This window comes from Puma concolor, chromosome D3 (assembly GCF_028749965.1).
Source record: "Puma concolor isolate L17-30 chromosome D3, mPumCon1.1.hap2, whole genome shotgun sequence".
NCBI classification, from domain to species: domain Eukaryota; kingdom Metazoa; phylum Chordata; class Mammalia; order Carnivora; family Felidae; genus Puma; species Puma concolor.
In genome coordinates, this window is record NC_141678.1 from 17,236,855 (window position 1) to 17,302,605 (window position 65,751).

General features: G+C 47.9%; 1 long non-coding RNA gene across 1 annotated transcript; it reads left to right on the forward strand.

The window, feature by feature from the left end:
- The first annotated feature begins 35,212 nt into the window (after positions 1-35,212).
- Positions 35,213-38,288, forward strand: LOC147575347 (uncharacterized). Its single transcript, XR_015242704.1, has 2 exons — positions 35,213-35,345; positions 36,419-38,288. It is a non-coding gene; the product is annotated as an uncharacterized LOC147575347 (long non-coding RNA).
- The last annotated feature ends 27,463 nt before the right edge of the window (positions 38,289-65,751 follow it).

The window sequence follows — 65,751 nt, forward strand, 5'->3', positions numbered from 1 at the left end:
TGGTTAGTGTACTTTTCTTGTGGTCTCCTTGGCATGTGGTGTTGTAAATCAGGAAACCCTCGCAGAGATGGACAGGTCCCTGAGTCAGCAGTTTGGGGAACGCTCTCTCTTCTCTGCCTTTCTCGGACTGCCATTCATTAAGTGATCCTCGAGAGAACCAGATTCCTTTTCGACCAAGAAAACGCCTTTGGTTTCCTTCTATGTCCAATTCAAAAGTACTGGAAAACGTTGTCTGTTTCTTTACCATGTTGTCAGAGACGTTGGACTCAATGGAGAAAGGTCAAGAACAAGATAGAGAATGAAAAGGATGATTCAAGTTCACCCTGTAGGAAATTCATGTTCATCCTGTGAAAGTTGGTAGTTGGGTGTGCCTGGGTGGCTCAGTCAGTGAAGCGTCCGACTTCGGCTCAGTCATGATCTTGCGGTTCGTGAGATCGAGCCCCACGTTGGGCTCTGCAGTGACAACTTGGAGCCTGCCTAGAATCCTCCCTCTTCCTTTCTCTCTGCCCCTCGTCCACTTAGGCTCTCTCTCTCTCTCTCTCAAAATAAACTAAAAAAAGTCGTATGCCCAAAATAACTTGTTATGTGAACAGACAACTCTGTGAAGTGGGTCCACTATTCCCATTTTACAGATCATGAAACAGAGACTTAGAGAAATGAGAAGGCTTTCCCAGCATCATGCAGAAAGGAAATAGAAAAACCAGATATGGCAGAGAACAAGGCCTCACTTCCATAGAGTCGCATCGGACATCCCTATGTCAATGCCACGCATCATCACCATCCTTGTAAAATCCCAACCTCTCCCTGCATGTCTGGGTCCATTCTTCTCTCCAAAGCACTTTTTGTCTTCAACACACTATCTTGCTATATAATTTACTTATTTATTATGCATGTATTTTATTGCCTGCTTCCCTCCTCCTTGTCTCTAAGCGAGGGAATTGTATTTATTTTGTTAGCTGCTGTATTCACTGGTCTGAGCACAGTGCCTGACACGCAGAAAGTGCTCAGCAAATATTTGCTGAATAAATGCATGAGGTCCGCCTGACTCAAAAGCATCCTGTACATATCACACTGCTAATCCTAAACAATTTATGATCCGACCTATCATTTATGAATGCCTCCCACCTTCTAGGCATCTTTTTTTTTTTAATTTTAATGTATTTATTTTTAAGAGAGACAGCACAAAGAGGTGAAGGGCAGTGAGAGTGGGGGACAGAGGATCTGAAACGGGCTCTTCACTGGGGCAAGTCTGATGCGGGGCTTGAACTCACAAACCATGAGATCATGACCTGAGCCAAAGTCAGATGTTCAACTGCCTGAGCCACCCAGGCGCCCCTACATTCTAGCCATCTTGAAGGCAACATAAATATATCGCTAATGATTTTTATAGTAACCTTTCACGGAAGGGATGAATATCCGGGCTTTGCGATTGAGGAGACTGACAGCAGGGGCAGATGGGGAGACAGATGTAGGTCAGCTGGACACCAAGACCTGCTCTCCTTCCCCAGCCAGTGCACTGCAGGAGGCGTGCTTCATTTACAGAGAAAAGGAATATGGCTCAGTACGCACAAATGTATTTAAGCAAGTAAAAGTGAATGGATGTACCACTATCACTGACGTCATCTGGACTGTATTCATTTTCTGGGCCTGCCATCACAGAGTGTCACAAAGGGGTGGCTTAAACAACAGAAATTTATTGCTGTACATTTCTGGAGGCTAGAAGTCTGGGATCAAGGTATCGGAAAGATGGTTCCTTCGGAGGAAAATCTGTCCCGGGCCTCTCTCCATGGCTCAGATGGCGGTCTTCCCCCGATATCTCTTCACACCGCCTTCTCTCTACGTGTGTTTGTCTTCAGTTTTCCCCTTTCTGTAAAGACGCCAGTTACAATGGATGCGGGACCCACCCTACTCCAGTCTGACATCATCTGGACCAATTCCATCTGCAATGACCCTATTTCCAAATAAGATCATGTTCTGAGATCTTGGGGACTAGGACTTCAACGTATGAATTTGGGGGGAGGGCACAACGTAACCCATAATATGAAGATTATGAAACATACATAAACACGTGTATGAATTTGAGGTTTTAAAGGTATAAGATAAATAGAAATATGTATTCTAATGTTTTCTTCCTAAACCTGCAGTAGGTTGTGCTTTGAAAAACAGCTTTATTGAGATACAAGTCATACACCATACAATTCCCCCATGCAAGATGTACAATTCAGGGGTGCGTGGATGGCTCAGTCGGTTGAGTGTCCGACTCTTCATTTCAGCTCAGGTCTTGATCTCAGAGTCGTGAGTTCGAGCTCCACGTTGGGCTTCGCACTGGGCATGGAGCCTACTTAAAAATAAATAGATAAAAATAAAATGTACAATTCAATGGTTTTTAGGACATTCACAGGGTGGTACAACTATCACCACAATTTTAGATTGTTGCTATTGCCCCCAAAGGAAACCCCATACCATTAGCCGTGGTTCCTCATTTTCCCTCGACCCCCCTAGGCAATCACTAATGTATCTTCTGTCCCTGTAGATTTACCCATTCTGGGTATTTTATATAAATGGGATCGTATAGTCTGTGGGCTCTTGTGACTGGCTTCTTCCAACTTCACATCATGTGAAACAACACGTTTCACACTGTGGCATCTACCCACGCTGTGCTCCTTCTTATTGCCGAATAAAATATGACTGCACGAATAGACCACTTTCGTTTATCTGTTTATCCGTTGGTGGGCGTTTGGGTCGTTTCCACTTAAGGTTATTGCAGATAGTGCTGCCATGAACATTTGTTCCCAAGGTTTTGCGTGAGCGTATGTTTTAAATTCCTCTTGGCCAAGTAACGAAGAGTGGAAGTGACGAGTCCAATGATAAGTCTACGTTTGGCCTTTTGGGGGAACTGGCCAACTATTTTCCAAAGTGGCTGCCCCAATGAGGTACAAGGGTTCTGACACACTCCCAGCTTCTCCAGCTCTTGTTATTATCTTGTGTTTTTAAATTCTAGCCATTCTAAGGTGTGAAGTGGCATCTCACTATGGTTTTGATTTGCATTTCGTTAATGACTAACGCTGTTGAGCGTCTTTCTGTGTGCTTGTTGCCCATTTGCCTATCTTCTTGGGAAGAATGTCTGTCTGGATCCCTTGCCCACTTTTAATTGGCTCATTTGTCTGTTCACTATGGGATCGTAAGGGTTCTTCACATGTTCAGGACACTAGTCTCTTATCAGACATATGATGGCAGATCTTTTTCTCCCCTTCTGTGAGCTCTCTTCTCAGCTTCTTGATGGCATCCTTCAAAGGAAAGAATTTGCCATTTTGATAAAGTCGAATTTATCTGCCTTTTCCTTTTGTTGCTTCTGCTTTTGGCGTAAGATCGAAGAAGGCTTTGCCTAATCCAGTGTCCTAAAGATTTACTCCTATGGTTTCTTCTCAAAATGTCATAGTTTTAGCCCTTTGATCTAGTCTGTTATACTTTCGGAGTAAATCTCTGTGTGTGGCATAAGGAAGGGACCCAACTTCATTCTCCTGTTTGTGAAAATCCAGGTATGTGAGCAGTATACTAAATAGCCAACGGTATTTGTTGAGAAGGCTGGTCTTTTCCCATCAAACGATCTTGGCACCCTTGTCAAAAATCAGTTGACCAAAAATGGAAGGGGTTTGGGTTCAGTTTTGTTCCATTGGCTTCTACGTCTAGCCTCTGCTACCATCACGCTGCCTCGATTACTGTAGCTTTGTAGTAAGTTTTGAAATAAGAAAGTGAAGGTCCTCCAGCTTTGTTCTTTTTAAAGAACGTTTTGGCTATTCTGGGTTCCTCGCATTTCCGTATGAAGTTTAGTATGGGCTTGCCAATTTCTGTAAGGAAAAAAAAAATCCAGCTGGGATTTTGATAGGTATCGCATTGAATTTGTAAATCACTTTGAGAAGAATTGCCACTTAAAAACCTTAAATCAACACGAAACATCTTCCTATTTATTGAGGCCCTTTTTAATTTCTTTCTACGACGTGTTGTGGTGAATGCATTGTCTTTTGCATCCCGGGGTGGAGACGCCCCACTCTGGTGATCTCTGGTGCAGGAACTTGGGCACATTTATGAGGCCAATCTGGTTATTCGCTGTAGGATATTTTCCTTGGCCTCCTCCTACCAGACAGCAGCTGAGATCACTGTGACTCTTGTCAGTAGGAGGGTGAGCGGGGCCCTCTGCTAAGTGTGCCATATTATTTATCTGTCACTAGTGACAATAATGAGGAGGAAGAAGAGTGCTGTGCTAAGGGTCTTCTATCCACTACCTTATTTTATCTTCAAAACATCCCTCTAAGGGAAGAATTATCACCCTTGTTTTGTAGACAGACATGTTGAGGCTCAGAGAGGCTCACCTAGAACAAGAGACAAAGCGCATGTTTCAACCCAAGTATCTCTGACACCAAACGTTGGCCACTTCCCGGCCCACTCCACCCACATCGTCTCTCAGGTGGGCTCAGAATTTTGCCAGTAGGTTGTTCTCACATTGCCATTCACGTTGGCTACCGGTCTTGGCAGTTCACGAGTACAGTAGTTACTTATACGTGGACCCTGATCTGCTACAGTCCCCTCATCAGATTATGGAAACTGGCTTCATTCTCAGCAGCTGCTTACGATTATCATCCTTGGGCCAAAATTTCTATTTGAGAATCAGACCTTTGCTCAGCTCAAACAAACAAACAAACAAACACCCTCATCAGACCTGATGAGAGGACTCTATTGTATATTCATTCCATGGTTGGAGCCCACTGAAACATACTGAAATAGAATTCCCAGAGTTAGAGGGGTTGTGGGAGTTCAGGAATCGGAGTTTTAATAAGAACCTAGGTGATTTGTATGATTAGGCTGATCTGGGGAATAGAGCAATAGAATCCATCCATCCATCCATCCATTTCCTCAATCTGTAAAATGGGGATAATGCCAGCACCCACTTTATACGATTGTAGTAAGGATCACATGAGCATATAAGTAGGAAGTTCTTAAAACAGTACCTGCCACATCCCAAGAGCTGATTAAGACTTATACCTGGGCACCCCCTATGGACCTGGCTCTTTTCTGGTTATCAGGAATAAACTGATAACCTGGTGTTGACCATCTAGTTGGAATGAACACAGATTTTGGCATCAGACAAAACTGGATTCAACTTCTGCCCTTGCCACGCACACTTAGTTGTGGGCATGAACAAACTACTGAACTTGTCTGGGTCCGTTTGCTCAAATCTGAAGTGGGGATAATAGATTATTATTTTTATTTTTATTTTTATTTTTGAGACAGAGAGAGACAGAGCATGAGCAGGGGAGGGGCAGAGAGGGGGGAGACACAGAATCCAAAGCGGCCTCCAGGGCTCTGAGCTGTCAGCACAGAGCCTGACGCAGGGCTCGAACTCGCGGAGAGTGAGATAATGACCTGAGCCGAAGTCGGACGCTCAACCGGCGCCACCCAGGCGCCCCAATAAATTATTAAATAACAAAAAAGTGGGGCACCTGGGTGCTTCAGTTGGTTGAGTGTCTGACTCTTGATTTTGGCTCAGGTCATGATCTCACAGTTCATGGGATCAAGCCCCGTGTCAGGCTTTACACTGACGGCATGGAGCCTGCTTGGGATTCTCTCTCTCTCTCTCTCTCTCTCTCTCTCTCTCTCTCTCTCTTTCTCTCTCTGCCCTTCCCCTGCATTCTCCCTTTCAAAATAAATACATAAACTAAAAAAATAAATAAATAACAAAAAAGTTACAGCGTTTTGTTATTTTTATCAAATAGAGGAGATTCAGCATCAGGCAGGCAAAGCAACTTGCCTAAGGTCACAGAGCTAAAAAATAGAGCTGGGACTTGATCCCATGTCTGTTGGACGTAATGTCTACCCGCCGCGTTCCGCAGAGAGAGGTGGCTATAAAACTTACAGGGAATTGGTAGGAAGGATGATGAACCCAGGGAAGGCTTCACCCAACTGGTGCACACGTACACACAGAAGTACATTACGCTGAGGCCGTGTGGAAACTCCCCTGTGACAAAAAGATGGCCTGACGTCCCTGGTTCCCACTCCATGCAGAGTCAGCCTTCTCAAGTCTCCGGGCAACATGGAAATTTGGAGAGCCCTTGGAGAGATTCAATTTCTATAATCTCGCCAGGCACAAGGAGAATTTGGGAGACATGAAAGGTAGCGGTTATTTATTTCATGAATAGATAACAGCAAGCCATTTAAAGGGAGCAGTGGCAGGAAGATGAAAATGCTATTAATACAGTTGGAAGCTCATTTCTTTCGGAGCGGCCAGCAGCGGCCAGGGAGGACAAAAACGAGAAAATATTGCAGTGGGCGCTCCTGACAACACAAATTATTCGGGAGACATTAAAGTGCATTGTTCACGATCATAAACATTTTTTTTTTTTTACGTTTATGAGATCTGTTCAAAGGCATCTTGACGGATGAAACCCAATAGCATTTTACATGTGTGCGTGCACACGCACACGCTCACATTTCTTTTGTTCTCGTATCCTTTGTAAATCATTTCTTTGAGCTGATGTACTCAACAGCGGCTAGGCCGGGCCTACGTAATGCAAAGTGAAGCCCATGCCCTCGTTCCCCGGGGAACTGTGCTGTTCTCGATGTCGGCTGTGCTGCAGATGGGGCTCTGGGAAGCTGGGAGCTGACGTGAGGCAGAATGATGGGGGCCAGGGAAGCGCTTCGGTTCTGGGAGGAGAGCAACCAAGAGGGGCACGGGGAGGAAGGAGAAAGTTGTAGCAGGGTTTCCCAGTGTGCAACGGGAACTCTCTGTGCCCACCCAGAGAGGGGTCCAAGGGAAGAGGATTCGGACAATCCTTGCACTTCTGACTGCCATGGGGCATTCACGGTGTATGGGATCCTGTTCAAGACTGTGTTGGTTCTTTTTATTTTTTTTTTAATTTTTAAGTTATTTATTTATTTTTGAGAGAGAGAGAGAGAGAGAGAGAGAGAGAGATAGTGGGAGACACAGAATCCGAAGCAGGCTTCAGGCTCTGAGCCATCAGCACAGAGCCTGACCCAGGGCTCAAACCCATGAATCATGAGATCACGACCTTTGAACCCATGAATGGTGAGATCATGACCTGAGCTGAAGTTGGACGTTCAACTGAGCCACTCAGGCGCCCCATGGCTGTGTTGATTCTTGAGGTAAGGCAACCCTCTCAACATGGCTTACTTCTGCTCACTTCCTGGTTTCTGACCATAGTGGGGCACATGCAAAACTCCAGTGCCTCAGAGAATCCTTTCAGAAATACGACTTGTAAGTGACAAAAATGAGCAAAGCTGTTAATCACTGTCACTAAGCCACGATATCACCTATACACGTGATTGTTAGCTCAATTATTTTAAATGAAATGACTTGTCCGTTGAGTTAATAACTAACCAAATTAGACAACCTACTAGTCTGAGAAAATATTTTCCCACTTGAATTGGTTTATTATTTGGTTTAAGACTTGTGGACACAACCAATTTAACTCTTAGGGAAAAATTCAGTTTTGAATCCATGACCCCTTTTGTAGACTGCTGAAGAACACCAACTCGGGAGTCAAACGCACCAGAGTTCAATCCTGGCACCTTCACTTTCTAGAAGTGTGACTTTAAGAAAGTTATCAAACCTCTCTAAGTTTCCATTTCCGCATGTGTAGTATAGAAGGGGAACAGTATTACTTGGACCTATTGTATTGGCTTGTGCGGATTAGCTGATGCGATGCAGAAAAAAGGGTAGCAGAGGGCTGGCGTGTAGGGAGTTCTTAATAAGTGTTGTTTATCATTGTCATCATCGCCATCACCATCATCAGGAGGAAGAGGAGGAGTTAACAGGCGAGCTGTAAATCTTCCAGCCTCAGGGATGCCTGAAGGAAGCTGGACTCTTAGATGCGACATCAACAGAAGGAGTGTATCCACTAGAGATAAACGATCGTCTTGCTGGGGTGGCTACCTGCTTGATCGCTGACCCGACAATGTACCCAAGCACACTGTACTTGGTTGTTGGGTTTATCACATGACCTGTGGTTTATGGAGTGCAGCAGCTGGAGGGTGACAGTGTGGCGTGCTCCCTTCCAGGCCCCATGTCACTAACAAGGCATTCAAACTGAGGGATCCAAGTCCCTGAAGCTTCCCTATGCTGATGTGACCCACAGTGCTCATCCTTGAGACCAAAATGGTGATTGGGAAGTTGGACCTTGGCTCTGAGTGTCCAAGGCCTTTACGGTGCTGTTAGCCTAACGTGTTGCTCTGCTTCTTATTCTGTATCCCTTCTCAAGGCAAAGTAAACCTTGTGCCTGGTGAGCCTACCATGCGTCTTGTGAATTTCAGTGACAACCTGAATCCGGAAGCCACCCCAGTGGTTAAAAATATCTGGACTTGGTTTGGCATCACGCCATCTATTCACTGGGTAGCTTCAGGCAAGTTACTGAACCTCATTGAGCCTTGGGTTCCTCTTCTGCAGAACGGGGACGCAATCAAACACTTCACAGAGTTGCGACTCATTAAATGAGATGATAATATGCCAAATGCCTACAACAGTGCCTGGCCCCAAACTGAATGATGATTATGTGAGACGACCAGTATAATGCCCTATATGGGGTTTAGTCAAGGGGATTTTCCACAGACTTCTCTTCTGTCATCAGGACATATCCCCACTGGAGTGTATCTGGGTTAGGAACTAAACCCCCAGTTAGTTATAAAGTTGTCCCATATTTAGCTCTCTCTAGACTCTCATTAGGGTGTCTTAATCTGCAGATAGAGCATGTCATGAGTCCAGAGACTGTCTAGTTCATGTCTAATTCCCTTCCCTATCACGGGGGCATGTGTGAGAGAGTTGAGGTGATTAAACCTGGACAATACGATGTTGTCGTGTGGCGATGACCAGGCTGAGTGTGGATTCTCTCTTGTGTTCAGCAAGGAGCCAGGGAAGGCTTTTGAGCAGGGAGACAGTAACAGGGGAATTTGAGCTCTTCCTTTGTACCCCCAAACTGCTAAATCCTCACAATGACCCTCTGAGGTTTAGAATCCTTGTGCCAGTCAGATTGAAGGGCAGAATGACTGGAGTATATTGAGGCTTGATACAGGTCAATTCAAGGAGCACAACGAAAATGGAATTGACAAGCTCCCAGCACGTAGCACATTATCTGTCATTTTACCGGCCAGCCAAACACCTCCTTAGTCCAGTAAAATGTTCAACCACATCAGTCTCATCCCTTATGTCCCAACAGCCAAAGTGGTCATGGCTTGTAGACGAAGAGCCTTATCAGGTTTAAAGGGGACGGCATGACTCATTCGCAGCTGGGTGGTAATGTCCCCTGAGAGGACATTCTAAGACGCGTCTGTGGCGAGGGCTCCGCACAGCGTGATGCATGAAGTAGCCGACTTGGGGCACTTTACTCCTAGCTAGAAGCTGTGCTTTCCTAACTTTTTCAGATGGCCCTTTCTCTTCAGTGAAAACCTCTTCTGGGACTATTCTGAGTCTTCTAGTTGGCCATTGACTATGTTCTTTCTTTTTTTTTTTTAATTTTTAAAAATTTATTGGAGAGAGAGAGAGAGAGAGAGAGAGAGAGAGAGAGACAGAGAAGGAGCAGGGAAGGGGCAGAGAGAGAGGGAGAGAGAGAATTCCAAGCAAGCTCTACACTGTCAGCACAGCGCCCAATGCAGGGCTCAAACTCACAAATCATGAGATCGTGACCTGAGCCAAAATCAAGAGTCGGACACTCAACCGACTGAGCCCCCCAGGTGCCCCTAGACCATGTTATTTCTTGACCATGATTCCAGCTGAACATGCTGCCACTCTTCTCCCACTTCAATCAGAAACCAATGTTGCCCTAGCAGCTCTCCTGGTCCCATCCTGTCAGTCCCCAAGCTTGCTGGAACGAATTCGCCAAGAGATCGTACATCCCTGCTGTCTCAGGGATGTACCACCACCACCCAGAGTGCCATGGTGTTCACACAAGGTCTGTGCAATGGCATCCTGACCGGTGTCCCTGCCCCTAGATTTGCCTCTTCATCCTGCATCCTGTTCTCCGCAGCGGAGCCAGAAAGCCGCTCAGAAGATTCAAATCTGATACGCCATTCTCTTGCTTCCTCACCCAAACCCTATGTCCTGGCATTCAGTGCTTGTCGCAAGCCGGCCCCTCCCGGACAACCCATCCTTGGGCTGCTATTGTCGCTTGCCCCACCCACACCGCACCTTTGTGCAAAGTGCCAGGCTCTCGCAGGCTCTTCCAGAGAATGGAGTCCTCAGCCTGGCCCTGCAAAGCCCCGGGAGGTGACCCCACTCCTCCTGCCTCCCCTCCTCTTGCACGTGCCCCGTCAGCACGTGGGGCTGGTGCACATGGACCGTATTTCCCTGGGAGGTACCTCTAGGGCCGTATCTGCGGCTCCTGTGGAGATTGATGAACTTTGCAACGATGAGGTTTCCGGGGGCATTTATTGACGTATAAATCAAAATCCAATTTATGTGAAGGAAAATCCCAGCTGGTTTACATGGCAGGATTATGAAACAGTTTTTGCCTTGTGCGCAGCCTCTCAGATGATGTACAGTGATTTTACCCTCCACAAAGGAAACTTGGCTTTTAAACTTCTTCCGGCATTTTCCCGGGGTGAGCCCCAACGCTGTGTTCAGTTTGAACACTTCCAATATGTATGGCATTCTGAGGTTGCTGACTTATAACACTGGTCTAGCTGGGGAGCAAAAGGGGACTGCAATTTATTGAGCGCCTACTGTGTGCCAGGCACATCCCTACAATATTCTATTTTAAGCCTCATGACAGTGGGCAGGGAACTTGAGCTCATATCGATGGCCTTGATCTCCACCACGTGACTGCCGTTCCATTCCCTAACGAGGGTATATTCGTTATGTGTTACTGCATAATAAATTATCACGCGCTTAGCTTACAGCGACTCACATTTATTACCTCACCATTTCTGTGGGTCAAGAGTTTAGATGCAGCTTAACGGAGTCCTTTGCTCAGGGCTGCTCGGGGCTTACAAGGCTGCAATTAAAGTGCTGGCCAGGGGTGTGGTCTCATCCGGGGCTCAACCAGGGAAGGATCTGCTTCTGAGCTCGTTTGGTGGTTGGCGTCTCCCCTTTACTCGTGGACGGGAGGACCGAGGACCTGAGTTTCTGGTCGCCTATTGTCCAGATATCGCCTTCAGTTCCTTGGTACACGGGCCTTCCGAACACTGCTACTTACTTCTTCCAACCCCGGGAGAGACAGAGAGTCTTTGAGCAAGACAGATGGTACAATCTAATGTAGCATTAAGCACAGAAGGGACACCATCCCACTATCTTTGTGGTAGTTATTGGTTAGAAGCCAGTCCCTTCTGATCCTGCCCGTACCCAAGTGGAAGAAGTCACACAGAGCGTGAGTCATCGGGAGGTGGGGTTCATGGGGGCCCTGCAGGGTTAAGACCCTCAAGGTCACTCGGCTAATTGTTGATGAAGTTGGGATCATACTGGAGAGGCCACACTCTTCGTATTATGCTGTCCGGTCAGCTGATTCCACAGTCTGCCAAATCCAAAGCAAAGCTTTTCCTGGGAGATTTATCCTGACTGCTAAATCTGGGTCGTTTGTTTGTATCTGGAGCTGCTGTGGGTCATTAGTACCCAAATCATCAAAACTGGACTAGAAGGAGGCAGTTCTTCAAAGGACAACTTTGAAGATGTTGGTACCCAAAATGAGGAGGGCATGCTTGTCCGCTTCTGCTGGACACAGGCCTCCACAGGCTGTTCTCTGATGGAGAACACGTTTTCTCGGGTGGAGTCCAGGTGATCCACTGTGGCCTTTGGGGAACCCACGTGGCTGCTCAGGGATAAATGCCACCACAGGTCTCTCTGTGTGTGGTCACCCTTCATAAAAGAGACCTTCGCCATCTGGCTCATTTAACAGAATATTGCTGCTGTGTTTTAATTTTTCTACCAACACTCACAGCCTCCAATTTGCCGTTTGGAGATCTACCAGTTCCTCAGTTCTGAACAAGACTTTTGTGTTAACTCCTACATGCCTGTCATATGCGGTTGTATGGGTTGTGCACGACGTAAGGGATACCTGGCCGAGAGGGTGAGTGGATCATACACGAAGTCAACATCCTGAGCTCTCTTTTCCAGTGGCAGTAAACACACACACACTCACACTTCCCCTTTTAGGAACAGCAGCCCTGTTTGCTTTGTTTTGTGTTAGGCGCCTTCACCCTTCGGCCTTCATACCACTCATTAAACGAGAGAACGCTGTTTCTGCCCGAGGGAAGAGACACTTTGTTCCACTTCACGTACAGAGACCCATTGAGGCTTGCAGCGGCCTTGGTGACTATTTTCAGGAGAGAGAACCTTCTGCCGGGCTGGGGTCGTGACATACTGTGCCCAAGCTGACTTTGACAACAAGCAGCTCAGAGTTTTAAACACCAGCTGGGACAGCCGCCCAATCCCAGTGGAAATTCCACTTTCAGCCTGCTGCCCCTGAACTCCAAAGTCCGAATGTGGCGACATTTGCTAAGGAATGAACGGCTTCGGCTGCCACGCGCCTTTAAATAAACCTTAAAATCGACAGCCAGGGTTCGGCTCAATGCTGCTTTTCAGTCATAAAGACTCCGCTAGGGGAGTGAGTACTGAAAAGCCACGTTCAAAACTATGCAATCAACACCAGCTGTGGTGCAATTAAACCCAACCGATCACAGGTGTTCACACGGGGTACATGCACACACGCTTCTTTTAAAGTGCGGAGTTTGGAAAACACAGCGAGACGACGTCCACAGACCGTTCACCCCAGAACCCCCTGAAATCCTTAATAAAAATGTAGCCTCTCTATCCCCACCCTAGACCTACGAATCCAGGTATTTGGGGAGCAGGAGCCCAAGCATCGGACTCTAGCAAGCACCCGAGGCTGTTTTAATGCACGATGCCCTTGAAGACCACTGCCAAAGCGTCCGTATTTTTTTTTTTTTTTCAGCAAAGTCCGGCTGATTCTAATGGGCAATCGCACGCGATCCGTGATGAATGCGGGGGCGGGCTTCAACCTGTTACGGTCACAAGCCCATCTACCAAAGGAGCTTCTCCAGGGCAGATACCCTGTCTGATTCGGGTTTTTTCTCCCATGTTCACTAAATGTTGAATGAAAGGAGGAATGAGTGATTTCAATAACGACGTGGCAGCCAGCGTCTTTTTTGTTCAAGGAGACCAGGGGCGGCATTAAAGACGTCTACAAACTCTCCATCATGCCTCCCTGGACAGGTGGGCTGTAATCCTCCTTCCCTTGAGTCTGGACCGGTCGCCTTACTTGCTCGGCTCATAGAATATGGGGGAAGGGATGCTGTGTGGCTTCTCATCTCCTGAGAAGTTCCTGTCCGGGTCTCTTGGAATGCTTACTCTTAGACCTGCTGTGCTCCCAGCTGGCTTCCAGCACTAGCTCCGGCTACCTTGGACAGTCCAGCGTACATGAGGCTGCACGTGACTGCAGCCCCCGAGTGACCGGCTGGCACCAGGTGAAGCAGAGGAACTGTCCAGGTAACCTACAGGACAGTGAGAGATAATACAGGGTTTTAAGCCACTGCATTCGGGGGTGATTATTACACATCACTGGATCACAAGCCAACCACCGGGATGTTAGTCCTCTGAGATCTTTAGAGGATGGGGGAGTTTCTTGCCCTCATTGGTGGAGAGCTGCCCTTGGAGGGAGGCGAGGAGGTGTTTATTCCCTGGCGCTTCCTGTCCTACAGGGAGACAGAGCAGGCTCCACGGGCGGAGGGAGACTTTACACGAGGAACCCGATCAGCGGGTGGTTGGAAATCAGTCGTCTGGGTGCACAGAAGCGGTGCGCGGTGACGGCATCCGGTGGGTATCTCCTGTCTCGAGGTCTCCTGTCTCGGGAAGCAGCTACTCAGTTCTGGATAATTGTAGCCATGAAAGAATATGGCTACGGAGATACCAACTCTTGTTGCCTCCCAAGAAAAATCAGAAGGTGGCTCTTCATGGAGAGTTCCATGATTTTTTTAAAGTGGGCAACGAACTCAGATTAAAACACAAGTTCTGTGAAGCCAAATCACTCAGGCCCAACAAAAACATGTGTGCGGGTGGATGCTTTCTTGGTCGGTACAAGTCGGAGCGGAGAGAGCACGGAGCCCCACATCATGGGAAGATGTGGCAAGACAGCAGGACGTGGGGCGTAGACTTGACCTTAAATGACAGATTTACATGAGGGTGGCTTTCAGAAAAGGGAAGCCACATAGGTGAAGGCCCAGGAGGGCACAGTTTGTGGGATGGAGGGGGGAGTGACTAGTTTCATAGTAAAGGCTAATTAATACGAGGGAAACCAACATTAATCTTACACTAGAAACAAGCAGAGAATGTGCTCATTGGCCACATTAAATGCATATATAATTTCACTTCTTCACTCTTAGGCATCTGATGGCAGGAAATAGAATGCTTATGTCTTGGTAAGAAATACGCACTGAAGATTATAATCTCACAAAGGAAAGAAACCATGTTTATTGACTGGGATCCTGTTGACTCTTGTATTGACTGGGCTGATCATTTAAATGTGATGCTTTATCTCAATTGGTATCAGTAAGTAAGCAAAATATGTTACAAAGTTGCCATCGTTTTGAATTTCTCATATCCTGCGACTCCTAGCAAGGGATCATGTAAAGACTATATAGCCCTCACTCAAGCAAAATGGTTTCACCTCAGCTAATCCACTGGCTGAGTGACCTTCAGCAAGGTCATTAACCTCTCTGTGCTTCTGCATTTTCATTTGAAATCGGGAGATGGTGATAGAACCTGCTTTAACCTGTGGCTGAGGGGAGTTAAGTGAGATAAGACTTGTAAATCCCTTAGCACAGCCCCCCGGGACAAGCCCGTGATAAACACCAACACTTGGCAAATCTCACCCCTGATGACGAAAGTCTAATGAGAACCACCAATTCGTGAGTTGGTTCCATGTTTGTGCCTGATACAGACGTTCATTACTGCCCGTCTTGTATTGCACTTCCCGGAAGGTCATGTCTTTTGCAAGTGGAAACTGGTTCTTGCAATTCTCTCTGTAAGCTTCCACTCAAGTCTGATTCATTCTCAGAGGGGTTGCTCAAAGTCTTTCTTCATTCTTTCATTCAATTGACTGCTTACTGTAAGTCAGGCCTGAAGGAGGCACGGAGATGAAAGAAACAGCCCCTGGGGCACCTGCGTGACTCAGTCAGTTGAGTTAAGTGTCCGCCTCTTGGCTTTGTCTCAGGTCATGATCTCACGATCGTGGGGTCAACCACACACTGGGCTCTGCACTGACATTGTGGAGGCTGCTTGGGATTCTCTCTCTCTCTCTCTCTCTCTCTCTCTCTCCCTCCCTCTCCCTCCCTCTCCCTCCCTCTCCCTCCCTCTCCCTCCCTCTCCCTCCCTCTCCCTCCCTCTCTCTCCCTCCCTCTCTCCCCGTCCCTCCCCACCCACACTCTCTCTTTCTCTCAAAATAAATAAATAAACTAAAAAAAAGAAAGAACTATCCCCAGACACACAGAGCTCACAGTCTAGTGGCAGGGCGAGGGGAGAGGAACACAGGCACGGTCGCCTCAGTGAAGTCACAGAAGTGGACAGCAAGCTGCAGGGCCGCAGAGGAAACGCTGCCCAGCCTGGGGATCAGGAAAGGAAACCGACATCTAGGGTAAGTCCTAAAAAGAAGGGAGGAAGTAGCTGGGAAATGGAATAGGGAATGGGGAGCCATTGAAGGTTAAGAGGGAAGGGTGGTCAGAATGGTGTTTCGGAAAGATCACACTTGCTGCTCTTCAGAGCGTGAGTTGGGGGTTATGAGATTAGTTAAGAGACTGGTTTAAGAGGCTGATATGGTCTTTCAAGTCTAAACTAAGGTGGTGACAAGAAGGGAATAGATCGACATATAGTTAAGAGACATTAACAACAGGACATGGAGAACGAGTGGAGAGGAGGAGGTGAGATGTGAAGACTGATTCTAGGTTTAGGAACCAGGCAGATGGTGGATGGAGCCATCTTATGGGGCAGGGAGTGTGTGGATAGAGACATTTAACTATTAGTTGGCTTTTAACCAGGCCACATACCTCTTTAGATTAAATTCAAGTTCAATTGATATTATCAGCCCTTCTCTCTTTTTTTTAAGTGTATTTATTATTTATTTTGAGAGAGTGAGAGTGAGCAGGGAGGGGCAGAGAGAGAGGGAGAGACAGAATCCCAAGCAGGCTTTGCACCATCAGGGCGGGGCCCGATGTGGGGCTTAAACTCATGAACCATGAGATCATGACCTGAGCCAAAGTCAGATGCTTAACTGACTGAGACACCCAGGTGCCCACTTGTCAGCCATTCTTACTGAAGCTTGAATCAGAGTGATAATTATTCCAAAGAGGCAAGTTGCACAAATTCTCACAACAGCATCCTCTTAAAGATGCCCAGTTTTCTGCATGGCCTTCAAACTCAACCCAACAAGATTTATTCATCACTTACTCTGTGTCACATGTGGTACCCATTTTGTTCCTGCCCTCATAGGACTTACATTCTATCTTAGGGTTCCAGTATCTTCTAAAGTGCTAAATCCTCCTGTCCTCTAGGAGTGCTTGGACAAGAATAGGAGTGTATCAGCTAGCTATTGCTGTATAACAAAATGCCCTAAAAACCCAGTGGCTTCAAATTGCAAATATTTATTTAGCTTAAAATTCCGCCATTGGCAACTTAGGCTGGTTCAGCTGGGTGGTCCTTCTCATCTCAGCTGAATAGGCTCCTCCCCTTGACGGGAGCCCCAGCAGAGTTTCATTGCGAAGGGCAGGGGCACAGGGAGGCAGCGTTGGCAGTCTCCTCCAAGGGCTCAAGCACTTCCAATTCTTCGAGGTGTAAAAGTAACCACAAAAGAGAGCTCCATTCAGATGACGGCAACAGCTGTATTTCTTCTCTCTCAGCCAAACAGGAGACTTACTGAGACCTGTCCTTTCCAACAAGAGGGGGTTCGCTCTGTCGCTTTTGGCTGCTGGGTCAGTCCACTTTTTCCGTTTAAATTTTCTGATTGCAGCCATTCTGTTCTTTTTCGCCCCCCAGGACAACAGCCTGGGGTTCTCTGCACAGATGTCACAGAGAGGAAATGTCAGCGGAGTTCACGGTGACCCTGGAGGCAGGTGCTCCCCTCCTCACTGTCCATCTCCTCCTCGTGGTCGCCTTTGGCAGGGCTGGTCTGCACTATTAATAAACCTTCCCTTCAGCATTTTCTCTCGAGGAAACAGTATCAGATAGTCTCGATCTACCGCCCCAGCCTTACTCCCACCAGGCTGGAGAGAAGGTCTCCTGACACGGAGATAAGAAATCCCAGACACCACCGCCATGTAGGGGAAGCTTGAGGTTCCATTTTCCTTATGAAAGGTCAAATTGCTTCTTTTTTGCAGTGCGGGGAAAGAAAAGAGCCAACATAATGTGCTTTCTAAATGCCAATGATCTTGACGTCCCTGATAAGGAGAAGTCAATGAAGGAAGAGAATGGCTTAGGAGGAGAGCTGACTTCTAAGTGCCAGCAGGAGATGTGAAGCATTTTTAATCACTCATGTTAAAGGCCGTATTTAATCCCATCCTGGGTTAGAGTAACGCATTTATTGCAGCTTAAAACTCCTGCCTTGTTGCACGGACTACAATCAATTGTAATAGTTTCCCTCAAGAGGCTTGGGGGCCAAAACAGGCCAGTCACAAAGTAGTCCGATCACCTTTGCATTCATTATTCTTTTATTCTTTCATTGCATGTGTCTTGAGTAGCCACTATGTACCAGAGACTATGCTGGGCGTAAGGGATGTGGGAGAGGTAAACAGCACAATAATTCTGTTCTTGAGGAACTCATAGCTTAATTGGAGAGCCATACAAATCACCCCATAACAGCTACAAAGAGTGATGGGTGCTCCTTCGGGACAGGCAGGGTGTCACAGAAGCATCTCCATGGGAGGGTCTAAGGAACATCATTGCCCCACGGGCCCATCACTCCTTCTCCAAACATTCCATGGATTCTAACACCCATGTGCCTTGGAAGATGCCACCTGGGATCTTATTCTCATCCCGTAGTGCCTGGAAAACTCTTAGGTACCTTTCAAGACTCAGACCAAATGCCTTCTCTTCTGCAAAGTTTCTTTCTGATCTACTGAGTAGGACTTGTCCTCTCTACATCATGCCCCCAAGAACCTTGTTTATATGTCCAGTTTGGTCTTTATCTCAAAGGACTATTTTATGGTACTCCTTTGTTTGTTTGATTCCTTTGTATACGTTTCTGTTTCCTTCACCAGATCATGGGCTTCTTTGGAGCAGAGTCCAGATGTTAGTAACCTTTCCATCGTCTGTGCCTGGCCCACAAAAGCAGCTCAGCAAATGTCCACTGTCTGGATAAAAGACGATGTGTTACGACAGGGGCCACAGGTCCCTGGATACCACCAAGATAGTTGTGCTTTCTAATTCACGGGCATGATGGAATAGATTATAAGACCCAGTGAGGGTGAAAGGAAAATCATCATTTTAGCCTCCTCTCTGCTATGGGGACAGCGTCACCTGCCTTGTCTAAACTTAGGGAGACAGGGCAGACTAGAGCTCGTGTCTTGGTGCCATGGCCCACATCCAGGAGCAGATGAAACATTGCCATCTGAAGACAGTGTGGGGATCCTCGATCTCCGATCCCTTGGCTTGTGCAGTGGTAGATATGTACTTTATGGGTAGAGTTCTCAGAATGCACTAGAATAACCTATGAGCCCCACCTTCAGAATGTTTCCAGAATCCTACCACTTCTTACCACGTCTGCTGTCACCACCCTGGCCCACCACTTCTTGCCGGAAGGACTGTAATAGCCCCATAAGTGAATCTGTGCTTCTATCCATGCTCCAGCCTCTACCTCTCTGCCCTCCAGGCTAATCTAGACCAGAAGTCAGAGTGATCTCATGAAAATGTAATTCAGGTCACATTCCTCCTCTGTCAAAACTTCCCATGCTTTCCATCTCAACCAAAGGAAAAAGCAAAGTCTTTATGATGGATCTCAAGGCCCTATAGGACTGACCTTCTCCTCACCTCCTGAAGCATCTCTGACCTTCCCTTCTCTCTTTCACTGTGTTCTAACCGCATGGCCTTTGTGCTCTTCTTGCGTTACGCCAAACGAGTTCCTGCCTCAGGGCCTTTGCACTTACTATGCCCTCTGCAAGGATAAGCCTTCCCTAGATGTCCACGTGGCTTATCTCCTCAGCGCCTCAGGTCTTTGCTCAAATGTCATCTTATCAAAAAAGCCTTCTGCAATCACCCCATGTAGAGTAGTAAGACCACAACTCCAGAAATTTCCTGTCCTCTCACTCTGCCTGGTTTTTCTCCACAACACTTACCACCACAGACATGTATATTCTAAATGTGTTCTTGTCTATCTCCCTGCTGCTGGGTGTAAGGCTTGTGAGAACAGCACCTTGGGCTGCATCTGTCCCTTCTTGTATCTCTAGTGTCTGACAGAGCACCTAGAATGCAGGAGGCACTCGGCATTTGATGAATAAGTAAACGCAGGGCCTCTCAAACAGCTTTGTGAAGCAGATATTGGGATTATTATCCCATTTCTTAGATCAGACGGTGGAGGCTCTGAGCAGGGAGAGGCTTGTTGAAGCTCTGCCTAGCTTAGCTCTTGTACCAGGCTGCTGGAACTGTAGAAAACAGTTCTTTCACATGGCTGGAGCAAACAGAGGAATTTACAGGGAGGCACTGCACACCTTCTAGAGGCCAGAGCCTCCAGAAGGACGGGAAGAAGGAAATGGAAGCTGTCACGACCTGCAGGGAAGAGCTGTCACTAGGGTGTGCAGGTCCCAGGGCAAATATTTCTCTCAGGTCTCCTGTCTATACGAACAACGTGAGTCGATCCAAATCGGCATGTTGGCAAATAAAAATAAAAACAAAAGTAAAAATAAAAACAAATAAATCAGTGTGTTGACATATTTTTGTGCACTGATTGCACACAGTGCCATTAAAGAAATACCATGCCGGCCAGAGCGAACCATCAGCTCATCATGCTCCAGGGCTGAGGACAACCGCGATCTTTGGGACATCTGGTCAACCAAGTACATGTGGCGAAGGATCCCTGCAGGGGAGGAGCAGAGACTGGGGCTTATAATAGGTGCTGGTCCGGGTTTAGGGTGCTCTGCTTGGATGGTGCTGCCAGCCCCAGCACGTTCCGGGCTCTAGAGAGGGAACTTGGAAGGTTTCCAGGAAAGCAAGAGGGCATTCCAAAGTACAACTTCTCCTGAATTGTGGGGCCCAGCTACTCCAGGTCCAAGGGAGGTCTCTCTGTTTCTCTGACTCTACCTTGGCCCAAGCTTCCTAGGCCAGCTCTGTTCTCTATTTCGTTGTTCTTTCTCTTAGTCTGTCTGCCGACTGGCTTCCCAGAAGAGGACGTCCCTTCTCTCCAGCGCAGCCATGGTTGCCCAGCTCACACCCTTGCCAATGTGCAGCACAGAGTGACCAGCAGCCCTCAGTCCTAATTCCAACCTTCTGGAAGGACAGCCTTTTCAGCTCAACTGTCAGGTGTACATGCCTGGCCCAATCAGCAGGGGCAGGGGGAGGGGCGTAGGGAGCAGAGTAACAGCACAAATCTGGCTACAGTTCTCAGAGCAGAGGGAAGACAGGTGGGGCAAGTGACCTCCAAGTGTTTGCTACAGCTTGTCACGAAAAGCACCCTGATATTTCGCCCTGGGTATTCCAACCTCCAAAGCCTGTAATCTAGAACAGCAATGGTGTGACCGAACACCACCCTCCTTGGACCCACTTGCGCGGCTGACGGGGCCACAGGATCCTGGAGTCAGCAGCAAGACTCTATGAAGTGAGACCCACACGCTGGATTTCAAAACTTTTCAGCTTATTCCTTGTGAATTGGGAGGCAGACGTTCACAAGGTGGGAGCATTCTGCCTGCAGACAAGCTGACATGAACAGCAGGCTACCCTTCGAATGCCCAGGTGCTGAGTGCATGCACACGCACTTTCGTAAAAACTGGCAAATTACACGAAACCGAAAGCAGGTTAATTGGGTTATTTGATCCCTGGGCCTATTCAGAGCATCTTCTTGCAGCCTCTGACTGGGCAGGGCTTGGGACGGCTTGGAACTGAGCCTCCAGATGCTGTCATTAGCCCAGAGTCCCACTTCATCAGTTTTGCTTCAGTCTCTACGGGCCACCTGATGCTCAGTCAGGATGTGCTGGTACAGCATAGTCGGAGTCCCAGGGTCAACAGGGAGTGGCTGAGGGAGCTGGTGGAGAAGGGATGACCTGGGAGGAGGTGAGAGCAGATTTTAATCTTCTGAAAGGCCGTCTGGTGGAAAGGGGTGATGGTTACAAGAGAGCAGGCTGAATCTGGCATGAGAAATGTTTTCAAAAGCAGAGATTCCAATACCAATGGGATTAGGCTCTGTTATAAAGTGGTGAGCTCCTTGACACTTCAGAGTATGGCATCAGAATGGCACAGGAGATCTGTAAGGATGTGTTCATCGATATAGGAGATTAAACAGTCATAATAACAAAACAACCATGAGTGCATTGGTATGGACTCTCCAATAGTCATGCTTAGTTCCTGTTACTGCTAGCAGACTGTAGCCCTGTGTGTCTGCCTGTAATAGCCTTTTTCTTTCGCTCTTCCTTTTGTACCTTCTCTACTATCTTTCAAAATCTGATTAAGATGTCCTGGGCCAGTTTGGATGAGGTCTCTGGGATCCCAATGCTAGTGGCAAAAATATCGGTGCCTGGTGGTTGTTTAGGACCATGGAGAGCAACATACATTTTCACCTCCCTTGGCTACTGTGATTAGACCACATCATCAGGTTACATTCCTTTATGGCCCTTCCGAGGTTGTCGGGAGCCACGTGGAAACAAATTGTTGAGCCATCTGTTATAATTGATGCACTTGGATTCCTATATAACCATTCATTCATTTATTCTGTCATCTGGCTTCAGAGAGAAAGAGAAGAAAGGATAGAAAACAGTTGTCTGATGACTCAAGATTCTTACAAGGCCCAGTTGTTTTCTCTACAACAAAAGGGATCCAAAAGATTCCCCTTTATCCGTTCAATCAATCTCCTTTTGCTTGAGTCAGTCTAAGGAGGTGTCCATTCCTTGCAACTAAATGATTCCTAACTAAGACAGCATCATTGGATTAGGAACCCTCATCCAATAAATGACAAGTCTTGTCTTTCTGCCCTGTAGAGTTTTGGGCATGGAAGCCTCCAATATCCAGATGCTGATGGTGTGGATTAAGAAGAGACCTTGGAGCAGGCCCTCATGAGACGTGCATCCTGGTCACAGGCAGAAAGGGGCTTACTCCATGTGGACAGAGGCAGCCCCTATCATTTTGGGAAGGCAGTCAAGCGGCACCAATAAATTAGACCCCAGTGATGCTTGCTTTACTGAAGCACTCAGTTTAATGAGTCTTTCTCTGACACACAAAATGTACTTGCTCCATCAGCAAATGTGACCTATTTGGTGTGAATAATTCAGTGTTTTGCAGGGGTTCTGACTTCCAGTGAGAATGCAGCACTGTCAAAGATTGTTAACTAATCCTATGGAGCAGAACTGAGCTCCGATTCACCTCTGAGTGAGAAAACACTTGGGAAAACAGTAAAAAGAGAATAAAAAGGAAAAACACTTCCCCTCCACTAACAACAGAAACCACTCTCCCCAGACTCCTTCAACACACACATCAGCGTGCAGATCTTCTCTCTTCCAAACCTTAAACCTAGTCTCGGGGGATTTTAGTACAAAGAAGTTTCTGAAGATGTGTTTCTAAATGAGGAATTCTAAATGGAAAAGTCCAGCTCTGGATAAATGTGCTGGTTGTCTCTGCCCAGAGGAAGTAGGAGATCTGAAATGTTGAGGAAGTCCTGACCACTCACAGCTCAAAGAAGGTTTTTCCCCGCTTCTTTCTGCCCAGCTGAGTGATCTTGGGCAAGTCACTTCCCCCCCTCTGGCACAGCTGTAAAACCAAAGCCTTAGATTAGAAATCAGAAATCCTTAACCAAGTATTCTGGGTGGTCCATGTGTGGTCAGTGGAATCTCTGAAATACTGTGCTAAATTCTTTTTAGATGTGCACTTTAGGGAAGGGAAGGGGCTCTATGGCTTTCATCAGATTCTCGAAAGTGTCCATGACCTCCGAAGCTGGAAAACTCCTGGAATGGACAATTGCTAGGTCTCAGTTTGATCCTAAATCGAGCCGTGGTTCTAGTGTCTTCCGTGAGTCTGGAGAGTTGTGTATCTACCTGGACTGCTCTTGATGGGAGCCTACGGGAACCACAAGTGCTCTCACCTCCCAAGCTTCAAAGCCAAAGTAGGGGGGCCAACCACTGGATGCAGGAAGCGTGTGTTTGTGTGCAGGCTTCTATCAGGGAGAGAAGATATTCCTTCATTTATTCATTCCATAAATATTCATTGGGTCCTCCTGTGTGCTAAGCCCTCTGCTACCCACTGCCCTTCTGGAGCTCACAGTCTAGAAATGGGAAAACAATCACGAAGACCTCTGGTTCCAAAGTATGACAAAGGCTCTGAATGGCCACTAAGAGTTTTGGTGAGAGATTATAAGGAGTAACCTGCTTTTCATTCATGTCACATTCCAGACATCCAACGAGCGGTGGACTCCAAAAATAGATCAGGATCTCTCCATCCCCATTGCCACCTCCTTAGTCCAAGTCCCCATCAGCTCACGCCTGAACCTCCACAACCCTCTTCTCTTCGCTTACGTTCTTGCTCATTGACCGAAATGAGGAGACCCACGGGGGGGAGGGTGGGGGGGAGTCGAACCCAGTGCTATGCATAAGGATATAAAAGCAAACAGCACACTTCCTTCACTGGAAAAGCCCTCAGGATCTCAGCGAAGGGAGTGGGATGCTGAAGGGGTGCTTCAGGTATTCAAGGCAAAGTGGTGGGAGAAGCCTTCACCTTCTCAAGATGAGAACTTTGAGGGGCACCTGGGTGGCGCAGTCGGTTAAGCGTCCGACTTCAGCCAGGTCACGATCTCGCGGTCCGTGAGTTCGAGCCCCGCGTCAGGCTCTGGGCTGATGGCTCAGAGCCTGGAGCCTGTTTCCGATTCTGTGTCTCCCTCTCTCTCTGCCCCTCCCCCGTTCATGCTCTGTCTCTCTCTGTCCCAAAAATAAATAAACGTTCAAAAAAAAGAAAATTTTAAAGATGAGAACTTTGAGGAACAATGTTCACTTGAATGGGTAACTTGATAGCATTGGCAAAAAAAAAAAAAAATCGCTCATTTGGCATCGCACCTGGTGTTGCACAAAACAAAACATAATAGAGCCAGCTCACTTCTAGCTGAGCCTGTTGATTCTCAGCCCACAACAGGATTCGAAACAGTCTAAATAAAGCAAGCAAGCAAATCCAAACCCACAAGCCAGGCAAATTAGGGGGTGATTACATCCTTTTGTGTTTCAGAAGCCCTCTTTGATTTATAAAGGACCGCCTTAAAATAGCGTTTCTGGAGTGTTTACAGATCTGTAACTTGCTTGCTGGAAGGGCTGCAGCTGGGGAGGGAAACCGAAAACAAAAGTTGCAGAATTCCTGGTCCATGGAAGGCCATTCTAGGGGATGTGTGACCTGACTTCAAGCCCAGCACGTGGAGGGATCTACCCCTGAGGTAAAGAGCCGCACACCTACAGGCATCTATGCTGGGATCAGGGCAGGGTCTGAGCTCTTGTCTGAGAACGTGCACATGAAAGCATTTGTACACACGTGGCACTTAATAAGTGGTCGATAAATGTCAGCCATCACCATCATTCCCTAGGTTCTAACAACTCTCTAACACCAGCCAGATGTCCTACGGTTCAATGCAATTCTGACGCCACCCTGAGTTAGTGCATACCCCACGGGTGAAGGGGTTCAGTCCCACAAGACTGCCTCTATTTCAGACACGAACCACAACCCCCAGGCATCTCCTAGCCACCCATGCTTCGACGACACATTTGGGGGCTCCCACGACTACCTTTCATGTTTGGTGATTCATGAAGACGGTTTCTAGAATTCACATAATGCATCATACTTCCAGTTAGTTTTACAACAAGGGGTGCAACTCAAGAACAATCAAATAGAAGAGATGTGTAAGGTGAGGTAGGTGGGGCGGGGGGGGGGGCACAGAGCTTCCTTGCTCTCTCCCCCTGGAATCAGGGTTTGTCACCCTCCAAACACATCGATGTGTGCTCCAACCTGGAAGCTCCCCCAAGCTTTGGCGCCCAAGAGCTCTCGTCAAGGTTTCATTATGTGGGCATGATGAATTAAATCACTAATTTAACTTAAACCATGTGGTTGAACCCAATCTCCAGCCCCTGTCCCCTCTCCAGAGGTGGGGTGTGGGCCTGAAAGGTCCAATCACTTGGATGTTTCCTCTGTCAACCAGCTCTCCACCTCGTTGCACCCCCCTCCCACTCCCGCCAGAAGGGCTCGTTATCAATAACAAAAGATACTGTTATCACTCAGGAAATTTCAAGGGTTTTTGAAGCACTGAGCCAGGAACCTGGAGCAAAGCAAATATATTCCTTATGATATCCCCTTCCGCCTACCATACTGTCTCCTGAAATAAAAGGCTGAAAGAAGGTCTTAAGAGGTCAAATTATCCATCCCCCTGCCTCCAAGTGAGCTTGTATTTTAATCATTGGAGACAGCTAATTATCATTTTCAGAAAAAAAAAAAAGCTAAGGAAATATCAGAGGCCAGTAGAGCCCCCAGTCAGTACACTGTAGTCATGCATTTCCAGATTCCCAGGGCTACCTGGCAATCCCTATGCGCTCTCCATGGGGACTGGCCAGCTTCCTCCTCCAGCTCTTCCCATTTGCTTTTATTAAGCCTCTCCAGTCTCCCCCATAGCCTGAAAGAGGACTGGCCACCCAGAGTTAACTCTTTGGAAAGATCCAAGATGGGACTGTGGTGGTTCCTAAGTTCTACCGTATTAGGACCCACTGTACCACTGTACCTGATTTTGACTGTTCCTAAGATACTTCATGCCCATAGAGGTCTGTGTTTGGAAGGGTTTCCTGTACTTCATTTTCTTTCCCTGCAATTACACTGAAGTTACACAGTCAGTAGTGCGTGTAATCATAGACGGTACAACTCACGGACTCCTCTTAACATTCTCAAAGTCCCTTTCTGGTTAGGCCCTCACAAAGCTGACCCTGCCCTCTCTTTTTCTTTGAAAAATCTTCTTATATTGTCTTTTTCATTCATTCATTCATTTCTGCCTTTCCCTGGATTGTTCTTTCTATATTGTCTAAGTGGTGAACTCTTCCTCAGCCTTCAAGGTCCAATTTAAATGTCACCTCCTCTGTGAAACCTTCCCTGATTGCCTTCGAGTCTCTCCTCCATGCTCTCTTCCATGCTTCTGTAGATGGCCAGACATTTATCACCATCTGTTGTGATTATTTAATTACACATCTGATCAATTCTCCTGGACTGAAAATCCTTGGAAGGTAGGGGCTGTGGCTGGATCCTCTCTGATTCCAGAATTCTCATCATGACGCCTGGCACCGAGTAGTCACTCAAGAAACATTTATTGAGTGACTGTGTAGATGAAACCCAACCTGCAACAAACATTGCCTATTCCGTCTGTAGAAGACTGTCAATCTTCCCTCACCAACCACTTCTCCCTTCTTTCTTGCTAATAGAACCCCGGTTTGATCTAGATATTGGGCACTCATGGCCGCTCTCCCAACTCCAGGGGGACGCACGCTGGTTATTTCAATACAATCACGGTAATTTCACAACTCTGGCTGGTGATCGGTTTAAGTGTGTACATGTGGGCAACGTTGGCCCATGAGATTTAAGGTAAGTGTGCTGGGTGTGAAAGTTGTGAGGAAAGGGGTTCTTTCTTGATAAAGTTGTTGCACTAGAGAAATACCTCATGGGAGGCCGACGTCTCAAGCAGAAGCAGCCATCCTGAGGCCACATGGATGGTGGCAGTGTAGAAGGAGAGAAGTTTCTGGGGCCAAGGGTAGCATTGTTGTGCTTCGGGGCCAACTGGCCCACGCCCATCGCCCATACAGGGATTTGTGTCCTGAATTTGGTTTCTTCCAGAACAGGGAGGTTTAGGTGTCTGTGGGAGGCGGTTGGCAAAGGGATTGCTGACAGCTTCCTAAGACCTAGAAAATCATCCACTTACTTTACAGAAGCCAGTGACCTTCGTGAATGGTTCCCTGGAGAGATAGCACACACTTTCCTTTAGAGATTAGCTCTAATGGGACAACAGCCCCCACCCTGGCGTGTGTGTTAAAAATCGTATTCGTTAGAGAGAACGATCAGGATTACCAGTGTCCTCTACATGTGGTTTAGTAGACTTCCCGGTGCAAGTAAAGAACACAGTTCTCAGTGCCTTGCCATGGGATTAGTTCGACCGATGAAGCGTAAGCTGAAACGACATGTGTGTCTTCTGTCGTAAGGGATTTAGGGGCAGGCATGCCACTTCTGTGCCTTCTCTTCCTCTGCTGCCTCAACCTTCAGAGCCACGTATCCTAAATGGAAATAGTCACAAGATGGAGTCAGGGCTTTAGTTTAGAAAAAAAAAAAGGTTTTTGTGGCACGCTGCTGAGTTAGGGCTTATTTTGTTACCCTAGAGCTTGTCATGACTACTTCACAGAGTAATATATTTGGAAGATATAAACAGAGAAGGACAGAAAAAAAAATCTATAGTCCAGTCGGCCTCTGGCCATGGGACCTCTGGCAGCCGTGGTACTTTGTGGAATGTTCTTGAAGATTCCATCTCTTAATCCAGCCTCTCAGTGAACTACCAGGAATGAACTGGACTCTTTTGAATCGGTTACTGTCACCTGACTTGAAGCAGACAGGTAGCCAGAGTCTCCAGAAGGGACACAGGGGAGGCTGGGAGCAATGCATAGGGAGACACTTTACCCCACACAGTCTTATTATTGACAGCTGCCTTCCTCATGGAGAACGTCAGGAAAACTGGAAATCCCTATCAGTGAGGGGTTCTGTTATTTTCTGCATCGTGCAATGTCTCCAAAGGTTCCCTATCTTTTTCCATTAAAGGCAATTTTTATTTTTCAATGAGGCCAGTAGTATCTTTCCATCGCTGACATATTACCCCTCAAAGAGAATTCTATTTGTGACTTTTGTTTCTAGTATTATATCTTTTTCTCGTAATTCAGTTTCCACAATTAAATATCAAGCCACAGTATTTATCTTACATGTATAAACATAGAATTTTCATTGCCCATGCAATCACAACAAAAGTCTGCCTTTTTACTTCCAACGTTATGAACATCTTTCCGTGCCATTAAACATCCTTCTACACTATCCATTTTAATGCCTGCCTAGAATCCCAACATCTGGATCTATCCTCATTTATTTGACAAATCTCTTGCTGTTGGACATTTAGAATGTTTCCAATTTTTTAGCACCAAAAAAAATCCTCATAGCTAATCTTTGCTCATACCCATTATTATTTCTCTAGAATAAATCCCTAAAAGTGAATCTCTCCAAAGTGTGTACAAAAAATGCAAGGCTTCTGAACCATACCGGTAACTTGCCTTTTCTGGAAAGACTGTATCCGCTTACACAGGTGTGAGGGTCCCTTCCTCACTCCTCTGCCTCACATCCTTGAAGTCAGCAGGCAGAGACCAAACACGAGACCACCCAGTGCTTACCACATAAATCTCCTTCATGCAGCCTTTGTGTCTCATGATTAATGATCTGTAGCTGCTGCTGACTCTATTTCTTCCCTTTATTTTGTTGAACATATCCTCAAATAACCTCAAAGAGACTTTTAAATAGACTTGTTCATATAGTTTCTATGGTGTGAATTCCTTGATCAGTTGTATCTTCTGACTCTCACGGGGGCTTGGCTTCCTATGTGCTTTACAATTTTTCACTGCGAACTCATCTTCAGTGGGAATTTTTTCTTTGGGATTCCCAGGGGCCAAGATTGGGGAAGCTCATGGCACAGCCTTGATATTTAAATTTCTCCCCATGACTCTTTTACCCCCTGTGGTCTGGGGTGGCCAACTTGCCTGCCAGCCATGTGCTTAAGCCAGTGGGCAGAGCTTTCTAGTATCCCTTTCACGGATGGAAAGCCCTTTATGTTTCCCTGCTTTGGGCTTTACTAGCTCCTATCCTGTGGATGCAACTCTGCTCTCCAGGCATTGGTATTATGCCTTTCTAGGTATATGTAGTTCTGATACCACATGGACCGTATGGCTCATTTCGTTTGCTCATCCTTTCTGACGCCTGGGATTCTCTTTTCCTTTATGTTTATTTTTGATCCAAGCTATGTATTTGAAGCTTTTGATGTTATATTTTATCCAGCATTCCTATGTGCTCGGAGTGTGGAGAGGGTTCTGATGTCAACTCAGCCACTATGTTGGCTGGCAGTCTCTGAGCTCTTCCTACACCCTTAGGGCTGATTTGACGCTCTTTGATGATGGCCAGAAGCTGGACAGCAGTTGAAGCAACAATCACTGCACCTGTTAAGAAGTCAACACAGGTAGAATACGTGAGGCTACATGGATTCACGTACCCATGGCTTATTTGCCAGAGTCACAGCCATGTTCTTGGGGGAAGAAAAGAAGCATGCCCCACGCCAAGAAATCCTGAGGTTCCTGGTTCAGTGCATCCCTTTTTATCCATAACCCTATAAAACAACAACAACAACAACAACAACAACAACAACAAGTACTATTACAACTGCCGTAAACACATTGCACGGATTAACCCATTTAATCGTGAGATAGAAATTATTGTTACCCCTATTTTACAAACGAACAGACTGGAATGGAGGGGCATCACATAGCTATGAAATGGGAGGGATGGCATTTGAACCCCAGATCTCAGAGTCCTGACCTCTATGACACAGGTTTGATCTTTCCCTTGTCTTCTGCATAACATCCTCCCCAATTCCCCTCAAAACCCTTTCTCTTGGGATGTCCTTGGCATTCAGTCTATTCTTTACCATTAAGACTTTTCATCTAATTCTCCCAATAGAATACATTCTATTTCTAGCAACAAGAGATAACTTACCCAACCACAAGATTATACCTTTCCTCTCCTCCTACCCCCTCTCTTTCTCTCTCCCTCACGTAGAACTACTGACGAGATACATTTACCAATTAACTCAATGCCTCTCCCCTTTGTAATACATTAATTCCCCTTCCTGAGCAGTATCACCATCAACCTCTCTGCAGCAGCTCAGTGAACCCCAGAAAGCTAATTATCAAGCAGAATTTCCAGGTATACTATGTCCTGGCTACCCTTGCCATGCGTTCTACAAAAAAGTACAGACGCCATGCTTCTCAACCATGTCTGTGCAGTGGAATTGCAAGGGGAGGTTTAAAAAGATACAGATGCCTTGGCACCATCCCTCGAGATTCTGGCTTAATTGCTCTTCATGTGGCCCGGGCATTTGGAGTTCGAAAATCTTTCCAGGTGGTTGTCATGGGCAGCCAGGGCTGAGAAAATTAAGGTGAATCAAGTTATCCCCCGGGACTATGTCGCGATCGCTCTGTAGTTGGATTTGGGCAGACAGCTCACCCTTTTGCCTTACCCTTATGACCTTAGGACTTGAGGGTGCATAGAATCATCTGGAGGACTTATTAAAATACAGATTTCTGGGTCCCAGTGCCCAGAGTTTCTGGTTTAGTAGTCCTGGGGTGGAGCTGGAGACTTTGCATTTCTAACAAGTTCCAGTTGATGATGATGCTGCTGATCCAGGGAGCATCCTTTGAGACTCTGGTCTTAGGGAGCTATTCTTGCTCTACCCCCCTCTAGGTACCGTTCACTGCCATGGCTCAAGATGTCATGCCTGCCTGTTCCGGTTTTCCCAATTTGTCCTTCGAGGTCTGATTCAAGTCTTCCCTTGATCGGGTCTTCCTGATGGACCAGCCAGGTGACAACTCTTTCCTCTCCCACATGCTGGGGCTCCTTCTCTGTGACACCCATAGTGGTTGATAGTCACAGGTCATAGACCATAGAGCCGAAAAGATCCTCAGCATCCAACAGTTTAGAACCTTACCTTTAAGCTGAAGATTTCTTTTTCATTCACATGAAATCCTACCCCAAGTGGCAACATTAATTTTATTTTATTTATTGTTTTTTATTTATTTTTAACGTTGATTCATTTTTGAGAGACAGAGAGAGACAGAGCATGAGCAGGGAAGGGGCAGAGAGAGAGGGAGACACAGGATCCGAAGCTGGCTCCAGGCTCCAAGCTGTCATCACAGAGCCCGATGCAGGGCTCGAAGTCACAAACTGCGAGATCATGACCTAAGCCGGAGTCAGACGCTCAACCGACTGAGACACCCAGGCGCCCCCCCCAAGTGGCAATATTTAAGATACATAGATGGGGTGGGGCTAGGAGACTGGGAACACCACCTTATGTACCTCTTTTTCTCCTTTGGGGTCTTGAGGCATTTTGTGGAGGCATATGGGACCTGGGGAGCATAATTTGGAAACCGCCCATAGTCCAAGCCTTCACTTCGTGGGTGAGGAGACTGAGGCTCAGAGGGGGTAAATGACGTGCCCATTCATTCATTCCATATTGTTGGTCACCGACTCTGTGTCGGGCATGGTGGTAAGTCGTGCAGGTGGTGAACAGGGTGGACGAGCCCCAGCCCCCACGAGCTTTCTTCTAGCTGGGGAGACAGACGGTGAGTAAGTAAACACACAGACAAAACGATCATAGACTGTGATAAGAACTAACGGGGGATCCCACCATCTGCTAGAGTCACACAAGTTCCAAAAGAGTCTTTGTGAAATGACCTTCATTCTGAGTCCTGAAGGATGAGAGAAAACCAACTCTGAGCCTTGTTTGTGGGTCACAGTGAAAAGTCTGGATTCTCCTCTCTGCGGGATGGAAAAACCAGCGAAGGGGTTTAAGCAGGGAAATGACCAGACCCGGATCTTGTTCCTCCTGTGATTTGTCTCCTTTGAGACACAGGTGGGTCACAGTCTTTGTATTTTTCATGGCATTCATGCAGAGTAAGTACCGAAAATATGTGCACTGATGGCTGACGGCCTAAAGTTAACAAGGGTTTAAAGTCATCCCCTGCGTAGCTTCCCACCTTCCAGACCAGTTATCTCTTAACCAGTTTTGGGTTCGAATCCTTTCACGTGTCTGGTCCAAGCTGTGGAGCTTTCCTTAGAAAATAATCCCATGCACACTTGTGCACCGTGTCTTACATACTAAGATTCACGAGTGCCCCAAAGGCCATCTCAGGACCTAGCCCTCTGCTGTACAGATTATGTGATGATACCTCTCCTTTAAGGACCCCCGATGTGGCTGCGTATCATTGCTATCCGGATTTAGAATCAGATTATCTTCATGCTTTTAAGCCCCAATTTGCCTGCCTATAAGATGGATTAGTGCATATGTCACAGGGGACTTTTAAGAATGAAATGAGATAATGCGGAAAGGTGGCTGGTCCACAGACGCCCAGTAGACATTAATTACTTTCTCTTCCTCCTTTGCAAGAAAGACAGTAGCTTTTTGTGAGGCAGGATCCTACAGTTGTTAAGAACCTGGCTCTGGGGGCACGTAGACAAGAACTTAATCCTATTCTGCCTCCTCGTAGGTTTTCCTATCCATAGAGTGGGGATAAATATGTAAAAACCCTTAATAAAGTGCCTGGCATCTGGCAAAGACTTTGATAATCAGTTTCTGAACATTTTGACCGTGACAATGGTACTGATAGTGTCTGCTCCACGCAGCTCCATGCCTCCTTGGCTTAGGAATAGCCGGATGTACAGGGTGGATCGAAAACACAGACTTGATTCTAAGGAGGTTAGAATTCAGGGAGCTCTGTTAATCTACGGAGAACCGTTCTAGAGTGCTGTCCCGTGGGAACCACCTTGGCTAAAGACAATCCGATGCTTGTGAGATCCATGCCCCTCGGACATCTCTGCCGACTTTCTGAACCCCGGCAAATCAGCGTGGAGGATGACAGTTATTGGAGATGAGATGGAACTCAGGCACTGGAGACAGAGCCGCTTTCCTCTGGGAACCCTGGATAACATGAAAACACCGCAACCCCAAGAGAGAACATAAAGACCAATGAAATGAGGCCAATGCATAATGCAGGAGCTCACTTTCTCCCCAACTTAATTCTATTTTGTTAAGTAATGACGGAATAAAAATTCAGGATGGTGGAAGATGAGATTTGCAGCTCTATTTGATCAAATGCCTATGGCTGTCGCTTTCAGCCAAACGGGTCGCTTCATAAACAGATGAATAAATCAGACATCAGCGGGAAGTGAAAAGTCATGGCCAAGGATAAAACGAGACAGAAAATCATTCCTATTCCGTGACGCTCATTTGGGGCATCTCACCCAGGCTGCGGTGGGAGCCCCAAAGTGGCTGATGGAAGATTATTATGGAGTGGGGATTGAACCCTGGATGTGGAGGACGCAAGCCGTTCTTAGGATGTGCCATCTGCCTGAGCCAAGGTCATCCCAGGAAACTCTGAAAAGCCAGCAACTGACCCTCCACCATTAATGCCCCATCTGTGGGATTAACTGGGCTGCGTGGGTAATAATTTATGGGGCATCATTAACCTAATGATATTGGTTCTCTATAAACTGCTTAGTCTGTCTCAGGGAAAATGGATTTCATAAATCTAGGTGGAAAATTCTGGGTGACTCATGAAGGCTCGTCAGTGGGGCGGGATGGGTCACCAGACAGGAACACTCTATACTCTTGGTTTGGTTGAAGGGCCCTGAAGATCGCTCCTTCATTTTCTTTGATCTGCCAGCCCACACAGTCATTCCAATTGAAGGAGGAAGTGCCCACGGTTGAAAAGTGCAGGCTGGGAAAAAGGTTGTTGATTCTTCCTCGCCTTGAGTTTTAGATCCCACCTATGACCTGCTCTGAAGATTCTGGAAAAGGGAAAAAGATAGCATTCCCAGTGTGGGAAATTCCTGGGCTGCAAAGATCGTATCTTTCCTCATCCAAAAAAGAATCAAGGTCCTTTACACAAGTCAGCTTCTGCATCTGCTACGTGCCAGGTTGTAAGACTCACTACTTTGGAACAGAGGTGCCCGGGAAGCCTCTAAGATTAAGAGACTGAATGGTGAGATGGAACCAGCATACAAGAGCTGGAAGGAAGGGCACTTAGGGGTAGAAAGGGTAGCACGGCAAGTGCAAAGGCCCTGAGGTCAGAGCAAGTTTGACCCGTTTGGGGAACAGAGGGAATTTATTACTGCAATTGCAGGGGGCAGGTCTATTTATTCCCTTTTGAGAGCTGAGAAAACTGAGGCCCAAGGAGATTGGACAGATAATTCCCATCCACCCTAGAAGATGGGATTTGTAGGAAGTGTTGATGGATGCCAATCTGCGCGTGTACCCAGTAGGTCAGGGGTCAGCAAACGACGGCCCGTGGGTTAATCAGGCCTTCACCTATTTTGGTAAATAAAGTTTTATCAGCACACAGCCGTTCACTGACATTTTGTCTACGGCTGTTTCATGCTCTACTGGCAGAGCTGAGCAGTCCTAACGGAAACCTTGTGGCCCAGAAAGCCTCAGGTGTTTTCTATCTGATCCTTTACAGACAAAGTTCGCACAACCCCTGTGCGAGACAATGATGTCTCTCTTCTCTGTCTCTTCCTTTGCCTTTCATGGAGGCAGGTGACAAGTGACACAGCTTGGGAATATGTGTCATCCAGTTCAGTGTGTGGATCAAAAAAGGAGGAGGAGGAGGAGGAGGAGGAGGAGGAGGAGGAGGAGGGAGAGGCGAAGGAGGAAAGCCGAGAATTTCTTCCACAAGCGAGCCCACGGCGTTGTCTGAGGGAAAGAATGTCCCTTTCAAGTGAGCAGAAGGTATTGATGTCCATGGAGAAAGCATGTGATTTTTGGCCCCCTGGGATTCTCTCTGTCACAGACAATAGAGGGGCGGCTACTTCAGATTATGAAAACTTGACATACTGGGAAAAACAGGTGTTTCGCGAGCCATCGTTCAGAGAAGTCAACAGGACAGTGAACTCACACATCCCGGCAATCTTTTTACTTGTTAACAGCAGCAAAGAGCCATCAGCGTGTACCCGCAAAGCAGCTCAGCCTGTCAGCCCCAGACTGACCACGTTCTTCCCTCTTAACTCGTGTCATCGGCAACCCTTTTCCTCTTCCTCGTAAAAACCTCCTGCCTCCACCCTCCAAGTGGGAGCACAGCCTGGGGATCTACCCGAATCGAATCGGTGCTCGCCGAATTAAAATAGATGCTCATTTGCTTCTTGTTTTCAGGTTGACGAGATCATACCGGAGGAGCAACAGCCCTCGGGGAAAGAAAGCCAGAGGGTGCCTCCATCCACGGTAGCCAAGCCTGAGGGTCCCAGCGAGCTGGGGGACACGCGTCCCATCCTGGCGTTTCCCCAGCGATTGCCAGGGGTTGGTTCACATTGCAGACCAGCCCACCTCTCCCCTTCCCGAGCCTGGGTGATGGCGAAGTGGTGACGTTTTTCCCCAGATGTGTGGGCGCAAGAAGGTGTCCTTCCTGTGGCGAAGCCTTCACAGGGGCTTCTTCCCGTGTCTTCTGCTGGTGTTAGAGTGTCACGTGGGGGAAGGGGGAAGTCACAGAATTCAGAGGAAACCCTCCTGGGTTTCAACCCTGACTCTGACCATGGGAGAGCCGTCAGATTCGAGCAAGCCACTCACTCTTCTGAGTGTCAGTTTCTTCATCGACGGGGCAGAGATGACAGCACCTGTCTCGTTGAGTGTTATTAAGATGCAAAAACAAACAAACAAAACACGAGTTTTGCTCCTGAAATCCCCAGTTGCTACTTGAAATCCCTACTCTCGATTTTGAAATGGGGGATAAGGACTATATTTCCCGATCTCCCTGATAGCTGGACATGACCATGTGAGTCTGTTACGGCCAATGAGATATAAGAGGCACTGGTGCCTTAAATTCCTAGAAAAAAACTTCTTCTTTTTTTGAATCATGTCCACAGTTAATATTTTAAAATCAGGCTATGAAACAGTGGACACCATATGATCCCATTTTTGCAATAAAAAAATGTTTTAACGTAAAATATATAAGCAATGAAAAGGATAAAGATCAAAGAGGTGGTTCTTATGGTCTATGGATGAGAGATGAAGTTTTCTTTTATTCTTAGTGCCCAATGATATTTTCAATTTTTTTCTATGATGAATACACATTTCTTTTCAAAAGGACCTAAAAATCTAAAACGCTATTTTACAAATTAAATGACAAAATCCCCAAGTAAATACTTGTTTGTAAAAATGACTATTCACAGAAGGCTTAAAGAACACACCAAGTCCTTGAAGTGCAATACAAAAAAAACCAAAAAAACAAAAACAAGACCAGTCTAATACCCTGCTTTGCTGTCTATTCCCCAACCTTATCCTGTACCCTTTCCCTCTCACCCACATGTCATAAGCGACCGAAGCCCCTCAGTGTCTGGAATGGAAAGCATCTTCTTTTTCCTTCTTCCTGGAAGGTGGAAGGTGGGCGTGATGACTGGAGCTGGAGCAACCATTTTGAGCCACAAAGAGGAAGCCTCGTGTTAAAGTATGAGAACAACAAGCTAGAAAGAACCTGGGCCCCTGGACTCCTTCACAGCAGTTTCTGACTCGGTGAGCGAGAAAGACGCTCCCGTTGTGTTTGTTTAAGCCATCTTTAAATTTTGAGTTTTCTCTTTCTCAGGGTAGAATGAATCCTGATATACTAGTGGTGTGGCCTTGAGCAAATTTGCTCAATCTCCCTGGGTCTCAGGAACCTCCTCAACAAAATAGGTTTAAAAATCCCAAACCCTTAGAAATGTGAGGATTCAAGAACACAACGCGGTAGTTCTCTGCTGCCTCTGATACATTTTGTGATGACGCCCTAGAAATACAGGTCTTCAGGACCCATGCTGAAGCATTTGAATCACCAGGTCTGACACGGGGTCCCGACGATGTCCATTTTTGTCAAGTCTCCCAAGTGACGTGATACTCAGCCAGCTTTGGGAAGCATGTTGCTGAGAGATTCATCTCCTTTCCCTGCTTTCGAAGTCAGAGTTAAGAGATGTGGCGTGCACACATCATACAAGGGGGCTCACCCACTTGGAGGGGGCCTTACTAAGCCTCCAGCCCGCCCCCCGACCCCTGTACTGCAAATGCCCATCAGCCCTCACCCTCCCCGGAGGAAGGACTGATCTGCTGGTTAACGACAGTGTGAGCCATCAGCAGCCACCAGCTGCTCAGTCCCATCTGAACCGCTCGCTCTGAATTTCTGTTTAAAATGCAGCAGCGTCCGTGGATTATGGCTTGCTGGTTTACATGCTCATGATGGATCTTTTAATCTAATTAAGGGAAGGCAAAGATTTTCCCCTGGTGCTATCAGCTGCAGAGAGCTCTGATTTTTAAGCATAGCATACTAACTGAGAGCACTTATAGGTGCAGGAAAATCTGGGCCCTGATGCTAGCTGTGTGTCCCTGAACAAATCACTTAACTTCTCTGAAGAGCTAGCTTTCACCTCCACGAGCCAGTCTTTGGGCCAAGCCCTTTGCACGCATAGACCCGCCCCACCAACAGCCCATGAGGCAGGTGTCTTCATGATTCCCATTTTACAGATGGGGAAACGGAGGCTCAGAGGGGCTACCTAAATAGCCCAGACCACACAGGGAGTCAATGGTGTGACTATGATAGAACAACACTATCTGGCTGATGGACCAGGCAGAGAGTGAAATCGTCGAGTGTCTCTGGAGAGTTTAGCACGGCTGTGACCCACTAGGTTTAACATTCCCCGTTGTAACAATTAGCTACTATTGTTACTGTCATGATTATGAGGTTGTCACCGATGGAGGTGGCATGGGAGCCAGGGAGCACGGAATCATCCAGGAAAAGCAGTGCTCCCGTCCAGGTGGAGGAGCGCGGGAGAGAGAACAAGATCGACGGAGGGCTGCTGTCGTCCCACAGAGCTGCCTGTCCTGGTCCAGATAGGAGCTGATGGCTCGGGAGATGGTTGTCTCATTGGACACTGTGTCTTAACTATGATGTATTTCAGAGCACATTGCAGACACCGGGATCAAACACCTCAGCGTTTCTGTAAAGCTGCAGAGTCACTTGGGCCACTGAAACTCGTCCTGGAAGTTCCATGTGTGTGGTTCAGATGGACACAGCATCCCCGAAATGGAAACAGAGGTGGGATCTGGGCCCTTGACTCCCAGAACTGTCTTCTCATCTGAGCGGATACACAGGAGCTTGGGGCTCTGAAAAGTAGAGTTTGAAAGTCATTACTCTTACGGAAGAGGAAACTGAGGCTTGGTTGGGAGTAAGGTCACGTATCCCAAGTCATTCATTCATTAATAAAAGACTGTTAAGCCTGACTCTAGGATTCTTCCATGGCCTCCGTTGGTAAAGTGAGAAATGCAATGGGATTTTCTTTGGGAAAATGGATATATTATATGGGGAGGGGGGTGCTCACAGATCTCCAAATCCATTCATGATTATCTACAGGACAGGGTGGACTGAGACTGGACCCATTAGCCAGGTGACCTCCCCAAGATGCTGGGGGGGGTGTCCCTTGACCTGGAGGTTTCTCAGACTGTTGGGTGACATTATGCCACCTGTGGAAGAAAATGTGAGCTAGGAGAGGCACGGGAAGACAAGAGAGGACAGTAGAGGGAGGGAGATCAGAGATAATACGAGAGGAGAGACGAGAATGAGAGAGACTGGCTGGAGTGGACAGACGCTTGGGGAGACCGTTGAGGACGAAGTATAATTTTCCCTCTACCCTTTGAGGTTCTCGGCTGAGACGCTCCCTGCAATGAAAGATCACCAGGAGAAAAACAAACAGAAGTTTGATCACATGCATACCTCCTACATACATGGGATCAACCCAGGAAAACTGAGTAACTTCCCCAAATGGCCCAAACCACCACCGTAAACAACCTCTCCAGCTAAGCACAAAAGGTGGAGAGGGGAGGGAGGCCAGTTATGGGAGGTGACCAGAAAAGGCACAGGAAAGAAGGGTGAGGTAGTCGTGCAGATTTAAGTCCCTGCTTTCTCCATTGATAGGAGTTTCTAGAGATTTCCAGTCACCTTTCTCCTCCTGATGCTGAGAGATACCCTTACAAATGGAGATGTCCCCCACAAACGTCAATGTCTCGTATGGAAGAGTGATTTCCACTTCCCTCAGTTTTTAAAGCTTTTCCTACATCTGCTGTTTCTTAAAAATTATCAGCTGTTAAATAACAAAAATTCAGCTGAGTAAACTTGAAGATCTATTGGTTTTATGAAATGATTCCTGAATCAGGCGGCATTCCATCCAGCAAGTAGAAAGGAGCTCCACTGAGCTGTACAAAAGGAAAGGTTTTGAAAGGCAGAGGGTGATTGGGGTAGGGGAATAGGAAAAGATGAGCAAAGAATGCGTTGTTTGAGGCAAAGTTGCCCTCCTAAGGGGAACGAAACGGATCTATCAATCAGTTTCCCAGTGCTGACCAGGAATTTCCAGGTTGGCTGGTTAAACGTCACATTCCTGTAAAATTGAAACCACAGTTAGGTTAGGTATTAAGTCTTGCTTTGCTGATGTGGGGCCTCAGCATAAGTGACGCCATTTTGGGCCTGTGGTTTTCTTTTTAACACAGCCTAAAATAGACTTAACACCCAAGAGGCCTGTTTAGGGGGAGTATAGTCTGTTCCCCTTCAAGAGTAAGGGAAGCCCCTCCGCCAGGAGACTGTGAGCTAGCAGGGAGGAGCTGGACTCTCTGGGAAAGTAGCTGCCTGTTGGCCGTGCTACTTCTAGGTAGCCTTCTAGGCCCATTGCTTGCTGCCAGCTTCCTGTAGATGCCAAAACCAATATTCCCAGAAGAGTGCTTGGAGCCTGGAAGGAGGGATGAAAATGCCGTCTCCAGCAGTAGCCCAGCCATTGCTGAGGTCTCAAAAGCATCCTCAATTTCACTATCCCTCCCCCTTCCCTCCCACCCATCTCTGAATCTAGAGGTCCCCTCGGTGACTGGTGAGCGGGCTTCTCAGTGGGAGAGGCGCTGCCCGGCTCCACGGGGCGAGGGGTTGGACCAGCAAGGGTTCCCAGGCAGCCCCAGGTGGACACATGGACAAGGCCAGGGCAGAGTGGTCCATGATCCCAGAAAGTGGGACCAGATTCCAAACCCAGAAGAGCAATGAGAACAGGGTGATGAACAGGTCCCTGTTTTGAACCATTCTGCCCAATTGACTTGCAGAGCATGGGGAGTGGGGGGGGGGGCGTGGGGGGGGTGGGGGGGAAGAGAGTAGGATATGAGAGACAACGAGATAGTAAGAGAAAAGGAAATATGAAGGTCAAGGACGTGGTTAAGAACTTGATCTGTGTAGTTCTTGCCTCTCTCCATCCATCCGTCCTTCCATCCCTCCCTCCCTCCCTCCCTCCCTCCCTTCTCTCTCTCTCAATCCCTCTCTCTCTGCACATACATCACCAAATATTTATGGAACACATTCCAGGTTGTGCTAGGCACTGGGGATATGGCAGAGAATATGACTCAACAGGTACCTGCTCTCAAAAACCTGATAAAATTCTGGAGTGAAGATAAAATAATCAGCTAAATAATTAAAAACCATGTAGTGATAAGGGCTTCAATGAGACAGAAACAGGAGAATTTGGTGGAGACTGAGAAACTGCCTGATTTTTCAAATTAATTCTTTTTTTTTTTAATTTTTTTTTTTTTCACGTTTATTTATTTTTGAGACAGAGAGAGACAGAGCATGAACGGGGGAGGGTCAGAGAGAGAGGGAGACACGGAATCTGAAACAGGCTCCAGGCTCTGAGCGGTCAGCACAGAGCCCGACGCGGGGCTCGAACCCACGGAGTGTGAGATCATGACCTGAGCCGAAGTCGGCCGCCCAACCGACTGAGCCACCCAGGCGCCCCTCAAATTAATTCTTTAATAGCTAATGCAAATACACGATTCAGACTTTTAAATATACATTTAATTTCTATTATCATCAAGACAATTCGTGAATATAGTTTGAACATCCAAATAACGCAGGGAGGTGGGGGAGAAGAGCTGCTCGTACCTACAGAGCTCGCTTCAGATTATCAAGGCAATTCTACATGTTATTTTGCTTCTCGCAGCAACCCGGTGAAGTAGGAATGTCTAGCCCCATTTCCCAGATAAGGAAACTGAGGCTCAGGTTACATAGATTTCATACAGTCATATTCTTAGGAAATACTGGGGATGAGACCCTCAGGCCTTGGCTTTGTCTGTGGCTTACTTGGGCCCACTGTGGACCCAATGAACGATCCCCAAGGAAATCCCCTTGGAGGGGTACAGAGATTTAGTTACAAGGATGTTCACTGCAGTGTTATTTATGATATTGATGGAAAGGAACCCAAACTTCCACCAAGAGGGAATTGGTTAGGTAAACAAGAGATACACGGGAATACTACGTATCATCTTGTGATCTCTCTCTCTCTCATTTTGTAAATTTTTTTAATGTTTATTTATTTTTGAGAGAGAGGGACAGAGCACGAATGGGGGAGGGGCAGAGAGAGAGAGAGAGGGAGACACAGAATCCGAAGCAGGCTCCAGGCTCCGAGCTGTCAGCACAGAGCCCGACACGGGGCTCGAACTCATCAACCTTGAGATCATGACCTGAGCCGAAGTCGGACACTTAACCGACTGAGCCACCCAGGCGCCCCATCTTTTTATATATATCTTGAAGGCAACACAAATCTTCATTAGAGCTTCTCAGAGACCATCAAAGAGGACTCGATTTTGTAATCCTTAGCAACCCTTCAAAAAGTCCTCTTTCCCCATTTTTATTTTCTTGCATCTTCATGTTTTCCTGATACTTCTGAACCACCCCGTTTCCACTGACACTCAGTTGCCTGAGGACCTTGCTTCTCCTCCTCTTCCTCCTCTTCCTCCTCCTCCTCCTCCCCATTTCCTTGTATCTTTATTCTTTTTCTCTCACAAGAATGAGAATCCCTTGTCCTTACTTATCCGGTTCTTTTTATACACAATCTTGCTCTGTAAAAACTCAAGAATCCAGATGGTTAACACAGAAGTATTTCTACTAGTGTGGGGGAGAAAGACGGAATGTTAAACAGGCAACCACAGGATTATCTTCAGCCGGTGGAAGAGGGTAAAAGATGTAAACAATCAAACATGAAGATATTTTTCATCTATCACACTTAAATTTTAAAAGCTTTGTTATTTTGTGGGGTGACCGGGTGGGTCAGTGGGTTAGGCTCAGGTCATGATCTCATGGTTTGTGAGTTCGAGCCCCATGTCAGGCTCTGTGCTGACAGCTCAGAGCCTGGAGCCCTCTTCGGATTCTGTGTCTCCCTCCTTCTCTCTCTCTCTCTCTCTTTCTCTCTGCCCCTCCCCCACTCACGCTCTGTCTCCCTCCCTCAAAAAAATAAATAAACATAAAAAAAAAAACCTCTGCGTGGAAGAGTGTCAGGAATCCTCACCAACTGTGAAGGTCCTCTGGATGGATATTTGAGAACTAGGGAATAATTCTGGAAAAATCCAAAGGCAATTTCCTAACCATAGCCACCGGCTTCCGGAGAGGCAGAAAGAAACATGCCCCAGGATGGGGCTCCCTCCTCTGCAGAATGGGAGGTGAAGCCAATGTCTGGGTTTCGGCCTCCAGATGAAGGGAAATAAATCATTTTTCTTTGGCACCTGCATCAGGAGGGAGGGGCTTCACAATCTCGTCTCTATTCAGAGTCACTTTAACACAGTGTTGACAGTCCTAGATAGAAAGAAGTGACCAAAGGCAGACAGACTCGGCAAGCTCCCAGAAAGGTGGGGTTTGTATTTCTTTTTTTTTTTTTAATTTTTTTTTTAACGTTTATTTATTTTTGAGACAGAGAGAGACAGAGCATGAACGGGGGAGGGGCAGAGAGAGAGGGAGACACAGAACCGGAAGCAGGCTCCAGGCTCCGAGCCATCAGCCCAGAGCCCGACGCGGGGCCCGAACTCACGGACCGTGAGATCGTGACCTGAGCCGAAGTCGGACGCTCAACCGACTGAGCCACCCAGGCGCCCCGGGGTTTGTATTTCAAGCAGCCACCCGAAAGGGGTGTTCACTGGAGTGTGAACTTTTTAGATGTGCTCCTGCTCGAAGCTTCCGGGCTTTCTTCTCCTTGTAGTCCCAACTCCTCTTTCTGGGGTAGTGGGGCTTCATGTGTCTCGGTTGGGCCAACCCCACTCTGGTCCCCCCCCAACGACGGACGTGTAGCCACGTGTAATTGATTAGAGTATCTCCTTCTGGCCATAGGGATTTGTTCGATGGTGAGTTCGTGAACCAGGCTGGCCAGGCAGAGCCCTTCCTAGGAGCTTTCTACCGGAGCTCTTGGGAAAGACGGTTTTCCCGCTGAGACAGGTGGCCAGAACAGTATGAATCCGGGGCTCCCAACAGTTGTTCCTCATCACATCACGAGAGCCAAAGAGAGAAGAGAGATGAAGAAGCCGAGTTCCCTGACAGAGTCCAGTTTGAACTCCCAGACCCAGCTATGTCTGAATCCCAAAGTCCATCCGGAAGCCCCAGTTTCATTAGCCAATATATTTCAGTTTTTGTTGAAGTTATTTTGGGTTGGCTCTCCATCACTTGCAACTCAAAAGAATCCTCGCTGATTACAGGCCCAGTATGCAAGAGGTTATAGCATTTTCTGTGGTCTCTCTGCTCCATAATCTCTTGGCAAGAATGCGATTCGATTCGATTTGATTCGATTTCATTCCATTCAATCCCATTTGATTCCATTGCCTCTATTCAATTAGATTCAGTCCAACTCAATTCATCCAACTTGGTTGTTTTTCTTTCTTTCTTCCTTTCTTTTTTTAGGTTTTATTTTTTTAAGTAATCTCCACCCAGTGTGGGGCTCAAACCCACAACCCTGAGGTCAAGAGTCACACACCCCACTGACTGAGCCAGCCAGGTACCCCTCATCCAACTTGCTTTAAGCACCTACTATATGTACTAGACATTTTACTGGGTTATAGGGATTCATAAACGAACAAGTCCCCATCTTTACTCTTAAGGACTTGAAAGTGACTTATAAACAGTCAATGTGAAAGATGCCTGCCTGGCTCAGTCAGAAGAACATGCAACTCTGGACCTCAGGTTTGTAAGTTCAATCCCCATGTTGGGTGTAGAAATTACTTTTAAAAATCAATAAAAACAATCAATGTGATCAATATGCTTATGTTTCAAGCACAGTGGAACCAGAGGGAAACACTGACTCTTAGGATTCTGATTTCATTTTTTAACTTATTATTTATTTTTTACTATGATGGAAGCCAATGCAGTTTAGTCCCCAAGAACAAGGACTTTACTGGACAGACTCATTCTCTACTGTTTGAGAGCGAGGTAACTTTCAGTTAAGAGGCTTGGGGCGCCTGGGTGGCGCAGTCGGTTAAGCGTCCGACTTCAGCCAGGTCACGATCTCGCGGTCCGTGAGTTCGAGCCCCGCGTCGGGCTCTGGGCTGATGGCTCCGAGCCTGGAGCCTGTTTCCGATTCTGTGTCTCCCTCTCTCTCTGCCCCTCCCCCGTTCATGCTCTGTCTCTCTCTGTCCCAAAAGTGAATAAACGTTGAAAAAAAAAAAAAGAGGCTTCACCTCTCTGAGCCTTACTTTCCTCATCTGCAAAATGGGGATGATCATAGCATCTATGAAGTTCGGTTGTGAAACATCAGTGGAAGAGTGAGCAGGTCAAGCATCAAGCACGTAACAAGTTCTCAGGAAATGATCATTGCCTCCATCCTTTCCTCTGACTGTGGGGAGCGCTGGGTGGGTGGGGGTGGCATAGAGCGGGGGGGGGGGGCATCAGCAACGAAATTCTCTCTACCCTCCCCGTAGACACCAAAGCCCTAGGATCTTGCATACTTTCTGGCACATAAAAGGTACTTACAACAAATTTCATACATGTGTGTTGAGTGAAAAGTTAAGAATTGTTGGTGGACTAGCAGGTAGAAGAGCACGGGGAGGTCCAAGCCCCCAGCAGGGAGCTCAATGTTAATGCCAAAATGTCTCTGGGCGGGGGCGTGGGCGTAGGGGTGCAGTTTCCTGGCACCATGGGCTGGGTGCTCGACTTGAAGCTGCACGATGGGAGGGGCGCCTGGGTGGCGCAGTCCGTTAAGCGTCCGACTTCAGCCAGGTCACGATCTCGCGGTCCGGGAGTTCGAGCCCCGCGTCGGGCTCTGGGCTGATGGCTCGGAGCCTGGAGCCTGTAGCCTGTTTCCGATTCTGTGTCTCCCTCTCTCTCTGCCCCTCCCCCGTTCATGCTCTGTCTCTCTCTGTCCCAAAAATAAATAAACGTTGAAGCTGCACGATGGGCAAAGTCCTTTACCTCAGATTCAGAAAATGTTCACTTCTATCCACAGATGGAGACGGGTGACGGAGATGATATTGGAGGGTGAGGTATTTAAATCCACTGGGGAGGGCCATTCTGTCCTCCTCCAGAGCTGAGAGACCCTCTAGTCACTCAGCCTCCTCTTTGGGACAAGTGACAAGGAGCTGAAGGGACGCTCAGAGGTCAGTAACCCAATGCAATGACTTCATTTTCCGGAAGTAGAAACCAAAGCCCAGAGAGACTTGTCCAGGGTGACCATCAGGCGAATGACAGATCCGGGCAGGGACACTCATGCATGCACATTCTACCCTACCCCCACCCTCGTAGATTCTCACGAAGTCTGAGCCAGAGGAAGAGAGAGGATGGGGAGGCAGCAGGGAGGGGGACAGCTTGAGTGTCTCGCGTGCTCTGGTAGGCTTTTCCTTTATACCCCATGAGGCTTTCCTTGCCCCACCTCCATTGCCCTCCTCTTCTCAAGGGGTAACCCCTGTCTCACCTCTGAACGGTCTATGGGCCATCGTTAATTTCCTGCCTCTTTCTCCAACACCTCTCGGAACCGGCCCTGCCTCCTCCGATCCAGCCCCTATAAGAAGGGACAAAACATGGAGTTTGCACGGGGGCCAGACGCACAGCAGATGAAAGGGCCAGGCAGGCACCATTCCCTACGGTTTTGCAAAACCAGAGGGTCCAGGCCCATCTAAAAGCAGCGGCCGCTCAGCTCACACGGATGCCACAGGAGAAAAGGTGAGCCTTGGTGTGGCCAGGTCAGGCATTTTCCAGGAGAAGCCAGAAATGGAGATTGTTTTAAAGTTTGTTTATTTATTTATTTTGAGAGAGAGAGAGAGAACGCGTGCACACGCACACACGTAGGGGAGGGGCAGAGAGAAGGAGAGACAGGATCCCAAGCAGGCTCCACACCATCAGCGCAGAGCCCGATGTGGGGCTCGAACTCACAACCGTGAGATCATGACCTGAGCTGAGATCAAGAGTCGGATGCTCAACTGACTTTGCCACCCAGGTGCCCCCAGAAATGGAGATTTATTTTTGTGTACCTTTTTTTTTGTCTAGACAAACACATCTGCTAGGGAAGTCGACCCTCAGTTTACAATTTGTAGGGATGTGGCCTCCTGTCCACCCAGGCCTCGGAGTGTGCAGCTCAGCCCCACGGACAGAATGGGGAGAAACGAAGCCAATCGGGGGCCTTGGCATGAAGTCAGCAGCTGAGAGGAAGAGGCCTCGGCAAAGTTGCTGAGTTTCTGGAATCCCAGGCACTCCGTGGTGAGATTTTTTTTCTGCTGCACATAACAAACCTTCTGCCAGGCTCCTGGATGCTGACAGCCCAAGATGTGGAATTTACTTTGAAATGCAAATCACAGGGAAAAAGTGATATTGATGTTGCCGACTAATTAAGGGCTGGCCTGGTTTAAACTTTGGAGGGCTCCTGCCTGCCTCCGGTCTTGGAGGGAGCCCGGGAGGACGCTGTTTTTATTAAATCGAAGAGGTGAATCAACTGGTCTAAGTGGATGGGGAGGCGGAGGGCGGACTCACAGTGGCATAGAGACTCGTGAGTTCTTCACAACTCATTTACAGAGACGGCAGGGACACGGGTCTCGGAACATTAGCCCCAGAGCCATCTCGCTTCCAGGGTCACTGATCGTGGAGAGAGGATGGAGTAATGGGGCGGGCGACAGGGCCTGGTTTTATTGGAACTGAAAGCGGCACAAGGCGGCTGATTGGAGTGGTCAGCTGTGATTTACGGGAGGCCTCATTTGCAGATTCTCTCCGCGCGCGCGGGGTCTGAGTTACACTTGGAGACCTTCCAGAATTAGCAGTTGCCAAGACAGGGGCATTCACAGGCTCTCAAGGCCAGCGCCCTGGGGGCAGGAAAACGGGGGCCCAGGGCTACCTCTCCACTGCCCTGTGCGAACTTAACTTAGCCGGCTCTGGATCTCTAATGACAGCTGACGCTTTCTGTAGGCCGGGAAGATGGTGCCCTCATTATTTCCATTTTACAGAGGAAGAAACAGAGTTGGAGAGGGTCATGCAGCAAGCGAGTTACAGAGCTGGAGTTCAGGTATACATATATTCTGACCCTAGGGTTCAAGGTCTTAGCCCCTCGACTCTGTAACCCCTTCTTCTCCACCCAGTGCTTGGCACATGAGAGACGTTGGGTATGTTCATTCAATCACTCACTCATTGACGCATTCATTCATTCACTGGCTCATACTAGATGCTTCCATATATCATCTTATTTGAGCCCATGAGAACCCGCCCGGAAAACATCATTCCCCTTTCACAGATGGGGATGTGGAGGTTGCAGCCTGTTAACTGACCTGCTGCAACTCAGAGCCGGAAGCACTGGTGGGGCAGGACTCACCCCTCAGACTTCCGACCTTGATCCTAGTATCTCTACTACTCCGGAGCTTGGCACTAAAATTGTACTTCCTTGAGGGCAGGCAAGGGACGCGATCCTACGTTCTCATTCCTCAGGGTCCCTCGTGCAAAGCTGAGCGGACTCATCCACTCACTCATGCGCCACGTGTGTGAATGGAATGCCTCTGTGGCTATGGGGGCAATGGGGACCCGGTAGACGTGGTCCTGTCTTTGGGAGCCTATGTCCTGGCGGGATCACGGTCAGGGAAATAGGCAATAACCATAGCAAGGGATGGAGGTGGGAGGGGGCTCTGAGAACTCGGAGAAGGGGCTTTTAAATTCGCGTGTATGGTTGTCACACCCAAAGAGGGCTGAATGAGACCAACGGGAATCTGGGGGTAGGGGGTCTGAGAGTCAGAGAAATCTCCCTGGTGTGTTACTTGGAGGCACAGCCTTCAGATCCAGACAAGCTTGAGTTGGGATCCTATCTACTTGATTTAATAGCCCTGGGTGCTCAGGACAGCTCCCTCGCCCCAATGAGCTGGTTTCCTCTGAAGAACGGGCTTCAAAACACCTGTCTCCTGGGACTAAATGCGAAAAGGCAGATGACACGCTAAAGATGGAGGCTGGCGTGCCAGAAGAACGAGAGAACCATAGCTGTCGTCATTGTCATTGTCACCACCCTGGCCGTCGAGAGACCCCAAAGGCTGCCAGCCCACGTGTGTGGGCCTCCACCCCTCTTTCTTCCTTCTCCCCACTTTCTTCCCTCCACTGCTGAGCACCGGCTGAGCCCAGGGTCACTGCTCCGTGTCTGGTGCCAGGTTGGGTCCAACGGGGGCCAAAGGGTCAGCCGCGACTCTGGGTCTCGGCAGCCTTCCGTTAGATTGTGCCTTAATGATTTCTGCGCCCAGTGCAAAGTCAGGCTGGGATGCTACGTGTTGCTTAAAGACATGTCTGAAACAGATGACACACAGTTTTTGAAAACTGCAAAGAGGGTGGGGGGGAGCGTGCCCGGGTGGCTCAGCGGGTTGAGTGTCCGACTCCGGCTCGGGTCATGATCTCACGGTTTGTGAGTTCGAGCCCTGCGTCGGGCTCTGTGCTGACAGTGGGGAGACTGCTTGGGATTCTCTCTCTCTCTCCTTCTCTCTCTGCCGATCTCGCTCCCTCAAAAAGAAACAGATAAACATTTTTTTTTTTAAACCGCAAAGGGGGTCCCTGACCGTACGGTAAAGTGGGTGGATCAGACTCTACAACACAGCAGATGTGTGCGTATTAGCAGACCTGAATGAACCACGCTCCCAATATTTACGCCCTTGTGTGGTCTTCTCCCGTAGAACCTGACTGGCCCCGAGACTCCTTTAACCAACAGATGCTGAGCCATTTCCAGGTGTTAAGTCTTAACTAAAAGAGAGTTGCCGAATTCTGGCTAGAGACCGCTGCCTGCCTAAAGATCTTCCCAGGGGCCTGGTGGTTCTCGGTTAAGTCAGGACAGATTGGCAGGTGTTAGGTGTTGGAGACCAATTATCACCAGAGACTCTTCGGACTTGACCGAATCAGGAGGATGAAAGGGAATTAATTGAAAAGGGAACGATTTTCTCACTACACTTTCAGCCCCAAAAGGGAGTGGCTTTTTCTCAGTGTTATTTCCCCACCCTGCTCCCAAGCCACCTGCATGTGAGCTCTGCGCCCTGAGAAATGCGGGCCCAGGTATCTCGTGGTTTGCTGTAGATTCTGTCCACTCCCGGGGTGTGGCATCCCTTCAGTAGTGGGTCCCTCACATGTCCCTGGCTCCCAGGGCCCTGAGAAGGACACACAGTCTGTACATCGTCTGAGCTCTCCATGTGGAATCCCAGGCCCTCCCTGGGACTCGTGGTCAGGTGGTAGAGAACAATATTTATGGCTCAGAGGCCAGATGGGGCTGGAACGTCCTGTAGCAGAACGTAGTGATGAGTGAAAAGCAATGGTTCTCAGGCCAGAATCAGTCAAGTGCGGGAGAATTGTAGTTTTTGCTGGTATCTCAGGAGGGATATTTCAATTTGGTGCTAATCACCTCGGTTTCCTGTTAATGCACCCCCTGACTCCTGCAGGCAGGGAGAGGGTTGCCTTAGGGAGGGGGTGCGCTCGGGACTCTTTCAAACCGGGGACATAACCAATCACAGCCACTGGCGAAGGACATGGGGGTGTTGGTCTGTGTGGCCGCCTCCTTCCTCACCACCAATTCCTGACCATTTTCTCTTGAAATTACATACAGTGCATTAATAACGATGCTGATTGTTCCCTGTCTTCCCGCTGTTTGGGCCAGAGGCCTTTTTAGATCTCAGCGGTCGGAAAGATGTTAACTCCAAATGGAAATCTAATCACAAATCATGGAAAGATTGACTTTCCAGGGCCTTTGGGGCTGTGTTAGGGGTCTGGCTCGGGCATAAGCGTGTCTGCTTCCAGCTCGAATTCCCTGACATCCCCTCCCCTTGGTCATGCTTTGGATTGATCTGTAACTTATTTTCTTGCAAACAAAATAATTTCCTATAGACGTGGATTTTAATTTGATCGACAAGGAGGCACTGGGCTTGAGCCTAGAATGGGACCCCTGCCATCACTCTGGGAGAGAACTCAAGGGAAGAGAGGGCCTGGCATGATGACACTGTGCCAATGGCAGAGCCTGAGATGTCACAGGACCGTGGGGATTCCAAGTGGAAAGATCATGGTATTACGATCGATGCTCAAACGCATCCCCAACCCAGGCCAGCGCCTATATCCTATGTCACAGGGTGGAGCAAGGAAGCAGCTTCTGGAAGCTTGAGAGCCAAGCAGCAAGCACTGAGATCCCTCTGATATGGGAGAGAGAGCTCTCTCTCACAAGGGAGAGAGAGCCACTGATGCCCTGCTCTTCATCCTGGATTAATGGGTAGCAATCAGCAGGGGAATTTCAGCTCATTAGAATGTGCCCCGGTGGGGCTTCTGGGTGGCTCAGCCAATTAAGCACCCGACTCTTGGTTTCAGCTCGGGTCACGATCTCACGGTTCATGAGTTCAAGCCCCATATCGTGCCTTGTGCTGACAGTGCGGAGCCTGCTTGGGATTCTCTCTCTCCCTTTCTCTCTCTGCCCCTACCCTGCTCACACATACTCTCTCTCTCTCAAAATAAATAAACTTAAGAAAAAAAAATTTTTTTTTAAGAAACAGAATGTGCTCCTGGTAGGGCAGTAGGAGAAATGGCAGTGCCCAGGAAAGACTGAGAAATAAATAATCCCTGGTCCCTGCTATGCCCTGTGGAGAAAATAGGGTAAGTGCTATGCCTGGAGGGAAACTTTGGGACCCACGAATATCCCCACACGGTCACTCTGGATGTGTCCATTCGCACATCTCCTTGCTGGCGAGCCTGGCCCTCAACCTCTGTTTCTGGCAGAAGGGCACGGTTCTGAAAAGCACACACTCTTTGATTTCCCGCCGGAGAGGCCTCAGCAGATTCTGGGAGGCTGATGTCAAGTTCTGAGAAGAAGGGCATGAATCATGGATTTCCAGGGAGGTTAAAAATCCAGACCCTGGGCAGTTGCCAAAGATCACAGAGAGCGGGGTCAGGATCTGAGTGTCTTGTAAAGCTGGATTCTTTCCTTAATGCGACAAGTCTGAGTCCTGTAGGATGAATACCAAAAGCTCAGTGAGCCAGCCAGTTGTGTAAACATAGGCTGTGTGGCTGGATGATCATGTCCTCAGTCTGGGTCAGAGGAGAAGGTCCACCCACCTCACTTTTCCTTCAGCCTTTGTGCCAGAAAGCCAGGTGGCCTTGGCTCTCTCTAATGTGAGAGGGTTCTAGAAGTTCTGTTGGGGGGGGGGGGTCTATGCTTTGTGGATGAAGGGGTGCTTAAGAAAGACTGTCAGAGTCACAAAATTGTCCCAGAGAGCGTAACTGAGAAAGAGATGAATTTTATCTTTGTATTTTACTTCATTGGTTCTAAGCTGCACATTTTCTCCCACATTTTAACATGTCTGAAATCAGGATGTCTCTTCCCATCGAATGACATGAAAATGTTGTATCATAGGGTGATGGGCACCATTTTCTCCTTTCTAGCGGCTCACGAAATAACCCGCGTCTTACAACCAATGGCATTGTAGATTTGGCGAAATATGATCTTTTTTTTTTTTTTTTTTTTTTTTTTTTTTGCAGCTCATATTTGTATGGATTTATTCTGTGCTGACTCCTCTGATTAGCACTTTACATGGATGAGCTCCGTAAGACTCTGTGAAGTGATCCTCATTTTGCAGATGAGTAAACCAAGGTCAGGAAGGCGAAGTCACTTGCCTAAGGCCACACAGCAATGGAAAGGTCCCCGCCTTTTTCTTTGTTCGCATGTCTGAATTCATCTCTCATCTATCCTCTCTGAACTTTCAGTGTGTTGATAAATTAGATCAGGGTTTCCTTTGAAGACCTTACTATCTATCTATTTATCTATCTATCCATCTATCATCTATCATGTAGCTTCCTCTCTCTCTTCCCCACCCTCTCTTTTCTCCCCTTCCCTCCCCTCACCTTCCTTCCTCCCCTTCTGTCTCCTTCTACACATGTATGCTCAGACGTTCTTGAGCACCCGGTCCCCACATCTTTCTCTTAATCTATAACACTCCTGAGCAATCAACTTCATTCACTCAGTCCGAATGTATTTATTGGGCATCCACTATTACCAAGGCTCTGGGGAAACTATTCTGTCCAAATGAGAGATGAACAAATCTGTCTCCTGATCTCATACAATTTACGATATCATCTTATGCAAAACTTTTGCTTTTTTGTAGGCCAGTTAAAACTCCATTTTATTTATTTTTTTTTTCAAAAAATTTTTTTTCAACGTTTATTTATTTTTGGGACAGAGAGAGACAGAGCATGAACGGGGGAGGGTCAGAGAGAGAGGGAGACACAGAATCGGAAACAGGCTCCAGGCTCTGAGCCATCAGCCCAGAGCCTGACGCGGGGCTCGAACTCACGGACCGCGAGATCGTGACCTGGCTGAAGTTGGACGCTTAACCGACTGCGCCACCCAGGCGCCCCTAAAACTCCATTTTAAAGGTACTAGGAAAATCTATCCACCAAAAAGTGCGGGATTACACCCTGCTACTTTCATAGAGTGCCCTGCCTGATCCTCACAAAGATTTTAAAAACCCGGCTGGGACTAGCGGAAGCTGGAAAAACTCTCATTTCGCAACCGGAGAAAGTCTTCTGCCTGGCAAATGGTGGGGATTTAAATGCCCTTTGGGGCAAGCCGGCCCCCCCTGTTCTGGAAACACCACCTGAACAGGCCCGCCAGCTACACGAGAGCAACCCAATTGGATGTCAATTGTTACAGGGAAACCTGTGAATTAGCTGTTATCCTGAACACAGATGGTCAAGCTAAGCTCCTCCTCCTTCTCTGGAGACTTTGCTTCATTTAGGGTGAGTAGGGGGTTTAGCCAGCTCCTACAGGAGGCCTGAATGGCACTGCACACCTTCAGGGATTGCTGTGTGCTTCTGATGAGCGTTGCTGATCGAGAGCTGGGGCACAGGTCGCGGTGGCTGCAGGAAGGATAACTTCCGGCTTCCAAAAGAACCTGGTCCAGCTTGGGGGAAATCCAACCTAGACTGTGTAGTTGAGGTCATGTAGGTGGTGTTGTCAAAAATAACATAAATGTCGGGGCGCCTGGGTGGCTCAGTCGGTTGAGTGTCCGACTTCAGCTCAGGTCACGATCTCACGGACCGTGAGTTCGAGCCCCGCGTCGGGCTCTGGGCTGATGGCTCAGAGCCTGGAGCCTGCTTCCAGTTCTGTGTCTCCCTCTCTCTCTGCCCCTCCCCCGTTCATGCTCTGTCTCTCTCTGTCTCAAAAATAAATAAACGTTAAAAAAAAATTTAAAAAAAAAAAAAAGAAAGAAAGAAAAAAATAACATAAATGCAAGAGTTTACAAAAAATGCCAAAATTGAGTCTATTGACCTGTCATGCAGAAGAACACCAGTGAGGGGGCGCCTCGGTGGCTCAGGAGGCTAAGCGTCGGACTCTTGGTTTCAGCTTAGGTCATGATCCCCCAGTTTCATGAGTTCGAGCCCCGTGTCAGGCTCTGTGCTGGCGTTGCAGAGCCTGCTTGGGGTTCTCTCTTCTCCCTCTCTGTCTCTGCCCCTCCACCACTCACGCTGTCTCTGTCTCTCTCTAAATAAATAAATAAACTGAAACAGAAATGCCAGTGAGAAATTTCCCTGAGCAGATTACGCACAGAGGGGATGGAGTCAGAAGCGTTTAGTGTTAGGGAGGGATTTTCGTGGGAATGTGCTACTCATGGATTGGAAGCTAGCCTTGTGGACAGGGAGAACGGGTTCCTTGGTCCGTACACAGATCTGGTGGTCAGGAAAGTCTTCAGTCACTTCTAGCGAGGGCTGGTGCTCAGGGTCACTAGAGCTTGTGGTCCCGGATCAGCTGCGGCTGGTTACAACTCTTTGCGATGAGACAGGACAATCAGTTTGGGTATCTAATGTCAGTTTAGGCAAGTGCTGATGTAAGCAGAAATTCTTCTTTCTTACAGTACTCCCGAAGACTGAATCACTCAGACTTTGGGAAAGGGACTGATGCAGCATGATCTTACTCTGATGCCACTGCCTTGTGTTGGGCGAAAGAACCAAAGAACCTGGCCTCCCCGCCCCGTTGGTACCCAGTGGGGCTTCTCACAGTGGGACAATTCGGAGGCCGAACTTATAAATGACAATGATCAGAGCGTCTACAAAAAATGGGACTCTGGCGGCGCCTGGGTGGCTCAGTCGGTTAAGCGTCCAACTTCGGCTCAGGTCATGATCTCACGGCTTGTGAGTTCGAGCCCCGCATCCGACTCTGTGCGGACAGCTCAGAGCCGGGAGCCTGTTTCAGATTCTGTGTCTCCCTCTCTCTCTCTGACCCTCCCCTGTTCATGCTCTGTCTCTCTCTGTCTCAAAAGTAAATAAACGTTAAAAAAAAACAACAACAAAAACGGGACTCTGATTCACAATCTCTGCAGTCACCAGCCGGGGATACAAACTCTGCCACAGTTAGCCTCACACGTAAGGACTTCATCAAGAACTGCCAGCTTAAAAAAAAAAAACAAAAAAACAAAAAAAACGAATGTCCAGCTTCCCTAACTTTGCCCCTACTTGCAAAGGAGGACCAACCAGAGGGGGAAAACAAACAAACAAACCTCCCTAACCGATCACTTAGAAAACTCCCTTCCAGCTAGCCTGCCTCCAGCTTCCTGTGCCAACAGCCCCCACTCTGGGGGTGGGGGTTGAGGAAGGGGTAGACCTGAGCCCATCCCTTGTTTCCACTATAAAGCTTTCCCACTCCTCTGCCTGCCTTTGAGTTTCTGCCGACGGCAAGTGATGGCGGCCGACTCCTTTGTTTTATCGCCAACTCTGAATAAATAGCTTTTGCTTATTTTTATTTGGGTGGTCTTCATTTATTTCCACAATTCCCACTGTCAAATTGCAGACAGGAAAGGCGGCCAGTGGAGCTGGCTGTTTTTGACAAGGGGAGCCCCATCCAGGGGTGCAGGCAAGCTCTGAGGCACCCCCTGGTGGGCGGGATCAGCGGCCTCTGGTTCCCGGAGGCGGGACAGCAGGTGGGTGAGGGGCAGCCGGTGAAGGCCCAGAAGGTGGGCTGGCAGCCTTGTGGGGGGAGGGGAGGGTTCTGAGAGAAGCCACCTGTACAGCAGAGATAAACTGCATCCTTGGTTGTCAATCCCTCCTGAATGTTCAGCAACTTCTTGGCAAACTTGGTGGTCTTGTCTTGGCTACACCGTGGGAGTTAAAGAAAGGGTTTGTTCCCAGATGGGGACAGATCAGCCAAGCGCAAGGTAGAGGTCACAGTGGGAATTGCAAAGGACCAGAATGCCAGGAGGCATCAGGGCAGCCGCAAAGCCCCAGATCACCTCCCAGGGTACCACGGGCTCCCCTTAGAGCAGTCGTGAAGGAGGAGCACCCCGTGTCCTTTTGCAACGAAGGCTGTGTTTCCTGTTTCATGACAGGCACCAGCTATGGTGTGGTTGCCCTGGAGAAACCTCAGAGATGTTTGGGGGAAGGAAAAGCTCTTGAAAAGACTATAATTCTTGCCACCCGTACATTTTAGAATAATAAAAGGGGGCAACGTCAATAGCCAACCCGAGGAGATGGTTAAATCAGCTAAGTTATAGCCATCCAACGGACTATCCTGCGGTGGTGAAAAGTAATAGCAGTCTGTTCGAAAAAGAGAGGAGAGGGCTGTCATTACACATCGAACAGCAGAAAAGTGGGCCCAACAGTTTGCACAATATGATGCCATTTTCATGATGAACAATGGCCACATGGATAGAAGTTGTTCTGTTTTGTTTTAATGCTTATTTATTTTGAGAGAGAGAGAGAGACGGAAACCAATTTGACAATAAACTTCATATATTGAAAAAAAAACACTAAAATATAACAAAAGAAAAAAAAGAGAGAGAGAGAAATGAAAGGACAGAGAGAGGGAGAGAATCAAGCAGGCTCTACACTGACAGCGGGGCTTGATCTCAGAAACCCTGATATCATGACCTGAGCCAAAATCAAGAGTCAGGCGCTTAACTGACTGGGCCACCCAGGTGCCCCAAGACCATGAAATTGTTGACCAAAATGTTAAGAGTTACAATCTCTGTATGAGGGCCTGGGTGACTTTCATTTCCTGTTTACTGGCATTTTCTGAAGTTGCACTAAGAAATGTAAATGCTAGGCTTACACTGGGAAAGGTGAATGTCATTTTGTATGCTGTTTTAACAATGGAGCTGCTTTGGCTCTGAACGTGGGACTCCACTCTTCTCCCGATGCTCCCACGTGCTCCTCCCTGGGGTCTGCCTGGCTGACAAAAATTCCAAGAAATAAACCCAAAACGCAGCTTAAGGAGATCTGTTCAGGCATAAGCAGGGAGGGGAGCCAAATTCTTCATCCAGTCCCTGAGCCACCCGTGTCCTTGGAAAAATAAAGCAGCAAAGCTTTCAAAAAGGACGGATTTGGGCTCTGGAGACAGAAAGTTGATCAGAGAAGCAGTGAAGCAGTGTGGGGTGTGGGGGCATGGTGACACAGGCCAAGGGTGGGGGTGGGCTTTCCCTTCCCATCATCTCAAAGCCACACCCCAAATTATAGTATTCTTCTCTGCTACGAACAATCGATATTTTCTCCATGTTATGTACGGTGTGGATGAAGGCATTTGTACACAATTTGGCTATTTTAGTGGATCTATAATTTTTTTTTTTTAATTTTTTTTTCAACGTTTATTTATTTTTGGGACAGAGAGAGACAGAGCATGAACAGGCGAGGGGCAGAGAGAGAGGGAGACACAGAATCGGAAACAGGCTCCAGGCTCCGAGCCATCCGCCCAGAGCCCGACGCGGGGCTCGAACTCACGGACCGCGAGATCGTGACTTGGCTGAAGTCGGTCGCTCAACCGACTGCGCCACCCAGGCGCCCCTGGATCTATAATTTAAAAGTGAAGTAAGAACAGTGTACTTGAACCTCCCCCTACTGAAATTCTGCAGACTTCAGAGTGAGGGACAGCTCTGTTTTCATGAACAAGCAGCAGAGCAGCTGACAATGGCCAGCCCAGTACGTCTCAGGAAGCTGAGCTGCCCTGGCTTATACTAACACGGCCACTGTGAGTGCCCTGCCTCCGGCCAAGCGCGGCTGAATTTCTTCCTGCCACTTCCAGAGATTACAAAAGGTGCTATGAGAGTATATAATAAAGGAAATTCAGTGTAATTAATTTCTAGTTCTTATTTATTTATTTACATTGAGTCTTGGCCCCTACAAGAATGAAACATTTGGGGTAACTCATCTACTATTCCACCCATCCACCCATCCACCCATCCATCCACCCATCCATCCATCCATCCATCCATCCTTCCTTCCTACCCTCCTTCCTTCCACTCATCCACCCACCCACCAATCCACGCACCCATCCACTCACCTCTCCACCCATCCAAATATTTATGGAGAGTTACTATGTGTTCTTCAAAATGGTTGCTATCCCCAAGTAGCTCAAAATATAGAGGGAAAGAAAGACAAGTACATTGTTCATTATCACAGAGCAGGATACTCTCATTCATCGCCTGGAGTTTAAATAGGTACAACCCCTTAACCGGGCAGTTTCGCAGCATTGTAACTGCAAATTCCCTTTGAGTCAGCAATTCCAATTTTAGAAAGTAACCTGCAGATGTAACCATCCATGGAGAAAATGACTCGTGTACTGAGTTACTCACTTTAGCGTATTGGTAATAGCAAAAGTTTGGAAATTGCCCAAGTGACCAAAGTTAGGTGACTGATCAGATAAATGACAGCATATCTACACAAGAATATCACGTTGTTCTTTATGTACTGATATGGAAAGATCACTACCATTTATTGTTAGGTTGAAGAAGGATACAGAGAAGTGTATGTATTATTTTACCACCTGTACTGAGACCATAACATATATGTATATAAGATTTGTCTGCAGGCTGTTCCAGTGCACACAGAGGCTTTTTCTGGAGGGTTAACACCTTGAAGTGTCCTTCAACCAATAACAGGTGGGCATTGATGGATAAATACCTCAGTTCCCTCGCGGTCAGTTGAAACAACTGAGAGATGTGGATTCAGCCTCAGTTACCCACAGTGGCCACCTGCTCCTTCACTCACACTTGGATTTCCTCGCTTTTCGGTCTCATCCCCCCACTTTTTCACTCTGCTGCTGGGGATGATCTCCCAAATGAACTGCTTGCACCCAATATTGACCTTACGGTCTGTTTTGGAGGAAACTCAAACTGAAACAATGTAATTGCTTGTATTTGGATTGAAAGAATCATTGGCAGCCTCTAGGGGAGGGGGACTGGGCAGGTGAGGGCAGGAGTTACAAGGGGGATTTTCATCATAGAACCTTTGGTATCTTTTGCAGCGTGTGCTTTAGGAAGTAATACCCATTGACAAACAATTTCCCAGTAACACCAATTGATAAACGATACAATTGGAGCAACACAAAGTGTTCTGGGAACACAAATGGGGCATGTAGGGAAACCCAAACTCAGCCAGTGAACATAGTCAACCGTGGGCTGTGGAAGCTGACTACAAAGGTTCAAATTCTGGCTCTACCGACCACTTGCAAGTTGCACGATAGGCCAAGCTGCTTGAACTCTCGGTGCCTCAGTTTCTTCATCCGTATAAATGGAGCTGATAACAATGGTACCTATTCCATGGGGTTGTTGTGAGGGATATTACACATTAATGTAAGTCTCTTAGTCTGTTCAGGCTTCTATAACAACATGCCACAGATGGAGGGAGTGGCTTATAAACAGCAGAAATTTATTGCCCACAGTTCTGAACAATGGAAATCTGAGAATATGGGGCCAGCATGGTCAGGTGAGGGTCCTCTTCTGGGTCGCGGGCTTCTGGCTTTGTCCTCACGTGGCGGAAGGAGCGAGGGAGCTCTCTGGAGTCTCTCTCATAAGAGCCCTAAGTCCCCACCTCCTAGCACCATCACCTTGAGGGTTAGGATTTCAACATATGAATTTGGGAGGACACAAACATTCAGACCATAGCACCATGTAGGGCACTGGCAGAGCTCACTGGCAACCCTCCGTCTGTGTTAGCTGGTGTTAGGTTCAGCTGTGCAGTGTGATAATGAGGGAATCCAGATTCTTCCAAGGGAAATTCTCAGATTAGGTATTCCTCACCCAGCAGCCTCCCAAATGTCTCCATTCTGTGCATTTGCTGCTTCCAAGAGGCGAGCACAAACTTCCCTTGGGAAATTTCCAAATGAGCTTGCACCAGCCTCAGATCCACATGATGGTCGGGCAGAGCCTCACAGAGGCATCAGGGACAGTAAAAGCCCCAAGAACCAATCAGCAGCCCAGGCAAGTTGAGGGGAAGAATCCGTGTTTGGGGCCTAGAACTGTACCGGGCAGCAGTTTTGACAAGAAGCTAAAGATGTGCAGTGTAGACAGAGAAGTGCCATTGGCTTTGGTTTACGGCGTCTTCCAGTTTTTATGTCTCTAATGGAATGAGCTTCCTTTCCTCCCTCTCACTTAAAGAGAACTGCACTCTGATAATTAAGCTCGAAGCGAGCCCACTGTGTCCACCATATCACTTAAGTACATTTCCAGCTCTTGGTTCTGTTATTTAAAGGGGCACCCTTATTTATCGTACATGGTAATACATATCTTTGTTTCTTGGTGTCTCCTAGACCCTAAAGCAGAAAAAATGCTCTAATAAAAACTCGTATATTGCCTCTTTGAAGCCGAGAGGCCGTATTATTAAAGATGGCAGAATGGTTTGGGTTTGGGATGTTTTAATGAATGACTGCCTTATATTTCTTTTCTTGTGACACATATATGATTAGTAAATGTTGTCTGCTCACTGATTAACTTTGTTTATTTCCTAATTAGGTTTAGGATCAGCTGTCTAGCGGTTATAGAAATAATTGTTTGATTAATGTGTGGGAATTTACATTTTCATTACACTGCTGAATTAAGTTCTGTCCCAATTAGCTGCAACGCCCTATGCCGATCTGGGGCACTGGAATTACAATTTTCACCCATTAAGTAATAACTGTTATATTGATTGGTGATAATTGGGTGCAGATAGTAAATACACATTAGCAGAATTTAAATTATACACCAACTGGTTCTTTCGGTTTGCTTCCAGAGTAGCAAAGTTCTAGAGACGGCTACCTGGGGGTTTGGCTAGAGTAGGACCTCATACCCTTGTTGGTACTTCTTCTGCTCGGTGAAGTCCATGAAGTTCACAGAGGAGCAGTGGAAATCATCCATCTACTGGTATTGGATATCTGAGCTTACAAGTGAGTGTCTCCTTAAATTTCTCCCTAAGCCTACCTAGCTCACCCAAGTACCTCCCCGTTTCTCTCTCAAGAACCCTCAATGGCTTCTCATTGCCTGCCATTGTCGATTTAAATGTGCTGGCCGGTGCCCAAGAATCTTCAAACTACGATTTTTTCCTATCCATCCATTTATGTTAGCTTTTCTGTTGTGAATGCAGACCCACTCAGGGTATCTCAAGAAGCAAGCAGGGTTCACTGGAAGGACATGTGCGGAGTGGAGGCAGACCCAGGTAGTCCCGGGAGGTAGGTAACAGGGCATTTCTGCCTGTCTCAGTTTCTCTCTCCATCCAGCTGTCTTTTTGTCTCAGTCTCTCCATCTCTACCTTTGTTTCCATTGTTTCTCTGTCTCCCAACTCCTGATGCACGTTTACTAAAATCTTCTCTTTTACCGCCAACCAGTTTTCCCGCCCTCTTCGTTTTTGCCCTCTCCCTCACAGCTGCAGCCTGCACATGGCTTTGGTTTGCTGTGGCCTTGACTCAACCCCAAGGACACCCATCACCAATTACCCCTGCCTCTCACTTCCAATTCCTGAGGGAGGAATGTGGCCTTGGGACTTCATCACCTGCCGATCATTTGCCTTCCTCTCTTGCCTTATTTGCCACAGACTTCTAAAAACCGGGCTAAAATTTACACTACACATTAAAAAAAAAAAAAAAAAAAATCAATTGTTTGTGAATTTAATATTATGTATCATAAAGGGAATTTTTATTCAGTACCATAAACGGGAGCCAGCATTTTCCTGATACAGACCAAAATAAAAGCGTAACAATTAAAGTTTTAAAAAATCACATGTGTAAAAAAGTAAAAACTAAAAATCATATGTGCACCAACTAGAACTGTTCTCCGCGCCCCCAGCGGGTCCACCCTTCCCCTTGGAAAGCCGTGAACTAGCTCACCCTTTTGAAGCCACCACGCACGTTGTTTGCCAGCAACCTGAGGATTGGTTGCTCCCAGGTCATGTGCCCACCACTGGCCAATCAGCTGGGGCCAGGGTGAGGGCGTGGTCACGTGACAACAGACCCGCGCAGTGTGGCTGCTGGGCGCCCTCCGGAGAGCCCGTGGGCTGTGTGTGAAGTGATAACCTGGCCCGGGATGACTTCTCGCGGGGAGGGCATTCGTCCTGTTTCTCTGTCCTTTGAAGCCGAACAGAACAGGATGACCCCCAAGCGTCCAAGGGAAGCTAGACCTGAGGCCCTGGGAAGGAAGACGCCGCTCCGTTTGGCACAGTTCACAGACAGGTCCATCAAGAGCTGCATCTCGGCCCCAAGGTCAGCTCTGGTGGCCTCCGGAAAAGGAACTCCTCCCCTCCAAATTCCAGAAAGGTGGAAAGACAGGCGGCCAGGCGATTATCTGACTGCCAGCGAGGCCTTTATTCTCTGAGCCCAGAGGGAAAACGTTCGGGCTCTGCCGGGAGCGCCCGGCGCAGAGACGGGCCTCCGTTCCTGATTGCTGGTGATGCCCACGCTGTCACATCTGCAGGGGACCTGCGGGCTGCCCAGGCGGCGGAGATGGGGGTCAGGAGGACAGCTGCGGTCCCCGGAACTCTCTGTGCTGGCCCCACCGCAGCTCTCCTTGCACTGCGCGGAACCCACCCGGGTGCTGAGGGTCACGCGAGGGTGTTCCCGCCCACCCCTTGTTTCCCTTCCCTCAGCACAGCCCCCAAATTAAAAAAAACACAACCAAAAACCATGATGCTTTGTAAAGGGAGCAGAAAAGGCTGCATTCACCTGGACTGTCCACTCCGGAGAGGAGACCTGCAGCTATGACGTTGGCTGCCGTGTCGTTAGCACCGTCTGACACACAGAGAAAGTCCTCAGCTACAATCTGCAAACGGATGGCTGAGACAGAATGGGAACTGTGGCCAAACTGAGCGCGGCTTCTAGAATAAGTAGCCAAGGAGAGAGAGCGCATCCTTCCTTTTATTTATTTTATTGCAAAAAAAAAATTTTTTTTTTACATTTCCATTCATTTTTGAGAGACCGGAGAGAGACAGAGTATGAGCAGGGGAAGGGCAGAGAGAGAGACAGAATCCGAAGCAGGCTCCAGGCTGTGAGCTGTCAGCACAGAGCCTGAGGCAGGGCTCGAACCCACGAACTGCCAGATCATGACCTGAGCCAAAGCTGGACGCTCCACGGACTGAGCCACCCAGGTGCTCTTTTATTTTATTTTATTTTATTTTATTTTATTTTATTTTATTTTATTTTAAAGTTTATTTAATTTCAGAGTGAGAGAGTGGAGGGAGGGGCGGAGAGAGAGAATCCCAAGCAGGTTCCACACTGTCAGAGCAGAGTCTGTGGAGGGGCTCGAACCCAGGAACTGGGAGACCATGATCTGAGAGCCAAAATCAAGAGTCCAGGGCTCAACCGACTGAGCCACCCAGGCACTCCAGATCCTTCATTTTTAGTAAGGATATGACCAGAATAGAGGGAGTCCAAAATGGATCAGAGAGCCACGCAGAGTGTCTTTTCTGATGGGATCAAAAATATTGGTCCCCCCCCACCACCACCCTTCCACCTCTGCAAGGAAACTGGTATCATTTTTAGTTCCGGCAGAACTCTTTCCTGGAGGCTCAGCCAAGAAAAATACTGTGTAATGTAGTTTTCCAAGAGGAAGAAACTCCTGCCTTCCTGAGTGTAGCTCACAATTGTCCCCAGACCATACTCCCCAGAAAGACAGATGCTGGGTCCTGTCCGGTTGATGGGGCAGGTTTTGAAGTCAGGCTGCTTGGGATTGAATCCTGGCTCTGACGTTAGCTGGCTGTGAGACCTTGGACCATGTGACTTAACCTTTATGATCCTCCATTTTCCCCAACTGTGAAATGGGGATTATGATTATAACTACCTTGTAGAAATATGGTGAGGAATAAATGAAATAATTCAGGTGAGACGTCTAGACCAGCCCCTAGCCCATGTAAGCGTTCAGTAGTTGGTAATGATTAAATTTCCGCTTCCGGCCTGCCTGAGTTTCTGGATTTGATACTCAGTCCTCTAAGAGCAGAGAAGTGATATATTGTAACTTTGTATTGCAAGGTCACTGTTTTACATGGGGGAGAGGGCTGGAGGTGGAGCCTTGGAGGGGTAAGAAAGAATGTTGTACCCTGGCTTGATTCTTGTCCGGTGCAGGCGATGCTGGTGAATATGGGCCATAACTGAAGCTCAGTTTGGGATAAACAGAGCTGAATATATCATCCCTGTCCTCCCGGAGCACACAGTCTTCTAGAAGTTGAGATAGATACATGTGTGTAACCAAAATGGCAGCCTTGTACGGTGCTAGCACACCAGGATGCCTTGTAATTTAAGGTTAAGGTGTTGTACAAGATGTATTAATGCATCCACCTTGCCAGAGGCATCCGAATCAGCCCTTTGGCGTCTATGGCCATACTACCCTGAATGCGCCCGATCTCATCTGACCTCGGAAGTTAAGCAGGGTCGGGCCTGGTTGGTACTTGGATGGGAGACTGAATCAGCCTTTTGGCTAATTCTTGGGTGGAGGATCACTTTCCAAGAGGAATAAAAATACTGTTACTCCTTTTCAGGGAAGGGAAATGGACTTTTGTGTTCTAATCACAGGACCTTTCCTGGGGTGTCACAGCTTGCTAAAGGCCTGGGTTCCTTTTCAACACTTTATTTCTGATATGCCATTAAATACTGCCACATAAAAAGAATTTTGAGGATGAGCTTAAAGACGAATGAGGCAGGATCCAGGACCACAGCAGGGGAGGAGCTTGGAGACTGGAGACTTGAAGGCTCGTGTTCCATTCCCGACTGTCACTCTAGTGGTCAGTACCTGGGAGGGACCAGCCTGTTGGCCTGGGGTGGGCTCACCCAACCTGGATTTCCATCATGTCCAGGGAGCCAGCCCCTGCCTGGGTCTCCAGAACTTTCCTACTGACTGTCCTGGCACCAGGAAAGTAACATCAAGGCCCTTCCTGTGCTTTGTACCCCATTCATCCACCTTGTAAGAAGGCTGCCCTAAAGACACTCACTAATCCTCAGAAGATCCCTAGATACTCCAGAAATGTGTGAGTACCCTGGAGGGGAGATTCCATTTGGGACTGGACTGAGCATCTCAAAGTGGGAACAACGGGCAGGTGACACCCCTGTTGCAGGTGAAAATCAGAAAATCAAAGAAACACAGGCCAACATAGCCAAAGAGTCAGAAGCTAGAGCGTGGAGCAGGCAAAGCTGAATTCCAGTAGCTCTGCCGTGTCACCGAGGGTCCCACCTCTCTCTGCCTTCCAAGTGTTGGCTTAATCTGAACGCTGCCTTCCCCTGAGGTCAAAAGAGATCTCTCAGAGCCCTTCCTGGGGATATGGGTTTTTTTATTCATACAGAAGGCAGCTGGAGCTTAATCCCTGGGAAAGATGCTAGGAAGTGGGGGTAACACGCCCACCAAAGAATGATTCCACAGAGAAACAAGAGAGCTGTCTGCTTCCCTCAGTTGGTCCAAGGCTGCTCCTTCAAGGTGCTAATTCCCCAGCACTTCCTGAAGCAGGCAGAGCAGCCTTCTGGAGATCAGGAAAGCCCTCGGGCAGAGAGTTGCAGACAATGGCACCTCAAGCTGTCTGCAGCAAGCTGGATTGGAAGGGACTGGCCACATTCCCAAGAGGTAGCCTGGAGGCATCAGGAGAGTCCCTCTTTTGGGCAAGGAAGGCTGAAGAACATAAATTCATTCTGGTGGCAGTGGGGAGCCATCGAGGATGTTTTAAGTGAATGGATGGCAGAGGCAGAGATGCATTTCAAGACAGTTTCTCTAGAGGCCAAGTTGAATCTCAGAGTGTCCAATCAACCTCAATTCGTGTGGGAATCATGCCTGCTCCTTGCTGAGCGGTACTGTGATAGAGAGAGTGTGAGTCGCGAGCCGGAACGTAAGGATTTGGCAGGCAGTCGTGATGAGGGCTTGCTTGACTCGAGTCCCTCAGCGCCCACTGGAGCCACAGCTGACTGCAAAGTTATTCAGGATACAGTCAAGTTCTCAGACACCTAGACTGCCCCAGACAGCCTGAGCCTGAGAGAACGGTCTGTGCAGGCTGTTGTCCCTGGGAACACACCTGCTGGGGGCCAACAAATGGAGCAGCCATGCAGGCGGCCCCCCGGTTCGTTGCAAGCCTCCAGGAGAAGACAGTCGAGGCTCATGGACCCAAATGTCTGTGTCCCATCAGGCATTGGAATGGGAAAAAAGTGTTTTCCGGTTTGGTCTAAATTGCATTTCTCCCCTCCTCCACTTCTCCCCGTGAAAGTATGTCTGAAAGGAAGACCAAAGGTTTCCAGCC